We start from the raw sequence: 70,196 nt of genomic DNA on the forward strand, positions 1-70,196 counted from the left end.
TTGAAGCCCTGATTTACTTTTTGCTCCATACACACAAAATTCCTGGATTCAAGGATGATTTTACTAGACATAAAAAAAATGGTAAGTTCAATTCTCAAAGTCACTCCTGCTGTAAATGTGGATTTAGGAAGAATCCAAAATAAAGGAATCCTTAAAAAATAAACAAATCCAAAACTGAACTGGGCCCCTGACATGCATTAATAACAATAGTGATGTCACTCATGTTCAATCATTTACGTGTTCTCATAAATCATTTTTAATAATTTATTGGATATAAAGAGGAGCTTGAAGTGTGTCAAGCTGCTTTAATTTTAAATAAAGCTTACAAGTAACTTTTCAAGCTTTGCAGGCTCCGGGTAGTAAAACCCACTGACTGAGCAATGTGTATCCAAGTACAAAATCCCTCAGCAGAGGTGTAAGCCTGCCTGAAAGGCAGAGCTGGTTGCTCTGCACTCAGCATCAGCACGGCAGGGGCTGATGTGGAGCTGGTGTGAGGCAGCGTCAGGGGAAGGGAGCCCGAGCTGGGTGCACACACCTTGTCACACAGCAGGGCCACCAGCAGGGCTCAGCCCCTGCAGCCACCTCTCCACTCAGGACACTGCCTTCCAAGCAGTTCTGAGATGGATCTGGGGAGCAGCAAGGGCAGCACTCAGGAATTTCAGGGCAGTGGTCAGGAGTTAGTGGATTAAAGGGGATCTGCAGCACCCTGAAGCTTTCTACAGCACCCTGGGTTTCACTCTTTTGGGGGAAAATCTTCCATCTTTGCTACTGAACTCCCTGGGAAGTCAGAGCTTGTTGCTGGTTTGTGACTGACCTCACTGCATAACCAGTTTACAAGGGCTCAGCAATCCCGCTGGAATCAGCACTCAGGAATGTCCTCAGGTGGGAGGAGCAGGTGCATGGCACTGTGAACAGTAATTGTACCATCTCCTGGATATTCAGAAAGCTACAATACGCAAGGCAGAGAGGAATGCTCTACTTTCTTCTGGCATTGCTAGGTACCTGTTATTTTTGCCAAGATTTATCCCACCTACAGCAATATTCGGAGCACTAGTCTATTGTTGCAGCTCAGGCTGAGTGATGCTCATGTTTAAATTAAACCTCAGGTGAAAGCTGTGAATCCACACGTGCAGATGGTTTGTCTGTGCTTGCAATCCTGCACGTGTGCAACTTAGCACAGTGCAGGTCCCCTGACCTCTGGCTGCTGGGGTTTTATTCCTGACAGGCTAGATGTGAATAAAATCATATGGAATTGTGTTTTTACAGTTCAGCCTTCTGAGTCCCATCCTGCTGCCATTGAAATCAATGGCAAAACTCCCAACTTCCCTAGTCATATCAGATTAGCTTTGTTCCACGGACTGAAACAATCTAATAGATACCAGGTGTCCTCCACAGAGCTTGTGTGGTCTACAAGTAAGTGGAACATATTTTAAAAAGTCAAATATGAAACAGCTACATCACAGAACCTGTAATAACCTCCAACTGATATTATTATCTATGGAGGACATGATCACTATCTAAAATGTGACTCATTATATATTTATATGATGCATCCTATAACAGACATTCTGGGGTAAATTCAGCTGCATGTTAAACCACTACAGAAATGGATCTATATTTATGTTCATTTCCACAAGAAAGCAAGGGTGTTGTGTGTTTTTACTTAAGGGAGGGAGTCTCACACAACCTTACATTAATCCAGAAATCCACTTTAAATATATGACCCTGCATGTAAAAAGACCTATAGAAGTTAAAGGCTGCAAGAGAAAACAGTAGGTTGTTACTCTAACATCCCTTCTTGCTCATAACTATGAATCTGCACCATTTAATTCCCTACCTGCTTTTCTGGAGTTATGGACCTTCACCAGCTCCTCCAGTAGCATAGAGATCACATAAATGTCCAGACCTGGACTGCACCAAGTCATCCATCACTGCACAAAGTGTGTAGCTGGAAAACACACAAGGAATTTCCTTGTGCGATCTCCTGGTGTGTAGGTGGCCCAGGAGCCTTGCCTGGCTCAGGTGAAAGTCTCAGTGCCCTGCTCTGCACCAACATGGCCATAAAGAAATCTCTCTGCCCACTCCACGGCCTGACCCTGATTCACACCACCTGCAAAGAGGAGCCTCAGTGAAGCTTCTCCTTGTATTGCTCAAGGGAGGACCAGTATTTCCAGCCAAGGACCCATCACACTGGGTTAATAACTTAGAAACACACAGATGGGGCATTCCCAAGCAAAAGATCAGACCTTTCTTGGGAACAACAAAAAAATATATTGGTCATTTTTCCAATCCAATTAAAGGTCTTCAGATGCACCAAGGTCTACACTGGTTCCTTAGCCAGAAGGATACACCTGGGGCCAGCTCTCGGGGCTGTTTTTGTGCAGGTGCTCAAATCTGCTGCTCTGCTCTTGCCTTCCAATTCCATGTCTTAGGGGCAGAGTCCATGGATATCCCTGATTACAAAGTTGGCCCGGGGCTCTTGTGGAGGGGGGGCCTGAGTCAGAAGGCTTCAAAACACTTTCCACCCTCTTTCTGCTAGGGAAGCCTCACATCTTGCAAACCTCTCTCTTCTATCCAAACCACTGACTGTTGTCTCCTAAGGGTTGACAGACAGCACGGGCTTGCCCCAGCCTGGCCTAATGGGAAGCAGCTTTTCAGCTGGGGTACTGCTGCAGCAGCCCTGCAGGAGAAGAGCACTGCAATAACTGAGGTGTGATACTCCTAGGCAATATTCTAGGCAGCTGACCCTGTCCATGGAAAGGGCCAAGCTGACAGTGCTCTCCAGCAAAACTGCTGCTGGAGTCAGTGTTTGGCTCCTGAAGGAAAAAGAGTACACCTTTAATTTTTAAAGTGGCACCAGGAATACATCAAACCCCATTAAAAAGGCATGATCCAGTCAGTATTTCATTTGTATCTGGATATCTAGTGCTATCCCTAGTCTTATCTTTTACCAGTCACCTTCTTTCATGGTCTCCTTAAGAGGCTTACATACTTGTACTTTTCCAATAAAGATCTTGGTAAGTACGTTCAAGGGTAGCTTATTTTAACATTCATCACATTTAACAAGACTTTTACCAGAGCAGAGAGAACGCGTAACTAATTGTTGGAAGATCTGGTCAAGTTTATTGTGACGGGAAACTGTCGGGCAATTATGATTTATTTATTCAGGGGGAGATAAGGCACGCATTGTTCTCTCAAAGGAAAAAAAAATGAGGCTGATGCTAAAGTTAATATTATTTCCCTTGCCTTCTTCAATCTTTTCATAACTGGAGGCACCCACCAGAGTACAGTTCTCATTGGCTCCATTTGCTCCAAATTTCGGGTTTAAATTCAACTTCTCCCCCAGCCTCTCCTGGGCCCGGTGAGGCCATGCAGGTGCAGCTCCTCCTCCACCTATTTCTTAAAAGTTCTGCTGGCGTGAGGGGACTCCTGAGAGAGCCGATGTCCCCACAGGGTCCCCGAGCCTCGCTTCCTGCCGCGGGGAGCCTGTGATGGACGGGGGCAGGGTAACAAGTGGGGTGTCCTTTCCATCTGGCAATCAAAGGAAGGCAGAGGGGATTAAAATGCCCCGTTATTGCCACCGCTTCTCGGGTCCCTGCGGTATTTTCTCGAGCGGCAGCATGTCCTCGCAGACAGAGGCGGCGGGGAGCGTCTCCGTCGGCACCGGGAGGCACGACGGACAGGACCCGGCCCCGCTGCCAGCTCGGAGCTCTCCCACACCCCACCCGCGCCCAGGAGCAGCAGCGCCCATGGTACCCCGGCAGCGCCCGGCGTCGGGGTTGCCTTTACCTCTGGTGTCACCCCGATGAGAAGAAAAAAAGGGGAAAAAAAAAAAATTGGGGGGGGGGGGGGGGAGGTTTGGGTGGAAAACCAAAGGGAAAAATAATCACCAAAAAGTGCCCTGGCCCGCCTGTACCCCCGCATCTCCCCGGAGCAGCGGCTCCTTCCCGTACTCGAGCCGAGCCCTGCGGCACAGCCAAGCGGGGCTGCTCCCAGTGTCCGCCCCGCGGAGCCCCCACGTCTGCACCACCGGCACCGGCACCGGTACCGGCACCGGCACCGGCACCGGCCAAGGCCCGCAGCGTCCTGGGCTCCGCAGCCCTTTGCCTCCTCAACCCCCCCGAAGGCTCTGCTGCTGCCGCAGCTAGCAAAGTTTTTATTCGCATCTACCTTGTCTCCAAACTGATCAAGTGGCCAAAAACAAACAAGAAAAGTCTTTTCAATGTAAGGATTGCTCACCTGATGCAGTAAAGATCAGTTCTCAGAGCAAAGGACTTCTACTTCCAGCAAAATCTGGTTCCCCGACTTACTCAGCCGGAAGAGCGAGCACCATTAGCTGCTTTACATAGACTTTTTAAAGTCTATGTCAAAGGCATTTGATGTAGAGCATAAAGATGCACCTTGCGCGCTTCTGTCAACAGCCAGCCCGAGGCTGGTGCTCGGGTGCTACGTGTCCAACTCCCCAGTAGAAGAAAAGTTAAGATTTTTTTTTTTTTTACTCAACATTTATTACCTTTTCTCAAAGTTTCAGCCTTTAGCCATTCGACAAAGCTTTTTCAAAACGGTTTTAGATTTAAAAGGAAACCGTTTGAATTGTGTTTTGATCCAATCGCCGCTCTGCGTTTATTTCTTGTAAGACAAAATAAAAGTTACATCGAACAGGTTTCGCCGAGAAGAAGTCGGAGCCCTGAGGCTGAGAGGTGTTCTGGGCCGTGCTCCCCCTGCCAGGACCCTCTCCGGGCGCGGAGGGAGCTCCCCGCAGGGACCGCCCGCCGCCTCCCCCTGGGACTCCGCCGGCGGCTGCGGACGCGGCTGAGCGGCTCAGGGGCGGGAGGGTAACCGGGACAAGGCCGGTCCCTACAGCCCCCACAGCCGCGACCGACTCCGGACAAATGATCGACGAGCAGAGCTCCTACCTCCGCTCAGTCACTTGCTAGCGCTGCCTCGAACCTTACCCGACGGGGAGGGAGAGTTGGGTTCTTGGCAGTATTCACTGTAAACCTCTGTGCTATTCACTCGCTTAATTCCAGCGTGGCCTCGACCACCGCAGGGAAGCACGGAGGGACCCCTGACATTCTACCCCCGGCACCGCCGTCCGGCTCCCCGCGCCCTTCGGCGGGGTGGACGCGGCGCTCCGTGCCCGGGGAAGCGCATCTGCCCCCGGCCGGAGCCGAGGCGAGAGCCCCCCGCACCCACGGCCCTCCAAGCAGAGGGGAGGGGAGCGAAGCTCTCTTGTAAAGCTCCCAGCCGTCGGAACCCGCAAGATAAACATCATTAGAAATCATTGTAATTGGGATTGTGAAATCTGACCTCTGACCCTCCGGGCTACGTGTCACAACCGTGTCTGCTTTGATTCCTCGAAAGGCGGCACAAAGGAACAAGTTCCGTGACAGGAGGCAGCGGGATCTGCGCCCCGGCCGGAGGGGACCGACGGGGGGGACCACGCGTGGCCTTCCCCTCCTCCCCCGTGCCTCATTTGCATATGCAAATCAGCAGGCCGCCGGGCCGCGCCCTCCCGGGGGGTGGTCGTCAGGCCAGGGCCGGGGGCCTGGAACGATTGTGCCCGATTCAAGGGGTGCCTTGGACGGAGAATCGGCCCGCGGAGGGAGGACGGGGGTGCTGGGGGTTGTCTGCTGGGTGTTGACTGCTATTGACATCCCACAGAGGCGCGGCTGCCCCGGGAGAGCCGGGGTGTGGGGGAACAGACCCCCGAGGCACGCAGGAAGGAGGGGGAGGGTAGCACTTTGCCTCCAGGGCTTTTCCGCCCGGGCTAGCGGGTGCTCATCCTGGGACTTGGGCTCCCCGGTCCCGCCGTTCCGTCCAGCCCTCAGCATTCCTCCCCGGCCGGGGGCCCGGTGCGTGTCCCTCGCCTCCCCCCGGCGCTCCGTGCACACCTGGTCCCTTCCCTACGGGGAGGATGTTGCGCCTTCTGCTCTTATTTCTCAGCTCGGGCTGGTGCTGAGCCCCGGTGAAGGTCTCCCCCTCCATTCCCCGCGGGCCTATTTGTCCTCGGCACCCACAGGGGACCAAGGTCACTCGGGGAGCCAGCGAGGACAGACCTGGACCTCGCTGGCCTTGGCCTGCACCGATTCACCAATATGCCCCGCTCAGCTGCTCTCCATGAGAAATCCTAAAAGCGTAATTACATTAAAAAGTCTGATTTGTTTAAATAATCCTCTTTAGGCTTCCTTTAATCTGCCCTATATTTCCCTCGTCGGCTTTATTCCTGACTTGTCCAGCTCAACTGAGTTTGCACAACCCGCGGCTGAGGAAACTCTTCTTCATCTTCCCCCTCCTCTGGAGCACCCAAACCTTCGGGCAACCCCAGCACCCCGGAGCCGGCTCCCAGCTGCAGGTAGGCAGCAGGTCCCGGGGTCTGGAGGCGGGGGGGACAGCGGGAGGGGCCGACAGCCTTGCTCGACCCATGTGAGAGCCAGTCTGAGCATCACCCGCGTCCCGCGGACAGGGGAAGCTAAGCGGGTCGGTGCCCTCTACCCTCGGCAGGTCCGGGCTAGATCCCACCCGGGAATGCTCTTGTGGAGGATCGTTACTCGATTTTTAAGGAGAAATGCCATTTTTAGCCCGTACAGCTCCAGGGGAGTGAGAGACGGCGTGCATGGCAAAGGCAGAGGATTGAACTGAGACTGAAGCGGGCGGGAGTAGGGGAGCAATCTCTCTGTGTGCCCCCGACAGCGGCAAGTGAAGGGGAACCTCGGGGGGAATCTGAATGCGGCCCCCGAAATCTGCAGCTGCCCCGCCGGTCCGGGCTCTCGCCAACCGCTTTCCCCGCGAGCGGTGGAGCTCGCACTTTGAAGGACGGCTTTATTTTCCTCAGTGCGGAAGATTTGAGTTCCCGTTCCAATCCCATCGGAGGAAAAAAAAAAAAAAAAAAAAAAAAGAGAGAGAGAGAGAGAGAGAGAGAGAGAGAGAGAAAGAAATGCACAACTTTAGATGGCGCTGTACAACGTTTATTTAAGCCCTCTGAGTATTCCCGGCTCCTCGGCCTGCAAAGAGTAGAGCCCTCGGCGGGCAGAGGCGGGCTGGGCTGGGCGGGGATGGGGTGGGATACGCTGGGGTAGGTTGGAGTGGGATAAGGTGTAGGAGGGGTCCTGCCCCATCAGCAACGGGCACGGAGGGCAGGGGGCTCTCTCCCCAGCCTGCACCTCCATCCCCGGACGGTGATAGCAAACCGCAGCTCTAAGCAGGAAAAGTTAAAAAGCACGAAAATGGCAGAAGCCATCATCCCCAGTGCTCCCAGTCTCAAATGGACGGAAAACCCCTAATGCCTCTGGTGGGACGAGGAGGGGGGAGCTGCAGGCTACGCCGACCGAGAGTGCTGCTGCTTCCCTCTTCCGCCCCCCGGTCCCACTGACCTGGGCATGGCCTCGGCATCGCCCCATCCTCCGGGGAGATGCAGGAGAAAGGGTCCCCCGGGTCCAGCTCTGCTCGCTTGTCCTCTTCGCCCTGCCGGCCGCGGGCCTAGGGCAGGGATAGAGAGGAGCAGAAAGAGGAGAAGGAAAGCCGACAGACAGCCTCGCCGAGGGGGACGGGCGGCTCTCCACCCGCCTCGGTGCCCGGTTCCATCAGGGTCAGTGAGGAGGGGAATCCCGTCGCCTGCCCTCGGCTCGGCCCCACGCGTGGGCTCAGGCCCGGCGGCCCTCGACGGCTCGAGGCCAAGGCCGTGGGCACAGCCCGGTCCGGCCCGTCCGTGTCCCCCGGCCGGCAGCGAAGGGAGCCCAGCCGGGACTGGGCACGGGCTTTTAACCGGGGCGGGCGGAAAAGCGGAGCGGGGCCGCAGCCGCTCCTCCGCCCCGCGCATCCCACGCACCGGCAAATGTGAGCCCGGGCCCCGCAGGAGGGAGCGCCGGGCAGGCACCGGCGCCGGGAGCGCTCCCGGGAGCGGCGGCGCAGCGCCGGGCGCCGGGCGCCGATCGCTCCGGTCCGATCCTCGGGAGAGGTCCCCGCTGGAACCAGCGTGCGAGCAGATCCTCTCGGAGAGAGGCAGGGAGCTGTCAGACAAATATCCTTCCAACACATCCCGGAGTCCTAAGTATCCAGACAATATCAGGCAATTTTTCAGCGGGAACTTGTGTCACCATTATTACGAGGTGGTTTTAATTTCTGTTTAAAAAGGGAGATGCGGGAGGTGAAGCACGACCGCGATTGCCAAAGAGAATTAATTATTTTTAAAGGGTAGAAAAATTAAAAATAAGTTTTTTTAAAATCGAAGGTCTAAGGGTTTTGAACAAGGGATGAGTAGTTTAAAAATTGCTGCATCTATCGAAAGAAAAACCTAAATATGCCATCAAAATGGCACTATGTACTCAGCGTATGGTGTATGCATATATACATTTATTTATTATATTTTTATGTGTATATATATATGCAAACATCCACACACTAAAATAAAGAATTACAGCCAGCCTGGATCCTGAACACAGTCTACACTTTATTTCAGACTACAGATTTCTGAACATAATAAAATCTTTGGCTTGTAGCGGCGGGTTCAGTCTCGCAGTCTGTGGATCAGAATTTTTTTTTCCTCGGGAAAAAAAAAGAGAGAGAGACAGAAATTCACACACACACAAAAAAAATAAAATAAGATTAAACGACAGATGAGAAAAGTCCGACATTTACTATAAAACAGGAGCAACGGACATGGGGGGGGGGGGAGAAAAAAAAGGAAAGCAAACAAAACAAACAAACGAACAAAAGAAAGGAGAAACAGAGAGAAGGGAAGAGAGAAACTGTCCAGCAAATAGAGATCGCTACACATATTTCTTACCTGAAATTAAATATATACAAGGTCATATGCTGTTTGGCTATATAGAGATAATTTTTCTTAAGTGTTCATATTTATTTTTTTTTCTTAATCGGAGTCCTTATACTATGGATAGACAATAGATCTGCTTTTAAATCGCACCTGTCCGCCTCCCGGCCGGCGGGCCGGCGCCGCGGCGCAGGGCTGGGCTGGGGCCGCCCGCCTCACTCGCTCTCCTCTTTGTCCTGCACCGTGGTGGTGGAGTGGTTGTAGAGTCCCTGGGCCATGAGGTGCAGCGCCAGCCCGTTCTTAATGCCCGTCGCCTTCTTGATTTTGGCCCGTTTGTTCTGGAACCAGATCTTGATCTGGGACTCGTTGAGGCTGAGCTCCTGGGCCAGGCTCTGCCGCCGCTGCTCCGTGATGTACCGGTTCGCCTGGAACTCCGCCTTCAGCCGCTGCAGCTGCTCGGCCGTGAACGCCGTCCGCGGCCGCTTGTCCTCCTTCTCCGTCTTCTTCTTCTTCAGCTTCCTGGTGCGGGGGCCTGCGGGCAGGGCACACACACGCCGCTGGGCAGGGCCGCGCCGCCGACCGACCGACCGACCGCCCGCCCGACAAACCGACAGACCGACCGCCACCCCCGCCCCGCCGGCCGAGGAAAAATGGCCGACGGGTGAATTTGTGCTGGTTCCGTGTGTCCCCCCCCAGCCCCCAACCCCGGCACCGCCGCCCCGGCACGGCGGAGGGAAGGATGGGGAAGGCACGGGGAGGCCGGGGCCGAGCGCGCCCGCGCATCACCCGCCGCCCCGGCCCCGCCGAGCCGGCCCCGCGGGCGAGGGCAGCGGAGCCCCCTTGCCCCCCGCCCCGGCACACGTCGGGGCGCCGCTCCGTCCGTCCTGCAGGGCCGAGCCGCTCTCCTGCACGGCCCGGGACCGGGGCCTCCCGGGCGGGCAGCGACTCCGCCGGGCAGCACGAGGACCAAAGGGCCCCGCTGCCAGGCACCGGGGAGCCGCCGCCAGCAGCACACTGGCAGAAGGCTGCCCTGGTCTCCTTTCGGGGGACAACGACCCTCTCCGCAAAGCCAGCCCAGTCCTGGGGGGCCCATCTCCGCCGCCACCCCGGAGCCCCGCCACCGCCGGGCGGGTCGCCTGGGCTCTCCGGCGGCCGATCCCGGCCGGGGACGTACGGCCCCGCTCGCAGCTCCCTCCGCGAAGCCCAGCCACAAGCAGAGCCCCGCTGTCCGCACCCGGGCCGCAAAGGGGTCAGAGCTGAAGTGCAACACAGCTCGCCGGGGAAGCCAGCGGGTCCCGGGGCGCATCCCGAGGGCAGCGCCTCGCCGAGGAGGGGTACCCCCGGTCCTCTGCCCGCCAGCCTGGCCGGGCCACGGGGAAGAGGAGCGGGAGGGAACCGTGAAGAATGGGATCTACGAAAATTCCCCGACAGCTGCCGGGCTCGGCGGGCGGTCCCAGGCCCGCAGCCCCCCGCCAGCAGCAGCCGGAGCCGGAGCCGGCGAGGCCTCCCTGCCGCCGAGCAGGCCGAAAGCTCCTCTCCCGGCGCAGCTTTGCCCCAGAACAGGAGGATTCCCCCGGCTCGGCAGCGGCTGTCGGCGGGGAGAGAGACGAGGCCCGGTGGGGAGAGGGACGGGGCCCAGCGGGATATTCCCGGGCTGGACCGGCGGGGGGTGGAGGGCGCGGGGAGTGAATTACTGAGTCCCGGCACCTTGCGGCGGGGTGCCGGCGCCTCCGACCGCCGCAGCCCGCTCGTCCCCGGAGCCGAGAGAAGCGGTCGGGGCCGGCGGGCAGCTACGAGCACAACAAAGAGCGGCCGAGCCCAGCCAGCCTCCCCTCGCCCTTCTCCCCTCCGCGCTGCAGCGAGCAGGGAGTGCCGGAGAGGAGGACATGCAGAAATTATCCTTTGCCCGAAGAAAGGGGAGGAAAGGAAATGAAGGCGCAAGTGCAGAACGCCGGGCGCTCGGTGGCCATGGGAATCGGCAACACAACACCCGCGGCCGGGCCGGCCGGGAGCGAGGCCGTGCCGTCTGACAGCTCTATCACCCCATCAATCAGCCCAGTCAATCAAAGAGGCTTTTCTGAGTTTGAAGTCGCTGGACGTGTCAATAACGGGGGATGGAGACGGCTCGGCCGCACTGACGGCCGGCTCGGAGCACCAGGCCGGGCAGTGCGGCGCGGGGCCGGGGCCGGGCAGCGCCGCCCTCCCCGCGCACTGCAGCGGCCCCGGGCACGCACGGGGAGCGCACCCCGGCCCCGCGCCGCGCCCGCCGATCCCTGCCTGCGGCTGGAGGTGTCGTGGGGGAACCCCATCTGCACGTCCTCCGTTTCTTTAAAAAATACGCCAATAAAAGCCAAAAAGTAACGGTGATAAATAAAGGGGTGCCTGAGGGCACCTGGGCAATGTAAAGACGTAGAAGGGGCGGCAAAACAGAGCCGGGAGGGCCGAGGCAGCGGCTCCCACGGGGACGACCTCGGGCAGAGGCATATCCCTACCCCGGAGCTGGGCCCCGAACGGCAGCAGGGAGCACCGGCTCCGGCGGCAATGCGCGGCCTAAGGGCCTGCCTGGCTCGCTGCAGAGGCCCCGTTAAACAGCCCCTCCGCCACCTTCGAAAAAGCCCTTTTTCCTTCGCCTCCAAAAAACACTACCTCCTCCCCCCGCACCGCCAGCGGCCGCTCAACATGTGCCTCGGGTCTTCGCCCCCTCGCTCCTCCAGCAGCACCCAGGAAAAAAAAAAAAAAAAAAAAAAAAAAAAAAGGGGGAGAAAAAGCCTGAGAACAAGGGAGCGGCCGACCCCGCTGCCTTTTTCTCGCAACGCTCTCACCCCGCGCCGCCGCGCTGCGGAACACCCGGGGCTGCGGCAGGCGGGGCGGGCGGGGGCGCGGGAAGGGATCGCTCCCGCCGGCTCTCCGCATCGAACCGCTGCCGAATCGGGGCTCGGCGTCACATTCAAATTTGGGAGACTCAGAGGAGGAAGGAGGGGTGGTGGCGGTGGGGGGGGGGACGCGTTTCCTCTCGCCCCGGGTGACCCAGGCCGCCCTCCCCCCCACGCGAGGTCCTCAACAAGCCGGGAGCCAAAGCCAAGGGGGGAAGAGGGAAAGGAGAAGGGAGGGGGGGCGACCTTGTCACGATTTAACAGCTCCCAGATGCGCCGCGGTTCCTTACCCGAGGACGGTCTGTCTGAATACCTAGTGCAGTAGACCCAGGCAGGCCACACCAGCGGCTGTTGCGAGTCGGGCTTTATAACAGGTCCTCCATTATTAGAGCCCATGAGGAGGATGGCGGGGCTGCCGTGCTCCCCGTACTTCGCCGGGTGAGTCTCGCCCCCGTCGGCGGGGGGCTTGGCCGCCCCCGACGCCGCCGCCGCCGCTGCCGCCGCGGCGGGACTGGCTTTGGCGGCGGCGGCGGGCGGCGGCGGCGGCGCGGAGCCGTCGGGACGGTAGTTCGAGTCCGGGCAGAGAAGGGCGGGCGGGTTGGGCGGCCGGGCCAGCAGCGGGTTGACGTTTTCTCTACCTGAGCTCTGCCCCCGGTCTCCGTCCCGCTCCCGGCTGCCTCCTCCGCCGCCGGCCGGCGCGGGCGGCTCCTTCTTGCAGCCGAAGTCCGGCCTCAGGATGTTGTCGATGAAAAAGTTGGTGGTGCGGTGGGGCGGCGGCGGCGGGGGCGGCGGCGGTGGCGGCGGGTGGCGGCGGCGGGGCAGGGGCAGGGGGCAGGGCGCGGCGGGGGAGGCGGGCGCGGGGCTGGGGGACACGGGCACGCTCTCGCCATCGCTGCCGCTGCCGCTGCTCGCCGGGCCGGGCGCCGCGTCTCGGTGGCCGTGCCCCTCCGGCGGCTCTTCCATGCTCAGTCCCCGCCACGGAGATCGCTGCCTCTTTTCCCCCCACCCACCCACTTTACGCCCACCCCACTTTGACGGTGGGTGGCGGGGTGGAAAAGGGGGAGGAAAATTTAAAAAAAAAAAAAAAAAGAAAGAAAAAAAGAAAAAAAAAGAAAAATATTAAAATCCACTTGTTGGGCTGGAGCTGAGATTTTTCTCTCTCTCACGGATGGATCCAAAACCTGGGAGATACTGGAGGGCTTCTCTCCCCCTTCTCCCGATCAGCTTATATTTCCACCACCAAAAGAAAAAAAAAAAAAGAAAAAAACAAAAAAAAAAAAACCAAAAAGGTGTGCGGCTGCACCACGGCCCCCCCAAAAAACCCGCCCCCCGAAAACCCGTCACGATCTGCCCATCTCCCTGCCGCCGCCGCGGCGGCTCCGCGCTGCCCCGCTGTCACGCTCCGCTCTGCCCACGCCGCGGGCTGCCGGAGCCCGTCCCCGCCAGCCCGGTGCTGCGCCTCCCGCGCCCGCTTAGTGTTCTTTTTTTAATTCTTTTTTTTTTTCCCTTCTCTTTTTTTTCTAAAAAAAAAAAAAAAAAAAAAAAAAAAAGGCCAAATCTCTGACAGCGCCGGTCCGTGCACCAAACTCTCCCTAAAAAATCCCTCAGCCACACTTTTTTCACTCGCACCGGAAGCACGTGAGGTGGCCCCGCACGTGGGGGCGGCCAATGGCGCGGCGCCGCCGCCGCTGACACCCCGCGCCGCGCCCAATGGGCGCCCGCCGGGCCGCCGCCATAAATACCGCGGGGCACCGGACGGGGCGGACGGCACCGGGCGGGACGGGGCGGGCGGCGGCAGCCGCGACGGGGCGGGGGCAGCGCGCCGCGCCCACGCGCGCCAGCCGGGACCCCCCTCCTCCCCGGCCCCCTCCTACCCCGTAAACAACAACTTCCAGCCACGCCGTGTCCTCCACGGGCGGCGGGGATTTGGTCATCGGCCGCTTTGCTGTTGCCTCCTCGATAATAAACACTCCCTCTTCCAAATCTGCGCGCTTTCCCCCTCTTTTTCTTTTTTTGCTTTCTATTCTCCCGCGGCGGCGTTGGGCGGCGCGGGGAGATGGCGAGCCGGGTGGAGGCTCCCTCGGATCGAACCTTTTTGGTTTGGAGGAATAAAAATTACAGTAATAATAATAATAATAATAATAATAATAACAATAAATAGCAATAAAGGCAGGAGGCACTGCCGGGACGAGCTGGTCTTACGGCCGAAACCTCTCTCTGGTTTGTTCCTTTACTGGGTTTGGGGTTTTTTTTCGGAATACGAAGCAGATCAGCTCCGGCTCACAGCTGAACTCGTATAATGTTTCCTCGTCTGCTTTTTGATGTTTGGTTGTTTATTTGGTTGGTTTCGGTTTGTTGCCTTTTTTTCCCCTGGTATTCTTGTTTGGTTTTGTTTTGGTTTTTTTGCCCGGCAGGGAACGAGCACTTCGGGACGTGTGTTGAGGCAGACGGAAAATTTAAAGATTTTAAGGGATGGGAAGAAAAACCCACTTTCTCAGGATTGATGCAGCTATCCAAGAATGAATTTACAGAAAATAAATAAAAATACCGCGGTCCCAGTTCTGGTTTTGCTGGGCTGCTGGGGCCGCAGCCAAGCGGCGCAGGGAGGGCGGCTCTGCCGCAGCCGGTGCCTGCTGCCCCGGCCCAGGCGCCCAGGGCCGCGGGAGCCGAGTCGCTGCGGGTAAGGGCAGTGCTGGTGCTCGCACGGAGCAGCACTGGAGATGGGGGTCCCGCGGCACCTCACACCTTACACAGCGGAGGAGCTGCGGGCGGGCTGGGTGCCCGCAGCAGCGGCGCTTCCCGGCCGGCCGCAGGCACCTGCTCCGGCTGGAGCCGCTCTCCTGCCCGCGGCCGAGCCCCGGAGCTGCGGGAAGGGCAATTCCGGGCGTTTTCTCATTCTGACGTAACCGAAACCCCCCCATTCACCCCCTCCCCAAAGCGGCGGCCGGCTGGCGGTGGGTGCGGAGAGGCCGCGGGGCCCCGCGCAGCGCTCCGCGCCTCTTCGCGGGGCCGGGCCGCGTCACGTGCCGCCGCCTATGTATCCTATATGTGCAGGGGTGCGGGCTCAAAATGCACCTATAGCTCTGTCTGTGTGTGTCCGCATCTCGGCGGCTCCTTGCGGTGCCGGCAGCGGCGAGGCTCCTCCGCCTCGCCCCGCCGTGCTGCACCGGCTGGGCGCTCTGCCCTCCCCGGGAGCAGCCCCGGGACAGCGGCCTGGCCCACGGCTCCGCTTTCAGGAGGCCACCGGCACCGGGAATCGAAGGAGAGATCTCTGGGTGTCCGTCAGCTGCTCCCCGGGTGCCCGGGAGGCGTGTGTGTGCCCGCATCTCCGAGGCACGTTCGGTTATTTTCCGTACCGGAGAAACATTACCGAATTGTTACCTCCAGCCACACAATAATCCCCTAAAATAATAGCTGGCAGAACACAATCAGCCCTGGAATCAAGAGCTTCGTCCGCAATTAAATGAATGTTAAACCCCCCCTGCATTCACAATATCATATCATTTACTCGCACCGAAATTGGGTTTATTTATATTTAAGTTAGCAAAATTGAAATCTTTATCCCAAAAGCGAGCGTGGGTACTTAATTAAATTCTAATTAGGACACTATCAATATCCCATTTAGCCACGTAGCCTTTGTGAGCCGCGGTCCCTTTCAGAGCTGTAAATGGGGGCTCGCTGCCTTATCTCTCCTGCAAGAGACGCCTTGAGAAGGGCTGCAAAAGATAATTTATAGGTTTTAATTACTCTTCATTCCGCCTGATCAGCTTGGCGTTCATCACAGGACGGCGAATAAAACCTGGTCAAAAGCACTGTCACTATTCCCTGGCAAGACGCTTAATCAAAGTAAGCAGGGCCATATTACACGCTGCGAGCTTCTTCACGTAATTTCCCAGCTGCTGATAAAGCTAGTTGAATAATGCTGCAGTCCTTCGGAGACACCATTTACAGAAATGACTTTATTGACGGCTTAACGTCGGTAATTCATTTTACCTTTCATGTATTGGGAGCCCGGATTTGTTACAGTAATAGGATGATAAATGTCCTGGCGGCCCTATAGCTTTTATTATTGAATACAATACACACACCCATCCTTAAATGTTCCAAAATTGGGTAACAAAAGGGAGAGAGAGAGAAATCGAAGCCTTTAACTATTTAATTTGCCTTCCTGAGCACGCCCGGGGGGAAGTGTATCTACGTGCATGTGTGTGTGTGTGCGTGTGCGTGTGTGTGTACATGTGTGTAGGAGGGGGGGATTATTTCATCTGGAGTCCTCCCTTCTTCTAGAAACTGTTCTGGATAGTAAAGGCTTCTCTATAAATTGAGTAGGTTTGTGTACGGAGGGGGTGGGGGATAGGCTGGATGAATGAGGAGGGGTTAAAGGAAAAGACGATGTGTATTTCCAGGCTGGATATTTTTACCATCGCGACCCTTCCTATCTAAATAGATAAATATTACTCCCCGGCTCGCAGGCAGTTACAGTAATCGGGGTAATATGTCTACACACGGTGGCTTAAGGACGGAAGCTTTAAAAAATCCCTTTTTAGGAAAAAGTTCCCTCCGTAACTTGCGGGTGCCGCTGGATTTCGGGGCGCCCGTCGGGGTCCCGGTCCCGCGGAGCCCCGTTCCCGCTGCCGTCGCGGGGGGAACGCTCCCGCGGAGCCGTCGGCTCGTCCAGAGGGGCCGGGGCACCGAGGGCTCCCCGAAAGTGCTGCGGGCCCGGGGCCGTGCTGCCGCTCTCCCGCCCCTCGGAAGTGCCGCGGTGCCGTCTGAGTTTCTCGCAGGTTGGTGTTCCTTGCACCGGCTCTCGGCGCTGGGGCTCGGGCCAGCCTTCCCGGCTCGGGGCGGGAGAAGATCCAGCCCGGGAGGCGGAGTGCAGCCGAGGGGCGGCGGGGCCGGGAGCCGGCCCGGGGCTCCCGGTGCCGCCGTCGGGCTGCGCGGAGGGCGGCCGCGCTGCTCCCGCCGCGCGATGCCAGCCCGCGGCGCCCGCAGTCTCTTCGGAAACCGGGCGGAATAATTTCTCCGATTTCGTTGTATTTGCTTTTATTTTGCTTGGTTGGTTTTTTTTTCCTTCTCTTCTTCTCTTCTTATTCTTTTTGACGAAGGCCGCCAAAGGAGGGAAGTTAAAAAAATGTAAAATAAAAATAAAGTTTAAATTAGATTAAAAATCCTTTGCATTTTTGTTTTCTCGTCGCCCTTATAGGAAGGAGGAAGTATAGAAACGTGGTTAATATACGCTGTGGTAATCCTATTTCTACGTCTAGATCAGATCTCATTGGGGCCTTTGCTGAAGGACATAAATGAGTTGTTCTAATACAATAGATTTCATCCTTCCTACAGGGACTGGCTGACCAGAGGTTTTGTTAAAAGTGAATACGAATAGATTTCTGCTACAAGTGCAGCATTATTATTATGAGCTGTAAGGTCAGACTATACATTCCGGGTCCCCAAAGCCTATAGACCCTGGGAAAGGCGCGGGATATACCACGTCATTGTACCTGACAGTCTCTTCAATAGACTAATTCAATTATCGCTTGGGGATTCAGTCTTCATTGAAAGCAATAATAGCGGTGTAATTCGTTGGTAAATAGGTATTGGAGGCAGCTCCGCTCGAAACTTTTTTCGGGGCACAGGTTTATGTCACTGAGAGTCAAAATCTCTCCTGGTAGCAACGCGGGGAGTGGGGAGAGAGGAAGGGATGTTTTTTATGGGAAGGAGGGCCGGGCTGCGGGGAGAGCTCGGCGCGGCCGGCCGGAGCTGCAGCCCCGCACCCCGGCCCGGGCGGGCAGCGCGGCCGCGCCGCTCCCCCGAGATGTTCCCGGGGAGCCGGGGATGTTGTGCCCTGGTGTCCTGGTGTGGAGTTATGAATCAATTACCATCCAGGACCACCCCCACCCCAGCAATGCAGCCCGGCTCTCAAGTCACGGGGAACTGTAATAAAGATTTAATTTTATTTATTTTATTCTCTGTCTTCCCTTCCAAAGTGGGATGGAAGAGAAAACACCCAGCAGAAGTTTCCGAAGGGAGAAGAGAAAACTATCTTTCTTATTCTTAGTGATATTATTGGTTTGTTTCTTTTCCTACAAGAAAAAAAAAAGGGGGGGAATAAAAAAAGAACGGAAAGATAAGACAAAAGTGGAAAGAAAAAGGGAAAATGGAAGTGAAAAGAAAAATGAAAATAAAGAAAAATTAATCAGGAAAAGAAAAAAAAACAAATAAAAAATTTAAAAAAGGACAATAAAAAAGGAAAAAGAAAAGAAAAGAAAAGAAAAGAAAAGAAAAGAAAAGAAAAGAAAAGAAAAGAAAAGAAAAGAAAAGAAAAGAAAAGAAAAGAAAAGAAAAGAAAAGAAAAGAGAGAAAAGAAAAGTCAAGAAACCTGAAAAAGTAGAAAAAACAAGAAGGTGTATTAAAACCCGAGAAATATAGATGGAAAAAATGAATAAAATAAGCAAGAGAGGGAAAAAGAAAAGGAAACAACAGGGGGAAAAGACAAAATAAGAGAAAAAATAAAGAAAATAATAGAAGAGGGAAAAAAGAAAATAGGAGAAAAGGGGGAAAGACGAGGAAATGGAAGAGAAAAGGAAAGAAGGGGAAAGAATAGGAAAGAAAGGAAAATGAAAGAAAATAAAAGAAATTAAAAGGAAATTAAAAGAAAGAAGAAAAAAAAAGAAAAGAAAAGAAAAGAAAAGAAAAGAAAAGAAAAGAAAAGAAAAGAAAAGAAAAGAAAAGAAAAGAAAAGAAAAGAAAAGAAAAGAAAAGAAAAGAAAAGAAAAGAAAAGAAAAGAAAAGAAAAGAAAAGAAAAGAAAAGGAGGTCAAAAGCTCTCTGCTTTCCAGTGGCCTGGCTGCAAACCCCTTCCCATTTGCTTCCCAAGCCCCCTCCCGCCTCCCACCCATATCTGCAGCCCACCCTACCTCGCTGCGAGCTGCCCAAGTCACCTGGATCGGCTGTGTAAAAAGTCCCAGCTCCCGGAGATGTTGTTCTCTAGCTGGCCGGGGAGGATCCGAGCAGGGCAGCCGCATCCTCTCGCCCGGCGAGCAGCTCCGGCGGCTGCCTCCGGCCCCGGCTGCTCCCTGACAATCTGGTTTAAGTTACAGTGGATGTTTCTGAGCGCTGCTTCACTCCACTTCGGGACAGATACCCCTGTCCCTTCGCTAAAGACGTTGCCAATAGGGGCTGAAAGTTCGTGGAGGGTCTGTGGTCCCCACCCGCCTCTGCTTTGCCGGGCCGGTCCCGGTCCCGGTCCCGCCGTGCTCTTAGTCACCGGCACACCCGGTCGGGCTGGCTCGGACCCGTTTACATTTTAAAATATGTTTTCAATTTCCTCCAGCTCTTCCCACCTATGTCTCGCCCTGCTTCCCTCTCGGCTCCGGGAGCCGTGGAGCCCAGGGAAGAGACGGGGAAACTTTCGCCGCCCGAGCCCGCGGGCGGCGGCGGGGCCGGGGCCGGGCGGCTCCGCGGGCTCCGGCGGGCGGAGGGGGAGTCCTCGCCCGGGGGAGGGTGCTGGATCCCCGCGCTGGGAACGACACCCCCGAGACCTTTCCCAGCTCTAGTGGGTCCAGGGCTGCCTCTTCATGGGAGTAAAGCTTTTCCCTTCACCTAATTCGGGAGATTTGGGTGACAAAGGGGCGCACGCGGGACTGGCGCCCACGCTGCCCTGACACGGCTGTAGGGGCAGGGGCTGTCAGCGTCCAGCTCCACACAGCCCCGCCGTGTCTCCCAGCCCTTCTGCCCTCTCTGTATTTGCCTGCGAGGGTTTGCGGGCGCATTTGTGCATCTGAACGCGTGTGCAGCGGGCGTGTGGGGGAATATTGCCTCGCACACACGCGTGTGCAAATGGCTGTAGCTGTTAGCTCAGAGATTGCACACGGGCACCACCTTCCCTCCACCACTACTCCCCGGCTTCCCCTCCTGCCCGAGGGCCGCCTCGACGGGCTCCTCCTGCCAACCCCGCGCCCGTCCCCTGCGCGGGAGCAAAGGGTCCGCCGCCGTGGAAAGTTTGCTCAACTCCTGCCGTGGAGGAATGGTCCCTCTCGGAGTCCTCTCCTCTGCTCTCAGGTGCACACCCCTCCCCAAGCGCCTGCCTGCAGGGATAGCTGGGGTTCTCCTGCAAAGATCTGCTGTTCTTTAGGTTTTTTACCCCGAGGTCCAAACGACAGCACTGGTGTCGGGGGACATGAATGTCACCAATTCTCCCCTTCCGGTCGGCAGGCAGCTCAGGGCTCTCTCCCCGTCAGTGCTTTGGAGAGGAATCGAGCCCTGTACCCCTCTCCACAATATTTCGCTCCCCCTTCTGTCACTTCGCACCCCCACGGCCGGGCCGTGGCTGCGAGACGGGCCCGGGACCCTGGAGGCGACACCGGGTGGGAGGGTCCCGGCCTGCCCCGGCCCGGTGCGCAGGCACCGGGGAAGTTGAGAAGGGGAAAAAGGGGAGGTGGTGGGGGGGAAGAGAATCCTTTGTGTTTTTGTCATCCTTTGTTCCGGAACTAACTTGACCAGTGTGGCTGGGAAGCAGCATCATTTCGATTGGAAAAAGCAGGAGAGAGGGGGGCTCTTTTGATCCTCATCGGGGAAATGATGTTCGAGGAGGTGGTTGGAGGCGCTGGCACCGGCTCTGGGCTCTCTCTGCGGCGGCTCAGAGCAAAATTTCGTTGAAGGCACTATTTCTGCCTTGCCTGGGAACTTTCGGCTTTAATTATCCGTGTGGCTCCTACGAGCTGGGCTTGCTCCTCTCTGCTCATCCGTTCCCAGGGAGAGAAAACAGTGTGTGTAGTGCTAAAATGCAGCGAGACAAAATAATCAGCTTTAAAAGTACGTGTTGGCTTGGGGGTGGGGGACAGGGAAAGGGGCAGAGAGTAAAGCAGAATAAGTCTATTGCCTGGAGAAATGATGTTACTGCTGCCCAGTGGCAGTAACCGGAATTGGGTCATTTTAGGGACAAACGCAGGCAAAATTCAAGTCACGTCCACTTTTGATATAAGGATGTGTCCTCTTTAAAAATTGTTATGCAAAAGACTCTCGTACGTGATCTTCTTGCGATAAAAAGCAGTAAGCCAAATATTGGAGCCCGAGTCAATAATGTATGAACAGATTAAGCAACCTTTCTCCCAGGCAATTATTTCAGCAATTGAAAACCTCGCTCGTTCCAAATTTCAATAATAATAATAATAACAATAATAGCAAAAGTAAATAAATCCCAGCTCAAGTGAGATGGTCTCCTCCTCCTTGGCCCTTGCTCGGGAAGAGCGAGTGGAATTTTTTTTAATTCCAGCCGGGAAGAGTAGCCGAGAAGGTATTTAAACCACTAGCGGCTTGAAAATCACAACAATTCATAATAATCTACGGATCGCGCGAGTAAACAGGCATATCGCTGGGCCACCGGCCTGCGGGGTTTATTTGTCTTTAAAGCTCGGGGTAAATTAAGTTTCCGGCTGTGTAATTCTAACAAAAGGTGATAGAAAACGCACTGGGGGAGTAATAGATGGTGGCACCGGGGATCAGAGGGGGGAAAGGGTTTAACGCTGATTTATGTGCCGAGGGCCGGGGCGCGCCGCCGCCTCCGCGGGAGCAACGCGAGCGGCTCCGCGGGTGCGGGGGCTCGGCGGGTGCGGGGGCTTGGCGGGTGCGGGGGCTCCGCGGGTGCGGGGGCTCCGCGGGTGCGGGGGCTCCGCGGGTGCGGGGGCTCCGCGGGTGCGGGGGCTCGGCGGGTGCGGGGGCTCCGCGGGGCCCCGGGCACGGCCCGGAGCAGCGGCTTGCGGAGGAGCCGGCTTGTCCCCGCACTCCCCGGAGGGACACTGCTGCCCTGCGTGGGGAGGGACACGCGTCCCTCCTGGCCGAGAGCTCCAGGACATCACAACAGGGAAATTAATTCAGCTGCAGGAGAAGGGCCGCGGGTGCGGCCAGAGGATCGGGCAGCAGCGAGACGGGGGCAGAAAGTGGAGATTCGGGATGGGTTTCCCCAAGCATCTTTGTGGCTAAAGTCGCCGCAAAACTTTGAAATTTCCCCGGTTTTACTCTTTATGTGCCCTGCCCGCACTGGCGGCCACGCAGGGGCACATTGCCTTTGCGAGCCTCCCTCTGGCTCCACCACACAAACCTGCCCTCGTCCTCACCGGTTCTGATCTTGGTTTTGAATTTGGCCGATGGTGCAGTGGCAATAAGCAGCCATTCGTTTCGGTTGCAAAAGCAGAAAGCAAGTCAAAAGCAAGGAAATTGAACTTTCTGGAGACAGCCTGGTGTAAACTGGGATTTCCACCCCTCTAGGAGAAACCGTGGCCATATTTCAAGTGAGGGATGGGACTTTGGACCTGTTTGGGGGCTGTGTGAGAGGAAGATGAAAATATAATTTAGGAACGATTCCTTACAGTGCATCAGAGTGAAGAGGTCGTGTGGGAGCACGGAGATGTTGGAGCACCCAGCCCCACCGACCTGCTACAGCTAAGAGCCTTTTCCAAGATGTGCCAGAGTACAATAGAAATACTCACTAGCATGGCACTTCACCTGCACACCCAGCCCTGCAGTCAAATCCCACATCCCTCTCCAGACAGCAGCCTTACATTCCTGAGCTAGACAAATGATGAAAAAGTTCCAGTTACCGTCTAATGAAAGGCCTCCATCTCCCTTCCCCCAGAGGTTTCCGATGCACATATAATTAGCTCTCAATATTTCATGAATATGGGGTTTTACTAATTCCTTTTCACTCAGGAGATTTCGCATTCGGCGTTTTACTCTCTCTGTCATTTTGCACAAAGCCGTGGCTGTGGGAAGGGTGGTTGTGGGTTGGGGTGGGTTCTTTTAGCTGGATACACAACATCCTTCAGTCGCCTGAGGCCTCAGCCCAGACATCATGGGAGACACAGATCTCAAATGAAGGACCACAGCTTTTTTTTTAATGCAGGAAATTCAATGTGCTGTGGGATTTCGGTCCTTTGGGGCAAGCATTTTTTTGCATGGGTAGCAATTCAGGAGCAGGTCTTCTGCTTCTGAGTTACAGCATGCTTTGGAGGGAAATTGGTACTTTCTGACCAAAAAAAAGCAGTAATCTCAAACAAACCAGGAGGTAGAAGTCAAGCTAAAGGTCATCAAGAAATGTCCCATTAAACCTTAGTGATCTTCCACAAATTGTCTAAATACTACACAAGTGTATTAGCAAGGACAACTCCAAGTTTCTACTCTGTACAGTGCAGGAAAAGGCTTTATCAGCATCATCATTAATTTTTTTTCTTCTTCATCTAATCATACCAGAGATATTGACTACATCTTTTTTTTTTTTTTTCTCATTCTGCTTTGTCCAAATGTACGTGCCTCTAGTAAATTGATGTAATGATAGTACAGTCCTGGGGGAGTTTTTCTAAACACACTGCAAGAACAAAGTTTGGTCCTCCAGCAAAAGCAGATTTAGACTAATGGACTTTTCACCACTTCCCTCAGTGCTAAATACTGGCATTTGCAATGCAATGGATGAGTTTCTGTAAAGGCAACCCCCAACCAGAAACAGCTTATTAAAAATCCCATTATCCCTATAACTCATTTTATTAGTTTAAATGACTGTCTTATGATTTGTAAGAGGGAAAATAAATCCTAAAACAAATGATACTTATAATCACTGAGCCTGGTGGGCAATGGATTTTATTTGCCACACGTTTTTTAGTTGAATGTTAAAAAGATTTTTCCAGTTTACAATAATTACTGTCTCTCTATGTGGTCCATTGAAGGATAGCTTTGTTTTCTCACATTAAACTTTGTGAGTCACTGGTTACTATGCTTTGCCTATTTCTTAATAACAACTTTACACTTATACGGGCCTTTTCCACCCTGCAATTCTATAGCTGTTACTAGGAAGCCAAGAGGAGCTGGTGAAAGGGAGAGGAGTTCCGAGTGACTGACATGGATGCAGGATCAGAACCTGCAGGCATTCTGCTGAGCTCTGAGTCACGTTCAGCAGGATTTTTCCCTGTGTCAGAGACAGAGAGTTCATTCCCATAATGTCTGTCTGTGGGTGTGCCACAGTGGATTTTTTTCTGTGCTCATCAGTCCCTGGGGCTGACGGTGCAGGTAGTGAAACCCCACAGGAGCTGGCAAGTTTGGAGGTTACAAACCCAGGCCAATGCTGCCTACAGGAAACATCTCAGAAGCTGAAAGTGTCTCCTTTAGCTCTCTGGGGAGTGACCTGCAGCAGATGCAGGACCCTAAGGGAGAAAGGGATTATTCATCACTGCTCTGGGCTGAGACAGCCAGTGCTGAGATCCCATCAGCTGCAGGCTCTGCTGCAAGGGATCCAAAGCCCTGCAGTCACTGCTCTGATGTGCCAGAAACAGGTGGCAGAAGGGCTCCCAGAGAGGACTGCCCCCATTTTTACTGTTTTCTGCTGCACTGGGATAATTCTTTAATCTGGTTTCCAATGAGCACTTTTTGCTGTTTGTCCCATGACTTCAGAAGTCAATACAGTTTCTGATCCAGCAGCGGTTTACAGATCCACAGTTCTCATCCATGCATTTAAGGAAGTGCCATGTGTACAACCTCATGGGCCAAGTTGTCACCTGGAGTAAATTGTTGTGGAGAGGAATAAATTGTTGTGGAGAGGAATAAATTGTTGTGGAGAGGGACCTTTAGCAAACGGGGCTGTCCCTGCCCCGCTGCTCCCAGTACAGGCTCAGAGCAGCACATATCCCAGGGCTCAGGGCTCACTGCAGCTGGAAACAGCCCAGCCCCTTTTCTGGGTTATTAAGGCCTTTTTTTTTTGTCCAAATGCTGGTTTCCAGAGACATCTTGTGGCTCTCACCAGCTATCACAGCTGAGCTGCTCCACATCCCAGCACGCTGCTCTTCCTGCAGGGTTGGACAGCTGAAAGCTGCTTCCCAGGCTGCTTGCTGTTTGCACTCTGAGTGAGGTTTGGTTTGTTTTCTTAGCCCTCGATGTGTATTTTCAGCATTGTGTGACTGCCTCTCACACAGATCTCGGGTTAGGTTATGGGTGTAAGGACCAGACTTGCAGGAGAGATCTCTGCAGAGGTGCCACTGGTGTGAGAGCCCTCCCAGCCTGGAGGAGATCAGTGTTTGTTCCCAAGGCAGCACCCAGAACTGGTACCTCAGCAGCTAATGAAGCCCAGGGTCGTTTGGCTGCTGGGTTTAGGGTTGGTTTTTTTTTTTATTATTATTATCTCATTTGATGAGAATGTTACAAAGAGAAATAAAAAGCAAAAGCACTTTTGCAAGAAGCAGGGGAAGGACAGTGTTGGCACATGGCTGGGGGATGGTTGGAATTCCTGTATTCTGCAGGCAGGAGGATCCTCTCCAGCCCTCACAGCAAAGATTTCCAGGAGCAGTTTCTCAGCTGAAATAGGAGAGGTGAATCCCACTGGGGTGTGAAAGCCAATCTTTTTTGGAAAAGGGGTGGAAGGAAACAAATATGGGTATTGAATCCCACGACTGTGTAGGTCCCATCCATCCACATGCTGACTGCACAGACAGTGATGTGAAAGCACAGTCCTCCCAGACTGCAGTGAACAAGGACTGTTGGCTTTTAAAACGTTTTCAAAAGTAATGAATTAGCAGTAATTATTCAGAAGATAAAGAAAGGTCATTTAAACCACCCAGTGTCAGCAGATCTCTTCTTGTAAATCTCTTGTTTAGACAACAAGCCCATCATTTTGTCTGCCAGAGTGGCTTGTTCCAGCAAGCATAGGCAGCCTCGTGCCCCTGAGCACATGCAGTGCTGCCAGCCAGCTCCTCACTCATGGCCACAGAGCACAGGAGGGAGCAGCCAGGTTCAGGCAAGGAGATGAAGGCTGTTCCTCATGCCTCAGGCACACAAGGATTGTTGTGGTGCCACGCTATGCAGATCTGTCTGTCCAACACCCAGTTAATCCTCCCCCTTTCCATGGGGACATAGCAGCTACAGCTATGGTGTCTGAGCCAGCAGATTGATTGTCTCCATCCAGCCAGGGATTCCCTTCCTATGGCACGAAGAAAGCTTCAGAGATGAGGGTGATTTCAAATGTGTATCCCATAGTCACACTGACTCTTCTTGGGTCCAAGCCATCTATGCAATCTATACTTTCCCACTGGTGTATCATTTTCTTGGCACTTTCCTTGCAACAGGTGGACTGCAAAATAAGGAAACATAATGTGTCTGCTTCACTCTTGACTAAGAAGGAAGATTTACTGCAGAAGACACATTGCTTACAGTTTTATGGAGATTTCTTATCTAAAGCCATGTAACACCCTATGGCGGGGGGCCACAATGTTGAGAAAGTCTCAGAACATCCAAACAAATGTTTTCAAGCAGGAAAGGAGCCAAGTTACCATGTCTGCACTCAACATCAGGACACTGGGCTGGGAACTGTAGCTGAGATCACATGGTGCTCTAACCCCACTTTGCCTGTCTGGTGTCCAAGGAACCTTGTGTAATTCATCCAGCCCTGGAGGAGAGAAGATACTGCAGTTGAAAAATGACTTCCCAAGTGCCCAGGACAATGTGTTGGCTGTGCTGACTCAGACAGCTTGCTGTGCTCTGTCCTTGAGCTAATCATCAGTGTCTCCATCTAAGAGGTGGCCAAGCCCATAACGCAGCCTCACACTCCCACGGGAGGCCAGGACACAGATCCCTTCACCCACAGCTGTGAGCAGGTCCACACCAGATATGATAATGTCTCCTGGCCTCTCACAGATGTAAGGTGAAGGGGACAGAGAGAGAGAGAGCTGCTGTCCCTGCTTTGCTGCTTGAGGTGGTTTTCCTGCATGGGTTTGTAGTTTGGTGCAATGTTCACAGCAAGAACCAACCCCTCTGTCACAGACACTGCTAAGCACCAAGCATGTCATGAGTTACAACTACTGAACAGCAAGGCAACACTAATAAATCTTAATCTGAAGGCTGATAAACTGTAAAACACAACATAAAATATGATGCATGGGTTGGTGTTGAGAGTCCAAGCCTCTGATCTCTTCCCACGGGTGCAAATTCTGGCTGATTTTTAGTGATGGAGCTCAAAGTGGGCCAGCTGCTGTCACCCAGGCTAAAGCCAGCCTCATGACTCTTATCTATGTAATTCCTGGTTATTAATAACTTTTATAGCTGATACGTGGGACTGAATGGTGTGTGCTTTTTCAGTGAGGATAAACCATTCAATCACGTAAAGCATCGCCTAAGACGTGCTGCTAGATGAATCATTTAGGTTGATTGAGGGCTGTGTAAGTGATATATTAAAGATGTGCCAAGCAACATTCCTTGATGGGGAAAATTATGTGTTTTCTGGCAGATTCATAAGCTAAGGAATTCATCTGTGGGTTGTTAAGAAGATTATTGTCTGGTATGTGTGTATATATACATGGGAGCAGAAATACCAGTCAGTCCATTTTAATAGATATCCAAAATAATTTTGGTTTGCTGAAATGAAACTGTCAGCCCAGTCTGATGCTGGGTAAACTTTTGACTCATCAAATCAAAGTGATTCTTTGGTCCATGGGTATCAGAGACAGGATCTGTGAGGGACATGGCCAGCAGAGTGGACTCAGTGAATGTAGTTCCCTTTTAATGTAAAGAGAATTGCTTCCTAGGACCACTGAAAGAATGGCTAAATATTTCTGTAACTCTAGCAAACCTTAGAATGATGTGAAAAGTGAAATAGTTATCAAAACAGTTCAGTTCCTTATATTTTGATCCACACATTAAAAACAGAATGTTAGCAACAGCCCTTTTTCATTTAAGGTGGTCCATGCCGTGACTTAAAACTACTTAACTAGGAGGAAAGATTAATTTTAACCCCATGAGAAACTTTTGGTGCCTATGATGCCATTCCAGGGCAAACCATAATGCTTCCAGTTCCACAACCACTCTTTCAGGAGGATGTCCATTTGGGTTGGTAAGGCTGGGCACAGGGTCTGGCTAGGGGCCATGTCCAGCCCTACACTGCCACCAAAGCAGCATCTTCCCTGAGCTGGTGTCTGTTTGCCATCCACCAACACTCACATCAAGGAGAAATGAGAAAAAGCATGATCAGATAATATACTTTGCAATATATACATGTTTAAAGCATTGTTTTTCTTTTAATTTTGCTGAAAATCAAGTGTGTGTCCCTGCCCCTTGAACTCCCATACTCTCTCCTTTCAGCTGGAGTTCTGTAGGGTCTTACTTTGGATTGCCATTCAGTTCTTCAGGTTATCTTCAGTTTGCTTCAGTTTATGTAGTTCATGCAAATCTTTATCTCTGAATCTGAATTTCATGTCAGAAACATGTAAGCAGCACTGCAAATGGCAGTGTGCTGTACAGTCTGAACTTTGCATAATCACTTTCAAAGCAGAGTTATTTATTGTCTCATGATCTGTTTTGTAGGATTTCCTAGTTTATAGTTGCTACTTTTCCACATCTTCATTACATACTGTAATTTTATCATCCTCCAGTGAAGGATTTTAAATCACTACTTAGTTTCTGTCCTGTATTCTCAATCCATGGACACACAGCACTTTTCTGCAAGCCTCTTCCTATCAGTTGGGAAAGTATGGGAAACCCCATTTTGGCAAATTTCTCCCTAATAATTCTCTTCCCTGCTTTACTCTGCTTCTGCCCAATGTGCTGCCAAAGATGGAAGGGGCTCTCCTCTGCTGTGACTCGGAGAACACTGCCCTCCACGGAGAGGAGAGAGACAATAATTATTAATATTAACTGGATGTCATGGACAGAACTAGCTTATGAAGAGCCCAGAGAGCTTGCAGATGGGAAGCTTATGGTGGCATCAATCAGCTGAACAAGCAAATGAGAGAGGCAGGCCCTTAAGCCCATTTACTCAGCAGCTTGGTGCTCCACAGAACTCGAGTACTTTGGCTGTCTCTCTGTGTGCTTTATAAGGTTATTGTGACCATTATATATCTCACCTTCACATTACCCATTATGGCTTTGAGAGATGTTTAAAGTGAACTTCAAAGAAAGCTTAGAGTTGCTTAATGCTGTTGAGGGAACTTTAATATCCTGTAGCCTGGGCAAGGTTTTAATCCACAGGGAAGCATGTTAGGGTACAAATCCCAGAGTGGGCTGCAGACCACCTGCAAGGTGGGCATAGCTGGATACTGCTCTGATGGGAAAACCAATTCTGGCATGGATGCAGCCTTGGCCACTGAAGGAATATTTTTCTGGCTTATACTATCAAGAGGATGTAAGCTGCAGGTAACATTAGGTCAGTCTGGGCAGAGGCTCTTCCAGCTGCAGGTGGACAAGACTTAGGTGGTGGCTATTTCTTTATGGTAGTATAAATATAAACCTACTGGTTAAGGCTGTATGTTTGAAAAGCTATGACTACCTGCATATCTTCCCAAGCAATACTTGGTGCTTTTCCATCACTATGAGGGTGATGATGCTGAGACCCTCTCCCCAAACTCTCGTCTCAGCAGAATATAGACCAAAGAACACTCAAGTTCAATTAAACATACCAACTGTCCAGTAAAGAAATTGTACACTCTGAGCTAGTTTCCAAGGAGCCTGAGCTCCTCAGCTGGCTGAACCAGATAATATCTTTCAGCTACTTGTTGGGAGCGCGCATTCCTTGGGAAGCTACGATAAACCCGGAACTTAACAAGGCTCACAAACCAACCAAACAGCTGTGGGAGACATTTGGTGCGTTCGACAGTAAAGACAGGAATGCTTTGAAGCCCGGGCTCGTAAGGCAGAGCTCTGTCAGGCAGCTCCGGAGCAGCGGCGAGCGGCTGGGCGCACGGAGCCGGCTCAGCCTTTATGGCTCCGCAGCCCGGCGAGCCCGCCCGGCCGGCCTGGCCCTGATTTATCCTCCCCGCACCCCCGGGATGCTTCGCTCTTCTCGCTCCCGGCATTTGCCAGGGCTCTGTTTCACATTAACTCATCAGCAGGTTGCAAAGTTAGCAAGCCTGCAGAAAAGCTTTTTAAGAGAGACCCTGCGGATCATCATCTCTTTGCCGCAGAAGGGAGCTGGAAGGGAGGAGGTCGCCTCCTGCTCCTTCCAGCCATCAGCTCCTCCTTGCAGCAGATGTGAATAGTCTTCACTCCTTGGCACACGAGGAAGTGCAGGAGAAAAGATACTCTGAGCTAGTCAAAGTCACCCATGGGTTTATACTTTTATGAATTGCTCCTCTTGCTTGGAGAGTGCTGGAGAGCACAGTAGAAAATGCAGCCTTGGGGGTACCAGGCATCTCCCTGGATCTGTTACAGACAGTGTGTGCAGAAATATATATATATATTTTTTTTTACAAGATACAATATTGTGTCAGCTTTCCTCAAAGAAAAATGGACTGAATTTGCTTCACCATAACACAGGGCAGGAAGATGCTGCGTTCCCATCCATGTTTCCACCTTTCCCCTTCTCCCTCTCTGCCAGGAGGTGCTGAGCATTTTCTGTCCCATTGCTCATGGGACACATGCCAGGGAAGTCACAGCATTGGACCTAGGAATGAAGAGGTTCAAGTTATCCTCATGCAGATGCTCTCAGAGACTGAAGAATATCTGGGTCTTTGACAAAAAAGTGGAATTTACTCTGAGTTGTTACCCCTAGAAGGAGATCATAGAATCACAGAACCATTTGAGTTGGAAAGGACCTTTTAAAGGTCATCTAGTCCAACACCCCTGCAACGACCAGGGACATCCTCAACTAGATAAGGTTGCTCAGAGCCCAGTCCAACTTGACCTTGAATGTTCCCAGGCACGGGACATCCACCAGCTCTCCAGCAACACTTTCACCTTACTACAGATGATGGATTATTTCACAGAGCCAATTGGCAATCACTCTGATTTAGAAATATTTGTTTTTTTCCGGAAGGCCAGTATCTAATCACAGCACTAACTGATGATTCACAAATGGCTATATTTCTTTTGCTTGCAAAATATACTCTCAGTAAAGCCCACATCGCCTCTGAGAGCCCTTCTTGCATAAGCAGCAAAGGAGAAGGTACTGTGAAATCTATAGTGATATTTTGAATTTTCATTGTAGGTATTTAGATATCTGAACCATAGATTTCATCTTTCCAGAAGGATAAGATTTAAGCAACATCACACACACACACACACACAAAAAAAAAAAAAAAAAAAAAAAAAAAAAAAAAAAAGCCTTGAAGAAACCTTCCCCATCTATCCAGGACTTTGACCATACCTTTCGGCGCCTGTCTAGAGAAGAAGCAGAGCACACGCTTGTGCATCTCTCGCCATGGATGCTCACAGTGGCCGGGAGTGCCCGCAGCCCGCGGAGAGGCTCCGGCGCGCACCACAAGGTGGGGATGCTGCAATGCTGAATGGCAGCGGCTCCGGGCCGGGATAATCACATCCATCTCCGTCTATGATGAAGTTTCTAACAGCCAAAAGCCAATACTGGGCAAGGCAAAGCATACTAAGCAAGGTATACTTAGCTCTGCAGAGCTTGCTTCATGTCCCAGCAAGCTACCCCTCATTGTATCTCCTACATAGTCCAGGATTAAATGTTCTAGAAAAAGTTGGTGCAAGTGTGGTTTGGTTGTGGGGTCCCCAGAGTCTTTTCTATCACCTGGAGAGCCAGCACCAAGGCTGCTCCTGAGGCTGAGGTGAGCCTGGAAAACACAGCAATGCTGTGGAGAGAGGGGAAATTTGATGTGCCTTTTTTATTTTTTCATGCAAGAGCAAGGTGACACCACCATCAAAGAACGGTGATGGATTTCAAGTAATTAAGGGAGCCTCTGCCTCTGGAGACTCAGCTGGGCTGAAAAACTTTGTGCTTTCACGCAGTATTGTTTTCCAGAGGCAGATGCCACAGTAAGAGCAGCTCCTGCACAGAGGCAGTGGATGATGGCTCATGAAAAACTTTAAAGACAAATTTCAGAGTCAAGCCTTGCAGGGCAGAGTGCAGTCAGTGGGCAGCACAGAGGCATTTCCCTCCTGCACATTAACCACCTCTTCCTGCTCCAAAACTCCCCCTGCCAGGGGTGCCAGCAAAAGTGTGGCAGGCTCAGGGCCATGCATGTGAGTTCTGCTGACAGCAGCTGCCATCCTGCTCTGCCTGCATCCCACAGGCTCCTGAATTTTCAGCCTGGGTCAGAGTGATCCTTCCCATCTGCTGGGAATGGGGCACCTGGCATAATGAATATGGGCAAAAAATAGCTGTGGTTCTTCTTGGAGTGAACAAAGTATTTGACTGACTAGGAAAGAGAACTGGGATCTTGATTATAGTCGTCAAATATGCAAGAGGTTATTATGAAGAGGGTAGCACTCAGTTGCTTTCCATAGCTACCAAGGGGTGGACAAAAAAGAATGAGCTGAACATTTAGCAACAGAGCTTCTTAGTAGGCATTTAGGAGAAAAATAGATCCTTTCTGACTGTGAAGGTAATTACACATTTGGACAAGTTATCCATGGAGGGCTGAAAGTTTCTGAGTTTTAAGAGCTATTAGCATAAACATACATCAGGAATAATCTTCAGACCCTCCCAGACCAATACCTTTTGCCTTTGTGCTTTCAACATTTCCCTCCTTCAGGTCTTGCTTTTATATCCCCAGGGATGAAGCTTGGCAGAGAGACTCTCTGTGTCTGGGGGGAGTTTCCCCAGTCATCACCCATCTAGATGTGGTTCTTGGAGATTTTCTGACACCATTAGAGGTGTCTCAGCCTCTTCATTGAAATCTATGAGCTCCTACCTTGCCCTATCTCTTTCCCATTTTGATTCCCAGGAGCCCCCTCTGCTCTGAACATCCAAGCTCCTTGTCCCCCTGCCTGCAGGAGCAGTCTCAGGTTCAGTCTGAAGTGTTTTATCTCTATACAGAGATGCCTCTTGATGGACTAGGAGTGGGTGGGGGAAAGCCCTAAGTGTTGATCACATCTTAGTGAGGCTTGCAGGGACTTTGCACAACATGGGGCATGGCCTTTTCTAAAGCCCCAGTTCAGCAGCAACCTTGGACACCTCAGAAAAGATGTGTGGGTAAACATGAGCCCACAGCTCTGCTTAACCAACTGATTTAATTCCAGTATTAAAGTAAGGTCAGGAACAGTGAAAACAGCCCCTTAAACCAGGCTTCATGGAGCAGCTGGGCACCCCAGAGTCATCAGGAGCAACTAGCTGGGACTGCTTGGTCAGAGAAAGTAGATGGCAAATGACAGCATGAGTTCATTGAAAAAAGAACTATACCAAGAAACAGCAAATACCTGCAAGTAACATCCAGTCATTTCAGGGAATCTCTGAGCTGAGAATGACTGTAGGCTCAGAAAATTGTTGGGAAACATCATAAATATGTTCTTATATCTCTTTTTTTCTGCTCTTTCCTAGGCACTCACGTTTATGGCAATCCTCAAGCAGGACAGTGGGCTAAGTAGGGCTTTAGACCGTTGAAGCCAACGTGTTAACTCACATACTGCAGTCAAAGGAGGGGCTGAATTGGACTGAATAGGATTTATTACAGGATGTTTTCTTCTAAATAATTGGGTTTTCTTCCCACAGCTCCCGGTGAGAGGTGGGTATTTCAGTCTTCTGACCACACACTATGTTTAGTTGGCTTTCAGGGACTCTAGGACATGGTCCACAGATTCACAGGCTGAGGCCCTCAAGAAAGGAAAGTGAAGGAGTTCTGCAATTATTTACTAATGTCCCTGTCCATTTTTAACCCAAATGAAGAGCTGGCAGCTGATATTTGACAGAAGAGGAAGGCAATGCTCTGCTTAGAGGAAGCAAGTGGAGTTACAGCTTGGCCACAGCAAGAAAAGTGAATTGATGAATGAGGAAAGGTCATGGATATCTCCACAGGGACAAAGTGTCCATAGATTTGGGGGTTTTATTTTTGGGACATAACAGAAAAGTTACACTCAAACAGCAAGGAAGAAATCCAGTTCTACATGCAATTTTATCTCCACAAAGTTGAGGAGATGAAGGTGCTCATCTGTGGCTGCTTTATCTTTGGGGCTGTCCATCCCCAGATGAAGCATTGTGTGCTGCAGTTTGTTCTGTATCTCTCTAGTCTTTCTCTCACTTGTGTGCTATGAAACACTACAGTCATGGGTGGAATTAATGCCATTGGCAGGAGCTGGAATTTCTTTGCTATGCTGCTGTAAAGCTATCCCAGGCTATTCTTAGAGATCAGAAAAAACAAAGGTGCTTTTGCAGCTGAAATTTCTGCTCAGGAGGGGATCTCATGAGCTTATCCAAAGAAAGGACAGCCTCAGTCCTGCTCAGGTTGTGGAGCACTGGCAGACTTAGCTCCACCTGCCTGAAAGGATCCCCATGCCTGGGAGGTCTTGTCCTTCCCAAGGCCAGGTGTGGCCATGAGTGGCCACAGTGCTGCAGCTCACCACTCCCAGAGACCTGGGGCTTGTGCAGACCCAAACACTTTGTTTTCCACTTTGTTATCCCACTGTGAAAAATCTGAGGAAATCTTATAGGAGAGGTAGGACTTTGCTTGTGGCTTGATCAGATGCTGAGGGCAGAATAAACCTGCCTGCGTAGTGGCCACTGCAGTGATCGTGTCATTATCATAGCTCAATTATTGCTCCCTCAGTCAGAGCTGCCATGTGGATGTTTTGCTGTCAAAAGTACAGAGAATCAATAATGGCAATGTGTCAGCACAGCCCACTGGTCCAAAGCAGAACAGGAATTGGTGGAACTTCCTTGCAGCTGGGCTGACCAAGAAACCAGAGGGCACATGGTGGTTCTGCTGAGCTTCCTCGTTATGTCTTGGCAGCACCAGCAGGTGGGTGGGTGTAAGCACCACCCCTGCAGCAAAAACATTGCTCCAAAAAATCATCATTTTCACTAAAATGTCCACCATACCCCTATGTCAATCATGGCCAGGTCCACCTTGTCTTCGCGGCTTCAAGCAGGGAAAATCCGAGCCCCTGGATGTTTCCACCCTCTGTGTTGAGGTGTCCCACCCTGGGCTTGAGGTGCATCAGGAAGAAGCCACAGCTTCAAGCCACAAACCCAGAGCAAATTGCAGCATAGCTGCTGTGTGTACATGATCAGGCTGAGCATTTAGCAGAGAAAGAGAGATAAAGCTGTTGAAAAACAATGGCAACTTCAGCTCTCCTTCAGCTCAGACAGAGTGGGACAGAGCTAAGCCACAGTTAGACTGCTCTGGCCAGTGCTTTGAAAAATGTCTGGTTTTAACATGTGCCTATGTCTGAATTTGACAAAAAGTTTGCAAAATGGCAAGTCTGAAGACTTTGCATCAAAGCAAATATTTGAAAACAAGCCCAAGTTGTCACCTACGGCCAAAAGCTGCCACTGGTGTTTAGAGAGAGCCATTTGTAGGGGAGGAGTTACACAATGAACTCACCTGGTTTTGGTTTTGGTTTTTGTTTATGAGACTGTTTCAAAAAGACCAAAAAGATATGTTCAACAATCCTACTAGTTTATTTTAATTTCTTATCATCATAGCACTGCAAATTTGTACTGGGGGGTCTCCATGTGCCTGCAGATTTGGAAACCTGTGTGATGGACTTCCCCAGGGAAACACTGCAGAGCAGCTGCTGCTCTGGGAGCCTGGCAGAGGCATCCTGTGCTCCAGCTCAGCCCTCAGATACTCACCAAAACTCCATAAAACTTTCCAGCATAAAAATCTCCAGCACTGATGGATGAGAAGGAGCAAAGGAGCACAGAAGGAATCCAGGGTTTAATTGCTCCCAACAGCAAAATGCTGCCAAGCAGCTCAGAGCCACTTACCCGGAGGTAGCACACCCACCCCACACCTCAGAAAGAGAACTGACACTGGGAAAAGAAACTGTGTTTTCTGGATTTTTCTTCTTCTTCTTACTTCTCAGTATCATTTTTCTGACAGATCCCAACACTTTAGCAAAGGCCACACCAGTGACCTCTGCTCATCTCAGCTCTTTTTCTTCCTCACATGGGGCTCAGGGGCTCAGGACAGTGGTCACAGAGGCTTCTGTCCTCTATCAAAACCTTTAGCAGCTAAACAAGGAGAAAGCTAGGAATATAAACAAATTGGGATTTTTACTGATTTTTTTTTTCATCCTAAATCTTCATCCTTTCCAAAGCTCTAGTAGAAATGTTTTTTTCCTATTGCTGTATTATTATCCATGGAGGACTGAGGGATACCCAAACCTGAGCCCCACTTACCTGATCAGCATCTGATATTTGTCATCCAGTGATGGACAGAAATTCCCATGAGACAGATCCTGGTGTTAGAAATCCAACAGGACTTGCATTTTCTTTGCATAAAATTGGGTTGTAAGCTCTATCCGTCCATAGCCAGATTTTTCAAGATGGCCTGTAAAGGTGCATTTTCATCCATGGGCCTCTTTGTGCCCTTTGCAGTGAACTAAAATGTATTTCAAGGAGGTTTTGAATTCTCATGTTATTTTGAGACAAGAAGAGTCTTGGCAGGGCAGGCAGTATAAAAAAAAAAAAGTGCATTAATGAAGAGTGGGAGGGAAGGTCGTTCTCCTGTTATTTGCAGCACAATACCTGATAAGAGGTCATTAGTCATTCAAAACCACTGAATGACTTTAATTAAAATTTGATCTTTGAGAGCTGAGAACAATCTGCTAAACAGACTTTCAGGGCAAAAAGACAGAGAGAGGGAGGGAAGGGGAGTGGGAATTGACCAAAATGACAATAAGCTTAATCAAAGCCAGGAGGAACACTGGCAAACTCTCATTTCTGGGCTTCCCAATTGGGATTTTATCCAAGTGCTCCAGACCTGCATCTTCCCTGGGTTTACCTGGCACAACCATGACTCTGGGTACCACAGCCTTGGGAGGCACATTCCTGGGCTCTTCCCTGCAGCACTGGGTACTCAGCAGTCCGTGCAAGACACTTCTTTTTCTCCCTCAAATACTTTGTATTTTATAAAAATAATTGTATTTTTAAATCTTATTTTGTATTTGGAGATTTTCTGCTCTGTCCCCAGGCCAGGACAGAGATGGGAGGTATAATTTTGCCTTTCACAGGGAAAAATAAATGCAGGAGAACAGGACTGTGTGCCTGGGATGCACAAGGTCAGATTTCTCAGAGGTGTTGACGTTTCCCAGCATTTTGCCCCTCAATATCCACAGAGTCCTGCTGCTGGTAATACAGCAGCTGGTCCTCCCTGCACTGCTGCAGGATGGCTACAGGGAAGAGCTGGAGTGGAGAAAAAGGGCAGCTGGTGCTTTTAGGGGAAACACCTTACAAAGAACTATAACCAAACTTGGATTTAAAGAGAAGGAAGTCAGCCTGGGAAGGGAAGACAATTTTTGCACTGTTAAGGGTAAAACTAGGTCCTCCCCACTGTAGCTTCTCTCTCCAGGGTTGCATCTCCAGCACCTCTGCTTGTGCTGGGATGCTGAGACGTGTTGATATATGTGCTCTGAACAGCTGCAAGGCAGACACAGCCACGCCAGACTGTGAGAATAAAGGAGGGGGCTTGTCCCCTGCTATTTGGTACATGCAACATATCATAATTAAGTAATGTGAGCTTGCTGCCAGCCTGGGACACTGCCACAGGACAGGGATGTATTTATTTCTTAGGACAGGAGATATCTCCACATGGGCTTTTAAAAATATTTCTCCTTTTAATTTTTTTTTTCTCCTGTGTGACAAATGAATGTCAAAGACCCTTATTGGTACACTGAGAACTTGAATTTTGAGTGGAGGCTACACAATACAACACTGACCATGAGCTGCTGATTGTTGTCCCCTTCCCTTGATGGGCCACTTCTAGAGAGCTTTCCAGGGATATTATTCACATGACAAAAAGCATCAGGACTTCTCTTTGCTGAGGCCTTTATCTATGACAAACCAGACAAAAGACCCCATCTCTTGCCCCAGTTCCTGTGTTGGTACCAGGGGTCAGAGCTGAGGGACAAGGACAGTGTGGGTTTTCCCTCCTGCTGCCTCCGGCTGTTCAGGCTGACTCCAGCATCAGGGTCCCCATGCAGAACACCAAGGAAGAGCTTTTGGCATGATAAATCACCTCCTGGTAAGGCCACGCTGCTGGAGACATCACACCAGGCCTTTGCATGGACCATTTGATGGTTCTCTTGCCAGCAGAGCTGCATCATTGCTACCAACAACGTTGCTAGGCTAACAAAACACTACCTAAACCAAAAGTTTTCTTGGCTCAGCTTTCTGTGAGGAGGTACAATGATTTTCTCTCCCCAGCCAGCCTGCCTGCACCAGAAACATGCTGCACTATAGACTAAGCCCTACTGCTATTGCAAAAGGCAGCCAACTTAGACCAGTGCCTAAGTTTCCATCTGCTTGTCATTAGTCTGGATATCTCACACGCTCAAGCTGGAGAATGAAATCTATGACCTCGATCCACTTTCTTTTCATTTTGCTTTAGGATTTTGCTAGTCTTCTTTTTGGTCTGGGGAAATGTTTTGAGACAAATCCTCAAAGGCCACTTCTGATCCTGAGCTTCAGGTAACCTACGGAGGGAAAGCAATGGACAGTTAAAGAAAAATGTACACCCCAGAGTCTCTGCAGCTTTGAGAGCCCCTCTGGATCTTATTCATCAACTATCCAGCCCTTGACTGCTTGAGGGAATGAACTCTGAAGGTGAGATGACAGTTGGAAATTTGAGCTCATTTTTGCTTTGATCATTTTTTTTTTCCTTAATGATGTGAGCTACCAGACTGTCTCTCTCCCTAAAATAACACCTTTCTTTAGCTTGTTCTGATGGACTAACATACAATGCATTTATTTCTGGCACACACATTTATTGGCATGTTGACATCTTTTTTAATATTCTTCCCACCTCAGACCTCTCCATCAATCCACACTCCTTAGGCAGAGGCTTTTCAATGCACCACAGAAGAGAAGTCAGGTCAATTTTTTTTTCATTACCTAAGGCAGGGCCATCTCTCCCAAGTTACCTTAGCCCTGCACAAAGGCTCATGCCAAGTCAATCTGAATTCCCTTTCAATTCAAAATGCACTTAATGGGAAAGGTATGATTTCATAAGATCTGTGCAAGACTGATGTTGTGCAGACAAAACCTATAATGATTAACATGTGGCACCTTGGTCCAATTCACTCAGCTATGCACTCACAGTGCAGGGAAAGCTGCTTACCAGCTTGCTTGCTTGGTGCAACTTGATTAAAGAAATTAGGAAAGCCAGAAATCCACTGCAATTGTCACATAGTTTTTTGACACCTGTAGCTCTAATTTCTTACCGTGCCTTTCTAATCTTTTTGGCAAGGAGGGAGGATTGACACTTCAATCACAAAGTCTCAGCAAAAGCCTTTCAGATGTGGCTGGGAGAGGAGCAAGGGCCAGGCTGCCTGGCTTAGCATCCTTCTGGTTGGGCTGACTTCCCTTATCCACCTTTGCCAGTCAGGTGCACACTCCTGGCCCCTGGATTTCAGCCCCAGAACGTGGGTGGGGAGTCAGCCAGTGCTTCTGCCGGAGCATCTCTGAGAATGAAAGGGCACCTGAGGTACCAGTCCTGTCCTTCTGTGGCCCCAACACTATTGAGGAGGTGGCTTTGAGGGAGGCTCTGGGGACCATCACAGCTCCAGGGCTGTGCTAGCCAATGTTCTCCAGCTCCCCTGCTCCTCTGAGCAACAGCAGACACAGAAATGCTCTGCTTCAGCACCATGACTGAAGGTCCTCTCATGACTTTCCCTGGTCCTGCCTGACCTGAAGCCAGATGACATCCCAAAAGCAGCTGGTTTAAACCAACACCTTCTGAGTGAGGCCCTAAATCTGCACATACCTTAGGAAGGTTAATCAGCCTATAGTGTGGGCATTTTCACCAGCTCAGCTCATTTGAACACAACAGTGAATGTAAATCAGTGGCTTCCACACAGAATTTCTCAATGCCATCAAGAATGCTGTATTGAACTAAAGATATCCAGCTCATTAATAAAGTCAAATAACAGCAAGCCAATATTACTGTTTTATTGAGCTAGAGTTAAATACTTGACCAAAATGAGAGCCTAATTCTAACCGATTTCTCCCTTTCCTTTCCTGTTTATTTTAAAGTACATATACACGTGTGGTTTCAATGTTTGGTTCAACTTAAATTGTGCCTTCTGCCAGATTGCCTGGTGGTTAGAACAGAGGGAATTTATTAATAACCACACTTTATTTTGGTGATTACCATCTCTGTATTCAACCAGGGGACACACAGGGGCTGTGCCATGCAAACCCCTTTTCACAGAATCACAGAATGGGGCAGGTTGGAAGACACCACAGCGACCCATCAGGTCCAGCCTCCTTTCTCAAGCAGGGTCATTCATCCCAGAGCACATGGCACAGGATTGCATCCAGATGGTCCTGGAATATCTCCAGTGAGGAAGATTCCACACCTCATCAAAACCTGTTCCTGTGCACGGTCACCAGCACAGCTAAGAAACTTTTCCTCACATTCAGGTGAAACTTCTTGTACATCAGTTTCTGCCCGCTGCCTCTTGTCCTACTGCTTGGCATCACTGAGAAGAGCCTGGTTTCTGTCAGCTTTCTGTCAAAACTCTGCTCAAACACTCTTGGGCATGTGAGAATAGCAGTACTCCTGAATTAATGGTGTTGAAGGCTCCAGCCTTACTCAAATATGAGAATCCTAGAGGCCCACTGCTTCCAGTTATTTTGGTGAAGACAAAAAAAAGAAAAAAGGAAGAAAAAAACCCCAGTTCAATACAAGAGGTTGGAAGTAGGCAAGAGTCAAGGCTGTGGGGCAAATTCTAGTTTTATTCATCAAAGCGATCAAAGCAATTCAGCTGTGCTTGATCTGTCATTGCCAGTGTAGCAGAAGGAAGGGAATTCCCAGCTAGCTCCCAAAATAAGGTGTGTGTTGATTATGGAAAGAGGCAGACAGCCCGAAGGTCAGTACAAAATTACTTTTTTCCCTAAAAACCTGCCCACACCTCAGGCAATTTAGCCACCGGCAAGATCTGAGCATCGTGTAGTTCTCCAGGCATTTGGACACTTGCACTCAGTTTCTTAAAAAGAAATAAAACATGTGAAAGCATGAAAACAAAAAGTAATTCTTTTTACTCATTTTATACTATTTATACCACTAAGTCACTCCTGCAACTAGCACTATCCCACTTCGGGGGCTGCTCTGAGGAGAGCATTGAACCAGGGCTTTGCTTTCGTTTCTGCATGGGAAGGAAGCAGCAATGACACTTGCTTTTCAAGCACAGGGTGAGTCCAAAGGCTTCACACTCACTCCAGCCCTAACACATGGGTGATGCAGTAGGACTGGACAGGAGCAAGCCTTTCATCTGGCCCCAGAGACACTGACCCATTCCCAGCCCCTCACCACTTCCATGAGGGACTCTGCTCCTCCCTGATGGGTGCTCCAAACCCACTCCTGCCATTTTTCACCAGCTTCTTATTCCCTTTCCCCGAGACACCTCCTGAGACAAACATCTTCATGCTGAGAAATAGTGGAGAATGAAAAGAATTAATTAAGAATTAGTTATCATTGCTAAAGACCATAATGGAGAAGCAGCAAACAGTTATTGGCTCTAGTTAAGAAGAAACAATTCCCTGCTGGAATAAAGGTGAGGTCTGTGGGGAGCAATGCAGTGACTGCAAACTGACTGATGTGGTTTCTGGTGGGTGCTGTGCCCTGGAGGGTGGCAGTGGAGCTCCCAACAAAGGCACCTTTTCCTTTGCTGTTGCTTTCCCCCCATGTGCTGATGCTGGAAGTTTCACACTCGAGTTTATCGCTTCCTAGCAGGAGATTGAGCAAGCTCAGGCACATGTGGCTGTCACAGGCAAGCAGGAGAGTCACCAAAAGGGAATTGAGGCTTTCTGCAGAGCTGTGCCGAGCAGGCAGGAGCTCCACTGCCACCTCAGTACCCAGGGAAGATGTACAAGAGGACAGCAAGGGGATGTCAGAACAGAGGGCAGGAGATGAAGGAAGGAAATCCAAGGGGAAAAGCCATGACTTCAGGTCTCTGAAGCATCCAGTGTCAGCACAGCAATTACAGGAGATTGTTTGAACAGCAGTGATGGCTGTTGCTCTCTAGGGACAGCAGAAACCTGAGAGGCAGGGAAGGAGCCTGGAGAGAGAGAGCAGGCTGGAGCATTTTCAGGGTCTGAGCTTTAATTCCTAGCACTGCACACATGTTTTACAGGACAGTTGCTTTGAGTTAATTCTGTATGGAAATATGGTGTCAGGGATGGTTTCAAGTCTGTGTATAAAGCTGCTCACACACATGTTTGCTCTCCACATTCATTGAATAAGGGGCATGGGGTGATTACAGGTTAATGGATTTTCAAGCTGAAGTGTTTGCCAGTAGCATTCAGGACAAGGGAATTTTTGCCAGAAAGCTTATCAGAGACAAACCATCCCATAGTGTCCTTTAGGGGAAGCCCAAGTATCAGCTCCTTAATATATTTACCCCGAGATAAATCCAGAGTAACACATTGATGTGCAGGCAATTAATTGGGATGTGCCCCAGTGCAAGGACAACACTCAATAATAAACCTCTTTAAGAATGTCCTTCTGAACAATGTGCTGACTACCTGACTAGTTTAATATCTAAAAATACAATGACCTAAGCCTCACATAATCCCAGAGATTTTCCTGAAAAAACATCAGGGCAAGTTAACAACCTCCTTGCCTGGTTGGGTTGGTTGTGGGGCAGAAGGGACCACAACAGCAACTGCAGCATCATTTAATATGCTTAATAGCTGCTTAGCAAATGAAAATGAACCTTGAATTTTAAAAGCCCAGGAGATGGAGGGAAGTGGGAACGTGGCTACACTGTGAGCTGTGCTTAGAAAACTCTTTTTGGCCTTGTGGAAAGCATGTGATGAACAAAAACATTCCAGAAAAGAGGAGCCTTAGGGAGCAGCTGATCTCTCCCTACAGAACTGAGCTGCTAAATGCAGAGCGAGCCCTGCGCTCCCTTCAGTGATAATTGTGCTGTTTGTAGCAGACCATTAACAGACGTAACCCACCTTCCATGTGACTGGTTTTTTGATGTCTCATTATCCCTCCTCTTTCTTAGTCTTTCTGATCCAGTCCTTGGGTTCAGCTCTTACCTGAATAAGGGGCAACTGCCTTTGAGGTGAGGAGGAAGATGTTGTACGAAGACCTTGAAAACAAACTTGCCTGTCAGGCACGTTGGCCTTGCAGAACATATTTTTCAGCTTTGAGGGTGGCCTGCTTAGCCAAGCCTGACTATTTCAGTGTGCTGCAGAGGCTGCCCTGGTATTAATTCACCTCAAAGAGCAGGTTGAAGTCATTAAAATATTTTGCAGGTGGTTCCTTGAATTCATGGTGCAGCTGCATCCAGGCTAAAGGGGAGGAAAAAAAAAAGGAAAGGAGGAGAAGAGGCAAGTTCTGATGAAACACAAATTAACATAACTCATAGAAGGGAAAGAAAATCTGTTTTCAATCTCTACAACAAAGCCAAGCAACACATCAAGCTAGAAAGGAGAAATGTCAGCCAAGCAGTGCTGGGGGTTTTATTGCTTTAGCACAAGTGCTTCTCCACAGTCCCAGAAGTTCCCAGGTGCTACTGCAGCAGCCAGACCCCCCGAGCACAGGTCTGGGTATGCAGGGATGTGGGGAGCTCCACAACAAGACCTCTGCTTCTATATGGGTCCAGACTTGAGGCTTGTTTTAATGCCCTGGCATTAGAATTTGTGGATTAGCCTAAGCCTCGCTTCTGCACAGAAAAATCTCCATTTAATGCACCATTTCTTGCCCTTAGAGCTGGATGTACTTTTTTTCTGGGGATGTTAACCAGGGCTGAGCCAGGCAGTCTGTGGGACACTCACAGGGGAGATCCCAGATCTGGTACCTCCATGATCTCCTGGTGGGCAGATCAGCCACCCCCTGCCTTGGCATCCCCTGGATTCAGCAGTGCCTCCTGATGTCCACAGGCATCAAAATCCTCGCTCCTTCCTCGGGGAGAACAAGGCATTTGAGCATAAACACTGCCACACGGAGAGCTCTGCTGGTCTGACAGGGATGAAGGGGTCATTCTCCACAGCAGCCCAGCACAGTATGAAGCTGTGCCTCGGGTTTGGGGCTAAGCCAGTGCTGCTAACACGGATGTTTTGGGTGTTGGTGAGCAGAGCTTGTACAAAACTGAGCCTGGGAGCAGGCTGGGGTTGGGCAAGAGGTTGGGAGGGGACAGAGCCAGGACTGTGACCCAGACCTACCCCAGGGATGTTCTGCACTGTATGATGTCAAATTCAGAGATTAGAAGTTCAGGGGAGGAAGGAGGAAGGGGAGCTGTTTGTGGTTTGTGTATTTGTCAGCTCAAAAAGCCATCATGCGTGCTGAGGCCAATTCCCAAAAGCAGTTGCTGATCTGCCTGCCAATGGGAAGTAGAGAATGAGTTCCTCTTTCTGCTTTGCTTGCAAGTGCATCTTTTACTGTCCCTATTAAACTGTCATTATATCAACTCACAGGTCTTCTCGCCTTCCATTTTCTCCCCATCCTTTGCAAAAGAGGACTGAGACAAGATTTGGGTGGCTGTTTGGCTGATGGCTGGAGTAAATCCACCACAAGAACTGGTATGTCAAAATTCATCAAATTTGTTCATTGCAAAAAGACAAAAGACTGAAAAATCAGGTAAAATAGGGAAAAATAGGAACCAAGCTAGTCTTCTAGCAAGGTTGTGATGAGGCAGCTCTGGTCATTGCTGGCTTTGTGGTGGACATGCATGGGGTATGTCACAGGTCAAGACACATTTACTTGCTTTTTTCTGTGGGAGAGCAGTGTGGTCTGTGGCAGGATTACTCTTTGGTGTTTTGAAGCCCATTTGCAGAAATGTGGGTGCAGGTATTAGGATAAGAGGTAGACTTTCCTGGATGCAACATTCACTTCAGTATAGAGGCAACAGCAGAAATGGTGGAAGTTCCTGCACCAACCTACCCAATATCAGGCCTGTTTATGCCATACACTTCCTTGGAGAGGAATGAAAGCCTCCTGAATGCTGCATATTTATGCCTAAGGCAGTCTGCAATCAAATAGATGAGTTTGGAAAAATTACCATCTTCTGGGTAAATGGAGAAATACATCTGAGTTGGGATATTTTCTCACTTGGGGAAAAAATAGTCTTTAAAGAACTGCAACTTCAGTTCTTTCAGGATAAATGGCTATCCTGAGGAGGCTAACATCTGCCCAAGTTCCCTGGCTGAATCACTGCTGGGAGGCTGTTGATGTGTGCTTCCAGGCTGGAGTTTGGTGTTGCATCCCTTTGCTTTGCCATGAGCTTCTGGTGTTGGCAAAACCTGCAGAGGACAACAGTGATGGAAGATGAGAAAGGTAGCAGGCACGGCCAGGGACATTTTGCTCCACCAGCCACTTCCAGGCCACATCCTTTTCCCATCACCAGCAGTTCCCCCAGGCCCGTGACTCTGAGGCAGCTGTGGTCAGTTTATAAAACTTGGTTCACATGTTGGTGCACATTTAGAGTGAGAACATGAGGAGCATCATCTGTATGAATGTAGGAGGGAAAGGGATGAGCTGGAGGACTACAGGCTCTTCCTTGAGTGTTGGCAGAACATGTCAGGGGAGGCAGGATGAGCAGCAGGAGGAGAGGGACCAGGGCTTTCTCACAGACAGCCCCGAAGGGTAAGGGTGATGGCCCAGCATACGTGTCCCGTAATGTTCTGGAATCTGTTATTCTATAAATAACCCTATTGCTTCAGCAAAACATCAACCTAGGGAGACTGAATCAGCAGTTTCTTTTCGTTTTTCTTTCCTGATTGCAAAATCAGAGTCGACCTATTGCTGCAGTCAGTGACGGTATAGTGAGAAATGAAAGGCAGCAGAAAGCAGGACAGGAGCACGTGCAAAGGCTGAGCCAGCATGTTGGGACATGGTCTTTGGCACCAGGGTGTGGCCCAGAACCTCAGCACCACATGCACTGGGAATCTGCTGCCTGTTTGCAGAGGCTGACATCGAGATAGAAATGCACCACAACCTCCCAGGCAGCTAAATGCCCAACTGAGCAATGAGAATGTGGCAGCTTGCAGAGCTGCATGAGGCTGTATCAAATAGATATGAAGTTTTGACCAGCTGGGTAGGCAACTGCAGTCAGAGGGTTCATGACTTTCCCCTCAAAAGTGGAGGATTTTACTTCAAAACCTGAAGCACTGCAGTTCAGGGGTGTCAAATTAATGGAATCTACCCCTGTTTTTACACCCATGCCCACTGGGCCACTGTGCCGTGGCCACAGTGTGACCATGAATCATGTGAAAACTTATCCCTGAGCTTCTTTCTCAGGGAAGAGGGCACAAAGATCTCATTGCACCTTTTGTCTTTAGGCAGGCTTTTGAGAAATACATCTGCCAGCTTATTTTTAATACTTTGAAATAAAATGGATTTGACTAGAAGTATTATTAAAAGCCTCTCTGCTGTAAATCTGCTCTCTGTATGCACCTGAATCACATCCATCCCTATAAACATCCACTTGGCAGCACTAGTGCAGTCATTCCCAGCTCATCACCCAGCAAGAGTAGACGGCTCCAGGCATGTGCAGAGTGGTCAGCTGAACCCCCAGAACCATCAGAAATGGGCTGGACATGAGCCCTTACTCCCGTGAGGAGGTGATGCAGTGATGGGAGAGGATGCACAGGGATTTACTGTGGCTCACCTGATGGGTGGTAACCTCTAGACCCTCCCAAATTCAAGGGGATATCTGAGACCTTCACAAGGAAGCAAATTATCCCAATTCCTACACAGAGTGTAGCAGAATGTTTAAAAATGGAGGATTCCTCTTCCCCTCTCCTGGGGACAAACCAGGTCACAGCTGCACAAGCACATTTGAAAGGAGAACACAGAAGTGGATTAAAAAATCCCCACGTATTTGTGGTTTAAGGCTTTCAGAGATTTGTACATCAGGTGCAGAACATTTGTACATCAGAGCGCTTCACTCTGCGCTGTCAGGGTGTGGATCTCCAGCTCAGCCCTACCTGAAGCTGTGCCACACTTCATCCCATGGCCAAGCAGAGCAGTGAGGACCTGGCAGCCCCAGGGATGGACACAGACCTGCAGCCCAGGACCCAGAGGTGTGACAGTGACCGCCTCGCACCTCGGAGAGGGCAGGACGTGGTGCTGGCAGCCTGGATGAGGAGGGCTCTGCCCAGCTCCTACCGACAGCTCCTGCCTGCGGGCATGGGTGAGTCGCTTTGCTTTGCAAAAGCAAAATCAAACCCAAGGCAAATGGAGATGTCAGAATGCCAAATGCCAGGGGGGAGTTTGGCAGGATGAAGGCAATGAAATGGTGAAGAAGGAGGAATTATGCCCCTGGGTGTGAAAAACTCATCAGGGAGGAAGCAGGAGCTGGAGAGACCTTATCAAGGAGGCTGCATGTGCCTCTTCTCCATATCATCCCAAACCCATTTGGGTTTCAGCATCCCTCATCCCAACATCATTCACTTGTTTTACAACTCCTCCTGATCCTTTGCCTCCTTGCACTTAAGTCACACACATTCACTGAGGTGTCACCGTGGTGCACATTACTGTGTGTTTCACTGTGACAAAGTCCTCAGCCTCACCTCTCAGGAGAGTGGTTGCCAAGCTAACACTGAACATGGAATCTTCTTGGCTACCTGAGGAGGTTTACTTGTGTTAGAAACAAAACGTCCATCTCACGCCTAACTCTGCCACAATGCAGAGATGCTGAATAACTCCAGGTTGGAGATCTTTCAGAATCCTGCCCAAAGTTCCCTGGACTCCAGCTGAGTGCATGAGAGCAGCTCAGCATCTTAGCTGCGGGATTTTTTGAGGAACTGTTCAAATTACCACATCAGAGTTCCCAGCAGTCTATAAAAGCTGAGCAGATAGGAAATGCATATCAGAAAGCATATCAAATCAGGAGGCAGAGAGGAAGTACCTCCAGTTCTTTATTGTCCAAGGCTTTAGGATAGCCACAAGGAATTTGTCATGAAAATTACAGACAAATACGGGGAAGATGGAAATTCGAGTGATATGAACTCTTTCAGTATTTCAGAAAAGATTGGGTTTGCCTCACCTGCTACCACAACCTTTCAGATAAGTGGTAAGATTTCTTTTTATTCAATGGATTTATATGGATTTTATCTGGTCTAAAAAACAACACATAAAAAATGAAATAGTACATATTAAATGCTTTTTGCAGTGATGTTTCTTGTAAATTAACTGCCATTTAAAAGTATAGGTATGTCAAACTACCTTTTCTAGCCAAAAGTTGATGCTGAGCATCAGAAAAAAAAATTAGTTATTTTCCTGTCTTAGAAAATGTCTATATTTCTTGAATAAGACTTTCATGCATAATAGTTAAGATACTAAAATCACCAGACTCAATTAAAAAAATGTAAGTTTATGAAATTTTAGCTGAATATAAATGCTTCATTGCTGACCAAGCCATTCTATTGTAAAACCAATTAAAATATTGTACTCTTTAAAAACCAAGACTTTCAACTCCTGATTACATTACTCTGAAAAAAAAGAAAAACCTCAATTGAGGGTAACTTACTGAATGTCTGACATAGTTACCAATGCTTCTGAAATACTTTTTGTTCTCCCTGAAGGCCAAAATTCGACCAAGCCATTTATTTCCTTTACACTTGCTGGTAATGATTGATCTTACATCTTATGACTTGTTTCAATTTGTTCTGCGGTTCAGTTTATTATTGATTTTTCATTTATTTTGATGCATACATGCATCACTGGTGGAATCACACATGTGCAGTGCTCTGGATGGAGAAGGAATTGCTTTGAGCAGCCCTCCGAATGGCAGCCTGGGACAACTGAAAGCAGGGGAAACGGGGAGTTTATTGATGCAGAAAAGGGGAAACCACCACACTCACACTGTTATAAGATGGATTAAGAATCGATGGAACTGAGCTGGTTAAATTAGCTAAGGAAAAGATGGCAAAGCCTGGGGCAGAGGAAGGCTGCCTGCCTTGCTGGCAGGATCGAGCATTCTCACAAAGGGACCTTGCAGCTCCACACCGCTGGAAAGCCCCGTGGCCAAGCCTGGAAAGGCTGGAAGCCAGCAGAGCTTGTAGGGAAGAAAGGTGGGAGAGTGTCTACCCTTCTTCTCTTGGTTTTCAGAGCCTCGGAGCCAAAAAAAGGCATCCAGGTGCTGTGCTCGGACAGCCCTCGGCGTCTACCTGCTGCTGCTGACGGCCGGCCAGGGGCTGCTGATGTACAAAGGTAACGACGGCCTCGCCATGGCCTTGGCATCCAAAGAGAGCTCTGCTGCTGCTCCTGGGGGCACGGGCAAGAGGGAATGAGCACACACATCCCAAACCTCCGAGGCAGCAGAGAGGCTCCTCCACACACCGCCAGGCAGAGCAGCGGCTGCAGGGAACGATTCTCCCACCCTGTGTGTGTGCTTTGCATTTGCAAAAGCACTCCCAGCTGCACTCCTGGCTGCAGCAAGGACTGGCACATGAAAACCACCTGCCTGGGTCAAACAGGGGTGGTCTTTATCCCCCCGTGTCCCCCCCAGGTGCTGAGGAACTGCTCTGCCAAACAACCATTTCCCAGCCAGATCAGGCAGCGAATATTCACTGTATGGGTTTTTGTCTCCTCAGTATTTAGGATGCAGAGACAGATACTGAAACTTCAAGAGCAAAATGCCTCCTATACAGAAGAGATTCTGCAGAGCTACTCTGCAAACAATCTGGCCTTGTCAAGAAGCTCTACTTCGAAGGACTTTCTCATGAGACATGAAGAAAACTGGAGGAGAAGCTTAGAAGAGGAAATCATCATAATTAAAAGCAACAATGCAAAGCTGATGATGAGGATGAACAACATCACCCTGGTTGCAGGTATGGCTCTCCATGCTGGCTCTGCAGTGGGGAGACCTGTCTCCTCTGCATCACTAGTGGGGCTGAAAACCCAGTTTAGATGGTCCCATAACTAGGGCAAGATTTAATCTTCCTGTCAATTAGTTATGTCCCCATGGCCAGGATGGGAATCAACTCCAGACCAGGAGCAGTGCCCTGTGAAAACCCCCAGATCCCCCTTACAGCTGCACATGCGGCTCTGGGCTCATTTTCTCTCCTGTGACTTGTAGATTTGGACTCTAGGTGCCCTCCAAAAGGGTTGTGTCTCCAGCCCACACCTCAATCCCCTACTGCCGTGTTCCTCACCAACTGCTGACTACTTAAAAATACCCATTAAATATTTATTTCAGGGCCTCCTGGACGCAAAGGAGATCCTGGTCTACCAGGTATGTTGGTAAATGAGCCACAACTTCTCTTTTCCTCTTCCCCTTTATTTCATCTAAGTGAGGATTTGGGATTTCAGTCTCCAGACCCAGACCCCACCCAGTGTTCAGACACACAACACCCTGATCATGAGGAGACCTGCTGTAAAAAGCAGGTGTAAAGCCTGTGAGGCTTTTCACTCATCCTCCAGGAGCCTTGGATGGCCCAAGGGTTCCCACAGAGGTCAATGCCCACCCTGTCCCCAGGAAAACATTGGCACAGACTCAGGAATGAGCTGGGTGCAAGTTCTGCCCTCCACAGCCATGCACAAGCTGCTGCGCTGGGTGCCTGGGGGTTTGGGCAGAGCTACCCCTGCCACGGGAGGAAAATATCTCCAGACTGTGAGGACACAGCAGGTCCTGATCTAACAGTGGCTCCACTTGGAGCAGAGGTTGGTCCAGGCAACAGTTTCTGTGATCCTGTGATGATGATCTAAGATGCAGCCCTTGTTAGGTCAGGTCTGTAACTCATCCATCCCTACTTCTTGGCTGCACTGATGAGATTTTCTGAAGGAAAAAAAAAATTAAAGCTATGTTTTCATATGTTCCTGGCTGCACTTACAATGTTGAAACAGCACCTCCTGCCAAGCAGTGTTATTACACATCAGAGCCCAATCGATCAGTGCATTTTCATGAAAGGTCTCCCCAATGGTCCCCATGAGCTGGGCTTGGCAGGAAGACAAGCTGGCCCCTGCCCAGCTGAGCACTCAGCTGACTCCAAGGACTTTACTCAAGTGGTTGTTCTGGTCCCTGCCAGCTGAAGATTGGCCTCACTGGTGACTGAAATTGTGTGAGCAAAGGATGATTAAAAAATTTGTCTCTTCTTCTTAGCCATTACTGTGAATAGATGATGTGTGTCAGCTGATATATGTATTTTACATCCCAGGGTTACGTGGACCACCAGGGACAAAGGGAGACCAAGGTAAGGCTTTTTTGACACCTGAATTACTTCTGTGGATGAACATAAAGTGGCTTTATGGATGATTTTATGAGCAATCTTGTCCTCAGCCAAGGTGTGAGTAAGAATGTCATTGGAGTTGAAGCCTATGTAAAGCTAATGTGAGCAAAAGCAAAACTTAGCCAGAAAAAAAAAATCTTATTTTAAAAGTCAGCATGCAATAGTCACAGTGGGCCAATTTCCCACTGTCACCAGCACCACTCTCGAGTGCACAGAGTGTGGAGTTTGGCTCATGCTCACAGCTGCTGTGGGTGTCCTGCTGCTGGCACTGACTACACATGGCACCCCAGGAAGCATCAGAAAAATGGTGTTGTCCTTGCAGGCATACATGGACCCCAGGGTGAGAAGGGGAGCAAAGGAGCTCCTGGTCCTGCTGGCCCAAGTGGTGGTCCAGGACTGAAAGGAGAAAAAGGAGAGATGGGGATTGCAGGTAAGACTTCTTCCCTATCTTAACATTTTTAATGTTATCACACATATTTCTTTTTAAACTCATTCTACATAAAACACCAGAAGAAGTTTTAATAGGTCAGTATTCATAAAATCCAAGCAGCCCTGAGTGTGGTTTGCCAGTCAGTGAGGGAGCTGGATAAACAGGACACTTGACCTGATCTGAAGGGGTTTAATTTCATGTCATGCTTCAGCAAATCTCCCAAAGGAGGGCTGGGGGAAGGGGCCATGCAAAATGTTGATTCTGCACCACAAAAGTCTCTCTACAGAGTGACCTTATTCTAATGAAAGCCACAGATATTCAATTATCAGCCTATCCTAGATTAAAGCAGTGATGTTTGCAGTAGGATTTCCATGGTATAAAATAATGCAATATAATTTATATGCACAAGCACATGGATGTTAATCCTCATTTTAGTGGAATCTCTTTCTGAGCATTTTACATAAGCCTGGCTTTGTACACCTGAAGAAGAGTTATGCAATGTGTTTCTCCCACGTAGCATGCATTATGGATAGCTGTTACTCAGTGGTCTCACATGGGCTGACAGCAGGAGAAGAAAAGAAAGCAGGTGATGTGTGTGGTGCAGAGCAGGAAGGACACCTGGACAGGTTGATAAGAGCTTCCTCAGATCTTCCATCAGATCCTGAATGTTCCAATGTTCTCATTAGCACAAGATGCTCCAGAAGAGAAGAGTGATTGTAGGAGGAATACCAAAAGGCAAGGGCTTTGGGATAATTCTAGAGCAGAAAAATGAAGGAGAAGTCTTCAAATGAGGCATTTTCAAGTAAATCAGCTCTTTTGGAGCATGCTGATCACCTGTTCAGAGAAGACAAGGTTAAGAGGAGATGACAGAACTCTCTGGAAGAACAGGAGTGGAATGTACTGTCCTGTATCTCCACTGTGTCTAACAGAAAGGAAGCATTCAGACTGCAGTAACAGATATTTAACTAGAGGAAAAAAATCCAGAAGGAGGGATAGTTTGGGGAACAGATTGGAGAGATGTCATGGCACCACTGGAAACCTTTAACAGCAGGCCAGACAAACATCTGGCTAGAGAGGCTGACAGAGCCAGAGGTGGATCAGACAGGCCAGCTCTGTCCTACTCCAGCTTTATGGTGACAATGCCACTGAATGGGAAATGCAGGTGTGAGGCCAAACCTTGCTACTGGTGTGGCCAGACAGAGGTGCTCGACAGGCTGCAGAGACAACCAACCTGTTTTTTTGAATTTACACGTGTGTGCTGTGCTTTTGATAGGTCCCCAAGGACAGAAAGGTGACGTGGGCAAGAAGGGAGACCCTGGGCTGCAGGGCCCCGTGGGTCCTCAGGGGGAGCGTGGATTCCCAGGAGTGCCAGGTGACGAGGGTAAGTGCAGGGGACACGGTGGGACAGTGAGGGCACCCCACTGAGGGGCTGGGCTAAGCCCGGGCTGCTCTGATGCCAGGATGTCATTACAGGGAGCCCGGGGAAGCCTGGACCTCCTGGCCCAAAAGGAGAGGCAGGTAAGCTGTGCAGGAGGAGCAATTTCTTGTAGAGGCTCTTTAATGTGGTGTTTCATGACAAGAAAAGCTGCAGCTGGTCTAGGTCCCAGCATGGGTAAGAGATGATGATGATTAGATGAAGAAACCATGCCAATGTTTCAATGTCATCCAAAATCATCCAGCAGCCTTGGCTGTCTCTTCTGGGCCCCACTCACTGTGCAGGATTCTGAGAGGGAAAAAGGGCCATGGCCTCCTTCCTGACACCTGTGCACACACAGGGGCAGAAATTGGCTGCCCTTTTGGGAAGAACTTGTGCATTTCAAGGCTGGCTAGGACCTGGTTCCATGCAGCCTTTCACTCCAGATCATCCCTCACTGCATTGCTAAGGTTAGCACTGCCAGGATTGCAATTTGGAGTCAGCCAGTGTTCGTTTTGCTTTCATAGGCTCAACTCATTGTGCAAGGGCTGGTGATTGAGCTGTCTTTTTATCTCTTTCATGTGTTCTGGGACATTTCATATTGTGCTGCTTTCACTCAACCTCAAGGTGCAGCTGGACAACTTGGGCCTCCTGGACGTCCTGGCCTGGAAGGAAAACCTGGTCAGAAAGGGGAGAAGGGGGACCAGGGCCCCAAAGGTAGCCCAGGTACAGCCCTGCTCAAACCTAGAGCTCATTGACCTCCTACTCTGGCCTCACTTTGTGTGATGGGTTCACCTTACTGATTTCTTTTTGATTTTAGGAGCACAAGGCATTGCTGGACTCAAAGGTGTACAGGGAGAGCAAGGAATAGCAGGTAAAGGAGAATAAAACAGGTTTTGGGTCAAAAACACACATCATGCAGACACTAGAAAGGGAACTACACCACCAAGAGGAGACCTCTTGAGTCTTCTTCTTGGAGCCCCAATGCACCCCAGGATGCCATGGCACTCCTGGGGTGCTGCCAGGCTGCTGTGGGCTGACTACTCACCAGAGGGTTGTTTCTGTCACTTGTAATATGTGTGAGGGGTGATGGTGCCTGAATTTTTGTATAAATTGAAAATGCACAAACAAAGAAGCAGTTTAAGATGAACTTCAGGAGAAGATGTTTCTCCACTGCCTGTATTTTCTTGTTTGACATGATCTGCACTGAGCATGATGTCAAATAAGGCACCTGATTCAGAAACAGATGCTTATAGTGTAGTCACCAAAACTAGATCAGTTAAAATCAATTGTAAATACTAATTTGCATAAGCTTTTATAAATGTATAAACATCAGGCTCATAAATGTTTGTTTGTTTGTTTTTATTATCTTAGGACCTCCAGGGCAAAAGGGAGCAAAGGGAGACCAGGGCCCAACAGGTAAACTCTTATAGCATGGTTTATTCTGACACAAAGATGATGACACAAAGAACTTCAGGTGCCACATTCCACTGTTCTGTATCAATGTGAAATGTTTGTCATGTCCTTTCCCTGGAAAGGGACAAAGACAATGACGTTTTGCTTTCCACCCAGGCACCCCAGGCCCAGCTGGTCCAAAAGGAACCAAGGGGGATTTTGGCACTAAGGGTCTGAAAGGAGAACCAGGACTAAAAGGAGCCAAGGGAGACACTGGATTTTCTGGTAAGGCTCTTTGCCACTGGGTCTGTGAAGCTGATGGCACATTTGGGTTTGGGACTGCAGATCAGCCCTCCTAGCACAGGAATGTGGAGGGTGTCAACTGCACACCCTGGGAGGTGTGTTAAATCACAGAAACACACATTCCTATTTGCTTTTTCAGAGTATCAGAGACACCCTGTGCCCAGGATAAATCCCACGTAAACACGGCACTCAGGAACATGCCATAGTGAAGTTATTGGAAACACCTGACAGTGAGGCTATTTAACTACACCTTGGTAACTGTAGGACACAGAAGTTGTTCAAAAGGGCCAACACTACAGCTACTCTCCATTCTTAAACCCCCTCCCTTCCAATCACAGAATGCTTAAAAAAAACAAAAGACCTGTATTAAAAAGAATGAAAAAAACAAGTAGTTGTCACAACAGCCCATGGGAAACAAACTGCTCCAGATGCTTTTTTCTTTTAACTGTTCACACAGAATAGTACAAGAATCCTCAGAAATAAAATAAACTAGATTCTATGTGGGGCTTCTCCATGCACTCCTCTGGAGCTTTGCATCTGGAAGATGGAAGAAGTGTAACTGGGCTGGCTCCATGTTCTGGCTGTATCTCAGCTCCTGGTACCAGAAGGAGACAGCAATGAATGCTTTCTGGAGGTAGTTTTGGGGGAAAGAGCTCACTGGGTTTTTTCAAACACCCCTACCCCCAAGACCAAGATGGTCCACAGAAATGTGGAAGACTGCTGAGAGCACCTTTCTGCTCTCCCTGGAGATCAAAGCCCATGTAGGGGTCTTCCTGCAAGTACTTTGGGAGATACCATGCCTGCTTCTGGAGATCCCAAAGTCTATCAGAGGTCTAATTTTACAGGTAACAGTGGTAACATCTCCCACAAGTGAATGAATATATGGGATTTTGAAAGTGGGCCTTTTCTTGGGTCGCACATTGGGAATATTTTGCTGCATCTTATCCTAGTTTTCCTGCCATGTTTCCTTTATATACCATTAGTCACTTCAGGGTGTTCATTTCCTACAAAAGGAGGAGTCTGGAAATCTCTAACTCACACGAGTATTCAGAATTAGATAATAACCAGATTTTTTCACAAGCAACTGTCAAATGTTTGCTTTTCTAATTTGAAACAGGTTCCTCAGGACCAAAAGGGAGCAAAGGTGAAAAAGGAGCAGGTACTGGACTTTTACTTCTTCTCTCACTTGCCTTCTGGTATCAGAGCTACCTGAAATTAGGACCAAAATACCCCTCTGCTCATTCTGGCTACCCCACAGCACAGCTAACAGAGCCAAGGAGTCTGTGCTCTGAGCTGCAGCCTGGTGTCTCCAAATGCAGAGGGGCTCTTGAATTGTTTGGATTTGAGCTACCAGTAACCTCTGGTCCAACCCTGGAGATAGGAACATCCCTCTCGCTTGGTGGTCACTGCTTCTGTCTGTCAGTGTCTTTTTCCTTATGCCTGCATGACCCATGGAGGTCTTTTCTTCTCTGAATTCTCAGCTGGGCTCAGTAATTACATACGACTCGTGGGAGGAAGCAGGAGGGGCCGTGTGGAAATCTTCCACAGCGGATCCTGGGGAACAATCTGTGACGATGGCTGGTCCACCCGAGAGACCAGCGTCGTCTGCCGAATGCTGGGATTCAACCGAGGGCTCAGTTTCTTCACAGCCACAGCAGGTGAGTGCACAACAGCTTCACACCTCTCCAGGCCTGGCATGGCTGGTCACACACACACAGAAAGCACCACAGCAAGGTCACCTACCCCAGCAGCCAGTGATTTCCTTGTTCCTCTTGGGATGAGGCAGCTGCGTGTCAAGTGCTGCTTGAACTGTGCCCAAATGCGTGATTTCCAACAGCCAACCACGCAACCCAACACACGCCCACTGCCCACAGGGCTCTCTTTAGAAAAAAAAAGCATACTCCTCTTTCTCCCATCCACCAGTTGTTTGTTTGTTTGTTTGTTTAATCTTCCAAAGGTACTGGACAAATTTGGCTCGATGACGTAAGTTGCACAGGGAGTGAAATTTCAATTACGGACTGTAGCAAGCGCGCCTGGGGTGAAAACAACTGCAGCCACAGCGAGGATGTTGGGGTGGAGTGTGCTTGATGGGACACTGAGTCTGTCCTGGGAGCTGCTGCTGCCTCTGCTCTCCATGGAGCTCTTCTTCATGATGCAAATCCAATTTCATCAGGCTCTGCTTCTCTGCCTCTTTACCAGGTCATAGAAATATTGACAAAGAAAGCTGAATTTTTCACAAATCAATAACAGTTGCAAGACCCACAGGTAACCTGAAACATCCCAGCTGTCACAAAACAATTGGAGCTCAGGCACGTGAGCCAGTTCACAGCTTTTCCAGCTACCTGACATCAGCTCATCTGCAGGAGCTCACACATGTGTGACCTCTAAGTCCACAGGGGAGGGGATGGTCCACGTTAGCTTAATGCAGTAAGAGACTAGGATCACTGTGCAGAAACCTGCATTTACTGCAGCTGAGCTGGATAGTCCATCTTCACCATGCTACAGTTCTGAACCTGAGCTTAAAACCCCCAGAGAAGTGCATACACCCAAGGGAGAAGATGCTCAGAAATCATCAGATGATCTCTCTGGCATGCAAATATAAATATTGTTCAGAAACAACACTGGTCACACAATAAAGTGCAAAAATAAGTGCCTGGGATTTAGGTGCCATACTACCCTGGTTTAGCACAGCACTTGTTTTTGACCTTAGCTAAGTCCCTTGCCTTCTCTGCCAGCATTTTGTAAGCTGTCTCCAGGAGTAATACCCCTTACTTATCTGGTGTATAAAGCTAAGCTTTTCATGCCGTTAGAAATTAGATGCTCCAGTAAAGCAAAACGATGGCAAATAAAAAATGTAGCAAAGCATGAATAAGCTATCAATTGGTGTTAAATAAAAAGAAATAAAGAGATAAATAAATAAAGAGATAAATAAATAGATAAATGAATGCTCGAATAGATAAAGAAATAAAATTACGCACACACACCTGTAGATATTAGGGAGAAAATACCGAACTGGGCTTTCCTGGATTTCCCATGCGATCGATGCTGTTTCCGTTCCATAAATGAAGGTCCCCCCGCAAGGACAAGCGCTGGCCACGTCCCGGCGGGATGCCAGGAGCGCGGCGGGAGCCGCGGGCACCGCGCCGGGCGCGCCAGCCCGGTCCCGGCGCCCGGCCGGCCCCGCCGCGGAGCCGCCGGCCCCGCTGCTCCGTGCCGGCGCTAAGGGGAGCTCCAGGGCCGCCGCCGCTCGCCCAGCCGTCGCGGGGACCGGGCCCGCCCGAGCCGGCCGCCCTGCGCATCCCTCGGCGCTCCGCTCCCGCCCGGAGCGCGGCTCGGCAGCCGGCACAGAGCGGCACGGACGGGGCTGCTCAGAGGGCTGGAGCACCTCTCACCTCTCCCAGGAAGACAGGCTGACAGAGTCGGGGCTGTTCAGTCTCGAGGAGAGAGAGCTCTCAGAGCACCTTCCAAATACCTGCAGGAGAGCTGGAGAGGGATTTTTGCCAAGGGCATGCAGTGACAGGACAGGGGGAATAGCTTTAAACGAAAAGAGAGAAGGTGTAGATTATATGTCAGGGAGGAATTATTTACTGTGAGGGTGGTGAGGCACTGGCACAGGTTGCCCACCACAGCCATGGATGCCCCATCCCTGAAAGTGTTCAAGGCCATATTGGACAGGGCTTTGAACAACCTGCTCTAGTAAAAGATGTCCCTGCTCAGAGATTTGAAACTAGATGACCTTTCCTTTCCAAGTGAAATCATTCCATGATTCTTTGATCCCAGGAGTGGGAGGGCAGTGGCCACGAAGGCCTGGAGATGCATCCAAAGGGTGCCCGTGATGTCCCACCTGTGTCATAGGAGAGGACCAAAATGTGCTTTATCCTGTGAAACAGCTGACAGCACACACAGTGAGACAAAAACCTGAGAGTGGGGTGCTTGGTTTGAGGGAATGAGGCAGGCTGTGGTGGTTTCAGTCCTCAGTAACTGCAGCAGGACTCAACCAGTCACCCAAGAAAGGGATTTTGCAAAATAAGAGCAGATGAGTTTAGGTCTTTGTGATGCAGCTTCTTGTGCCTGATGGTTTGTGAGAGAATGCTGGGCAACTGTGACACTGTACAGGTCTTGCTCCCCACGCCTTAATTGCTAGAAACTCAGTTTTTAAGGCAAACCCTCAGATTTTGCCAGCATGGACGAGGTGTCCCCTTGAAGGGACAGAGGGGGGGCAGCTGCACAGCTCATCCCCAGCCTCACCCCTGTGGGGGCAGGACACAAGTCCCAGCAGTGGCATTTGGAGCCTGAAGCTCAGCACTGGGATCCCCATGCAGCAGGTTTGGAAGGCACTTGTGCCCCACATGTTCACTTCTCCAGTCTAAGAGAAGATCCACTGGGGCAGGAAGAGTGCCACAAGTCACCATGGGATGGTCGGTGAGCAACAAAAAATCCTTCTGCATCTACAGAAAGGGTGGCCCTGAGATTTGTAGGTTGGTTTGTGGGGCCATACCCCCTCCCTCCCAAATGCCCAGCTCCAGCTTTTCCACCCCAGCTTCAGAGTCTCTCAGACACCCTGCACTGCCCTGAAAGAGTTGCCTGTGGCAGCCAACAAGGAGTGGTACAGCTTGGCTTATCATTCATGCCCAGCACCAATTCAAAAGACTTAGTTAAGCAAAATGCAATTACACTGTCATGGATAAAAGGGATACAATTAATTAAAATGGAACACTTTCCCTTAGGAATTATGTTATTTCCAGATGCTCCCATCCCCATCCCTGGCCGTTCCTCGTGATCTGAAGATGTTTGGGATGAATTAGGGTCTTTTGGACAGTTTTGTCCCATCTTGCTGGCTCACATCTGTTTATGAGGTAAGTTGGCAAATACCCTTGAAGACACAAATCTTTTCTGGAGCCCTAAAACAGCATTTCCAATGTATCTGACACTACCTTTCCAAGAAGATGAACATTTCATAGAGACTATCTGGTGCCAAGCTGAGTTTTCTCATTTAGGGGAGAAAACGGAGCCTTCTGTCATCTCTGAAGGAATGGGGAACAGCCAGACACTGTGGGATATGTGTGTGGCTGGAAGAATTTTCCAAAATTCACAGGGAAGCAACTGAAGTGAAGTATCCCTTCTCAAGCCCCACGGAAAGGGAGAGAAGCTGAAGAGCAAAAGGTTTGCCAGCTAAAAACCAATTCTCCAGGTTTCCAAAGCCTGTAGTTTATGCTGAATGCATAATAACACACCTCCTTAGCAAAATTACTGATGATTCCAGCTGCAGAGGTAAAAAAGGCAATTTAATGTGTTTAAGACATCATCTTAAAATATGCACTAAAGGAATTAATTTTCTGCATTACATTCATATGACAGATAGGTAACAACTAATACACATGCAGGCTACATCTAAAGCTTAAACTCATCACATCATATATAGGTCACTAATTGTATTTTCATCCCTCTCTTCTGAAGTCTTCTGATGTTTTAGATCAGATCACTACAAATCTGCCAGCACATTTCCTGGTTTCTTTCTGTTAAACATCACGGTGGAGGGCAGCATCTGGCCTCAAAACCCTAAGACTTTTTTTTCTGTCTCACTTGGTGTCAGAACTGGTCAGGTTTTTTGCTTGGTTAACTCTTCCCACCAACATGGTCCAGCAAAGGTCCAACCAAGCACCCAGTGCAGTGCACAAACCTGAGCCCCAAGTGTTTCTGATCCTGCAAAGGAGCCAGTGTGGCTCTCAGAGGTGCTGGCACAACCATGCATGGATGCAGGCAGCTGCTCTGCTGTGACACCGAGCTGATTTTAACCCAAAGTGCTTAAACAAACTGTTAATGGTAGCTCCAAGTGATTATACATTTATTTCAGTATTTGTCTTTTTCAAATGTGACCTAAAATCTATAAGTAATTAGTTATTGTACAAGCTATGGTATTGCAAAATGCTTCCCTTCATTTTTTATTCCGACTCTGAACTATAACTCCAAAATCATTCTAGTCACACCAGCCTTCAAAGGTCTAAATGGGGAGGAAGGGGGGGGCTAACTCCTTCGTATCTTTGAGATTTACAAGAATATTTGAGGATTTTCAGGGGATTCAGTGTGAGATGAAAAAAAAGAGTTTTGCAGGCAAACAGTGAAACTTATGCTTCCAGTTCAAAAGGAAAGACACATCCAAACAGAGGAAGATTTAAATGCTAAAATGCTAAATAAACATTGATGTTCAACAGCAGTCTTTGTCTTTTGAGTCCTAGGTTAAAATTACTTCACAGGGACTATAAACACTCTTTTTTACTCTCCTTTGTTGGAGCCAAATTAATTTTAACCACAGAAGTTCCAGAGTGAAGAATTGCTTCCTAAAACTCCTCCCAAATCACCTAAGTACCCCAGCAGAAGACAGCAGGAGAGGACTCCGGGAGCTGTTAAATAAGGTGGATAAGAAAATAGTATACAAATTGCATTTATTCTGGGTCAGCTTGTGATGTTTTGTATAAATGCTAACAAATAAGTGTCACTGTGAAGGTGCTGGTCCTACACCATCAGAGTATCAGCAGCAAAAGGAAGCACAATTCTGCAATGACCTTGCCTTAGGAAGTCCCAGTGGAGTCAAAGGATTCAGAGGGCTTTCAGGCTCAGGCCATAAATCACTCAAGATATGAATTACTGCCTTATTAGAGCAGATTCATAACTGTAATTCTAGATAAATACACAATTAGTCTGATTTCCTCTGATAACATGCCAACAGGAAAAACAAAAAAGTCACCTCCTACTAAGCAGAGTAACTATTCAAAGGAGCTGCATCAAACTTTCACAGATGTTGAGGCCAGCGGGATCACTGTAATAATCCCATCTGATCTTCTGCATGGTGCAGGGCAGAAAACTCTCCAGGGATTTCTACATCATTTTGAAAATACAGCTTGTTTTCTAGGAAGGTGCCTCACCTTGGTTGAAAATTTTCTGAAAGCAGATAAAGCATTGTATTCCTTAAAGAATTCTTGCCTTATTAATTAATGTGCCAGCCCTCTCCCATCCTAACCTGTGCTGGGACACTGGGAGCCAGCTGAGGTCCTTGAGCCACTGAGTGCTGTTGCCTGAAGTCTGCTCAGACAAAGGCTTAAGAGATACAATAAGATTTTCTTAACACAAGGCAGGGACAAGCTCACAACCGGTTTTGGAAGAGCTGCTTACTGTTCCAAGCAAGCAGCACACCTCTAAAGGGATGCTAATGCCCTTGCCAGAGTTTAGAGAAATGAGGAATGTGCAGCACATGCCAAGATCAAACCAGAGGTGACCTTGATAGTTTTACTTCTGCTCAGCATCTGAAAGGGTATTTCTGGAAGGTTTTTGCCATAATAGTGTGGCTCACATGAACGCTGGGACTCTGCTTTTGCAGTCTCTCTGATTTTAAAGGAGATGTTTGACTTTACAGAGTAGCGATAGAAGGAGCTCGTTGGGAGTAGAAGACTCTCAGCTCTCTCTTCTGAGGCCCTCAAACTCTTTTCTGGGTGGAAATGAGATCAAACTAAACTAAAGTGGCATTGTTTGCATGAGTAACAACTAATCCAAATTACCCAGGGCTGAGAGATGAGGATCCCAGGGCTAAAAGAACAAGGGTGTTTTTTTCCACACTTGGGTAAAGACTGTTGACTCAACATGCAGGGCTATAAAATGTCTCCAGTAACAAGCAGGGACAGACTCCTACAGCAATGCTGCAGGGAAGGGAAATACCCTGTCTCTGAAAATCCAGTTATTTCAACCAGACTGAAAGACTGCACAAGACTATAAATGGATCTGGCTGTGCTTAAGGGGTAGATGAGAGAAGGAAGAATACCCTTTGCTTCTCCTTTGTTTTTACTTCAAAATAGTAAGATTAAGAATGAGGAAGTCCCCTGCTTCCAGTTTATTTTCTTTAGAAGCCTTTTTGAGTCCCCTGGTGTAAGCTGGCATGAAGAGGGCAGAAAAAGCTTTTTTCTGGACACAGTGTTCTGGCACACTCTGACTTTACACATCGTAGACTAGGAAATGTGAAAAAAGTCACTTTTTCAACATTTTCCTTTTGTTGCCCATGGATGCACAGTGCCACTTCCCATTACTGGCCAGCATGTCAGCTGTGACCCGCCGGGGGAGATGTGCTGTGACCCCGTGGGACAGGCTCAGCACACTGAGGATGTGAGGGTAAAATGTACAGTCCTCAGTAAACTTGTGGGGCCCAGCTCACGAGGGGTCCTGAGCCATGAGACTTCAGCAAAAGGCCTCCAAGCATCACCCAGCACGGGAGATGAAGCAGAGAGCTGTGACCTGGGTCACATCTGCAGCTGGTATAAATCAACATCGCTCTGTTGATAACTGGGCAAATACATGGATTTGGTTTTTGCTGATAATTCAGCCCTATTTTGATTTTTTTTTTTTTATTATTTATTATTTTTTTTTTCCCACCAGCTCTACTGATTAGCTCCTGCTGAGTCTACTTTTGGGTTTGATGGTGGTTTGTCTGTACTGCCCAGCAGCCTGGGAGGAAGGTCAGAGACCTGGCAGCAATAGTGAGTCCTTCCTCAAATGCCTGAGCAACCAGGAAAAGCATGCCTAAGGCTAGGAATCCTGAAGTTTTCTAATGCAGAAAACATAGGGACTCTTTCCAAAATGGTTATTTAAACAAGGCATTTGAAATGGAGCTGCACTGATTATTAGAAGGCGCAGTAATTTTCAATCACATGCCACAAAGGCATTATAAAACTGCCGACAACAGCATTTCATCAACACCTCTGGTTCCAGCTTTCTCCCACCTTGACACTTCTGCAGTTTAACCCTAATTATTGCTGCTTGCCCTGTTGTGATGGATGTAGTCCCAAGCCATCCTTCTTCCCTGTGCCATTAAGCTCTCAAGGATTCTGATTCCTTCACTTAATGTGAGTGATGAAATGGGCTCTGGCAACAGAAATGCAAAGTGGGAAAGCTAAAATTTTGTTGAAGCATAAGCACAGAAGTGAGTTGTGTAGAGCTTTCATCCAAATTACTTTAAAGAGACATATTTCATAGAATGATAGAATATCCTGAGTTGGAAGAGACCCACAGGGCTCATCGAGGTCCAGCTGCTGGCCCTGCACAGGACCACCCCAAGGATCATACCATGTGCCTGAGAGCATTATCCGAAAGCTTCTTGAGCTCTGGCAGTCTTGGTGCTCCCAGAACTCAAGCACTCTCTGGGAAAAGAGCCTTTTCCTAACATCCAACCTAAGCCCCTCTGACACAGTTCCATGTCATTCCCTCAGGTCCTGTCACTGGTCACCACAAAGCAGAGACCAGTGCCTGCCCCTCCTCTTTCCCTCACGATGCTCTCTTGTAGACTGCAATGAGATCTCCCCTCAGCCTCCTCCTCTCCAGGCTGAACAGACCAAGTGACCTCAGCTGCTCCTCATGTGGCTTGCCCTCAAGGCCCTTCACCATCTTTGTTGTCCTCTAACAAACTCTCTAACAGTTTAATATCTTTCTTATATTGTGGTGCTGATATTTGGAGAGGAAAAACTCCTTCTCCAGTGTAGAAGGGCTTGCTCCCCAGCTAACATCAAGTACCATAACCTATCTAATGAAGTATTTGTGGATCCCTTCCCTATGTAATGAAGTATTTGTGAGTCCCTTCCCTTATCTTTAGAGGATAGTTTAAGTTTTTCCCTTCTATTCAGTTGTACATCTTCTGCTCTTTAGCTCTGTCTGTTCCAAGATGTTCATCTGATATGAATTTACAAACCAGATGATAGCCATCATCTCCACATTAAGGAGGAAAACTCATGTACTGTTTCAAAGGCTTCAACTCTCAATCTGTTATCAGACCTGTATGTACTGCTCTGTTCATACTCCTGCCATTTAGTTTCCAAATACTCAACCTTTTTCAAAACAAGACCGTGGTAGTTGGCAGTATTTGAAAACACTGATACTGTTAATCAGCAAAAGCCTTGTTGAATTGAAAGAAACCCAAACTCCTTTGTCTTGCATGACAAACAACTAATGCAATGCCCAGCTGACACACTGAGGTATGGAGCAGAGAGCAGGCCTCTAAGGCCTCTAAGGTTGGTTAAGACAGAAAATATTTTAATCAGAGCTGGGAAAGGAAGAGATCACTGTCAGGTTTGGATAGGCTCAGTCAGGTGCTCAGCTGGTATAAATAAACTCAACTCTGTTTGACCTCTGTGAGGTCAAAACTGTTTATACCACAGTTATTTTTCCTGAGGTGAATGAGGTGAACATGTAAAATCCCTTACTGAGTAATTTTCATCAAACCTAAGCATTACAATTCTCTCTAAAATCAGGAGGAATGAGCAGTGTGAAAGAGGACCACCCAAGTTATTGCAGTAGCTGTCAAGGGAAAAAAGGCTGCAAATCAAAGAATACAAAGTTCTTCTCCATTAAAAGCACAGATTAAGTGCATATAGCTGAAAGGAGCTCAGACACTTTTCTTCCTTTGTGTTCTTGATGCAGCAGAAAATTGTTTGTCCTGGCAGCAGCATTTCAGGTAAACTGGAATAAGTCAAATATGTAAATACTGCTCTGAGCCATCCCATCTGCCCTTTGAAGGTTGCTGAGAGAGTTACCTGGCAGGTGATATGATCAGAACCTGGATGGAAAATAGAGAAGTTTAATGATGAGAGGAACATCCAGAGTTCAAAATGGTCAGAGGAAAAGAAAGTCTAAACTCACCCCATAGGAAAGAGCAGAAATGCAGAAACCTCCAACAGAACATCAAAATCCCACACTATTATGAAAACAAATGAATATTTTCAGGGAGCTAGGGATTATAAATTAAAGTTTGGGCATCAGAAGTATTTGTAACCATGATCAAATCAAATTCAAGGAAGAAAGTTCATATTGTCACTGAAACTTTGGGGGATAAAACCTCTCCAACAACATTTTTAGTGTTAGAGAATTAAAGCATTGCTTCTGTCCAGAATGTGCAACAGAAATCATTTCACCCACACATAGCCTGGGTTGTGCAGAGAAAATCATTAAATGACACATGAATTTTACCAGATTTTTCAGACACTTATAGAGTCAAAGCCCACAGAAACTCATTGGTTCAATGGTCATTGGTCCCAAGTTAAACAGATCTCAGTATTTGGTTTCCTATTGGTTATGGATCTCCTCACCTTCAATGTCAATTAGGTTCTCATTCTTGGTTCTCTCATCTCTCTTTTCCCAGACCAGGTGTCTCTGACCATGCCAGGGGTGATGTTTGGAGCTGATGGTCATTGATGGTTGTTATCTTTTCTGTATCTTCTGTGCTACTCCCAGTCTGTTGAGAAGTTAAGCTCATCACACCTTGAGTGATGAAACAGTCCTTTGAAAAGAAACTTAAAATTCCTCTTGCCCCAGGGTAAAGGCAAACAAAGTTATATAAAAAAAATTTAAACTTGGTATCTTTTCCAACAATATCAATCCTAAAAAATCTTGGCACAGCAGATAGGAGAACTGGAGCAGTAAGAGACTTTTTGCGAGCTTAACAAAACCCAAAAAACTTGAGATTGAGCCAAATGCAATTTTTTTTGTTTTCTTACCAAAACTAAAAGCAAAAATATTACCATTTCTAGAGAAAGTGAGTGTTAAAGATTTTACCAAGTTTGCATATCATCAATCCACAGTAATTTAGAGGTGGTCCCAACAGTGAGGAAAGCAGCCTTTTCTATCCCAGGCAGAAGTTGCCAAAAAAAGGAGTTCAGCCCAACCAGTTCTGTGTTTGTGCCACACTAAAACCAATTTAATCTTAATGTCCCTGTACGCACCCTGCCAATAAGCACTTCTGAACATCCCAGCTAATTTCTAGAAACTTTGTGAATGGTGACCATCTGTCACTGGGAAAACACTAGAAGGGGGATTAGTAACAGACTGGCAGGGAATACTGGAAAACTGGCAATATATTTCACTGAGTACAGATGTAAACACAATGAGGATATTGTTTTGAAATTAAAGGAAGAGCAGGAAATTTTGCAGTGTTCTACTGAGTTGGTTTTTGGGGACTTTTTTTACCCTAGACACATCAGTGTAACAAAAAGGCTGGCAAGTGAAAAAACTAATAATAGGGCATAAATTTAAAGTTTTGGGGAGTTTCCTCTGGGGTCTGCTATCCCTCCCTTACTGCTCAATTGCCACCATTACTGCACGTGAGGTGCATGCTTATGCTGCTGCTGAATGAATGCACAGATGCATCTCTGTTATCCTTAGAAGCATAAACTGCTTTTTCTAACAAATGCATTGCCCGGTGCACAAACACACCTAACGAGCTCCTTCTGCCTTGTTTGCTGGAATAGGCACCTTCTGCTGAGACTAAGATAAAACAGAAAGAGCACAGAAACCTCCTAGAAAAGCTAAATGGGGGGATTTAATTGCCTCAGCAGTTTTGCTTCCAAAATTAGAGGGGAAAATGTTTTACAGATGAGAAGATTTTAAAGTGCACCAATCACAATGAGAGAGATTTCTGTTTGAAATGCTGATGGTCGAGACATCTCCAATGCCATGTTCATTGCAGAAGGGGAAAATATTCAGAGAACTGCCAAAAATGTCATCCAGGGAGGGAACCTCTCCCCAGATCTTGTCTGCACTAATAAGAATTTGCTGGCACTTCTGATAGCAGATGTAGCTTCTGCTGAAAAAGTCTTTCCCGTTCCCTCGGTGAAGGAAGACATACTCTTTGGCTGGTGTGAGTCCATATACTGCTGCTCCTGCTAGCATCAAAACCTCATTAAAAGTCACAGCCTGCGAGGCATTACTGCAGCAGGAGAAGACTTTGGCAAGGGGCAGCCTTTGGCTGGAGGTTGTGGCTTGGGAAGGGGTCTGCAGCATTGCTGAAGCACACACAGGGGCCAGCGAGTCCCCCAGAGTGGGGCAAAAAGCATGAAGGCAAATCTGCAATTATTAGAGCAGCATTGGGCAATGAACATGATCCACAGGAGTGGAGGCTGCCTGGGATTGCTCCCACATCTCTCCACTCCCCTCTTTCATCACTGCTCTTGGGGATCAGCCTGGAGCTAACCAAAGTGATGGGAATACTTCACCGACTTTGACAGACTTTGGATCCCGCTTTTCATAACATTTTATCTTCTCATACTGTTCCAAAAGGTCCTACACAGCAACCATGAGGCTGAGATTTTCAAGTTTACTCCCATCACTTTTAACAGAGACTTTTCTTCCACCTGCCGAGACAACCCCGAGCCACGCACGTTAATAATTAAATAACAGCTGAGCACCAGGGAGGGGAAGTGACAAAGCTGCCAAAATCCTTCTGAGATATTTTGACAATCCACAGCCTGAAAAGATTTTAAATGAGGGTCTGGCCCCTTGTTACTCTCCCACTTTCTCCTGAGTATCTTTAAGCATCACACGGATTGCGCCTCATCCATCCCAGAGATGCGTATTGATGTCATAACAATATTGCCCACGCCGGACTGCACAACACCGAGCTGCAGACACAGTGATTAACAACTGCTTTTGCCCCTGTACCTTTCGGACTCCCATCAAAGTAGGATTTGTCCCAATTAATCAGAGCCAAGTGTTGTTCGCAGCCGCGCTGTCTGCACGGAGCAGATCCCGAGCGCTCATCGCGGATGCTGTGCGCGGCTCTAACCTTTCGCTGGAGTCTGCCGGGAGCTGCCGCTCATTTGTATCCAAAGCACAGCAGAGAAAAGGGCAACTAAACATAATTTACCTGGAAGTGAGGTTAAAAGTGGTTTACCAACTTGATGGTGTTTGGCTTGAGAAACAAGACACTAATTAACACCTACCCATTGATTAATATTGACCGTCTTTTTGCCTCGTGCAAGTTTTAAGCAGGTAATGCCTAAATTTAGTTTTAACTAAGTTTTACCTGTACCAAGAATATTTTGGCTGAACTTTGACCAAACATGAGCTTTCTTCTGGCCTGACATCTTAACACAGAGAAGACTTGCACCTCCACTGAGGACTGTAAGCAGTGCTGCTCTGGGAGGTATTCCTGCCCTCAGTGGGAGAGTGCCCCAGGACACCCTGATCCAGTACCACTGACATTAATGAGCCTTGTCACTGCTTCCAAACTCCTAGGGCCAAATCCTGCTGCCCACAAGGCTGGGACTTTATGACATGCTCCCCTTGCCTTGAGACCCATGACCAATTTCACTGCAGGCATGTTAGAAATACCCAGCATAAAGGCACAAATCCTCTGTTTCTTTGAAAGATGTCGTATTTATTTAGCACTGGCATCCTGCTGGTGCCATTGCAGTGATTGCAATGCACTGTGGGGTATTCACATGGTCTCAGCAGCCCAAGTGCCCTGCTGATCCCACAGAAAGAAGCTGGGCTATTTCACCCCAAATAAGAGAGAAGACCTGCCCCAAGCTTTGTGATTGCCCCTGGATGCCTGTGACACAATTAAAATATCCTTATTGCCAGGGTGGTCCTCTTGGCATAGGAATATGGTCCCGATTGATTCTCTGGAAGTGCTGGGTTTATCACTTCTCACCCATCCATGGCACATTTAATTTGTCAGTATGAGATACAAACAAAATGAAAGGCAGCTATTCACCTCTCTGAGGCAGGAGGAAGCCTGGATTCCTGACGTTAACAGACACTGAAAGAGGGGAAAGTGGCTTTCCTGTGAATCTTTCCTCAAAAATGCCAGCATGAGGCCCAAAACTCACCCACAGGTGGGACCTCCCAGGTTCCAGGAGACAGGAGACACCATTTAAAGGAGGGAGGTGATTCTGGAGCCATGGTGGCAGTACAAGCACCTAAGCCTGATCTTCCTCCACAAACTGTATTTTGGGCTGGCCAAAGCCCAGTGAAGCAGCTTCTGCAAAAAGCAGAGCAGGTGGGAAACCCTTCAGGAAACAAAGACAAAGCCTTGAAGCTGTATCTGCCTTGGCAGGCCTTGAAATACAGCCCTTGCTTTGTACTGTTCTCTTTTGTTTTGTTTTTTTTGGGTTTTTTTTGGGTTTGTTGATTTTTTTTTTTTTTGTGGCAGCTCTTTAACTGGTGTTTATTAAAAAGAGACCACTTTTGAAACTTGAAAGATGTTTTTCCAAATTGCCATAATTTCTCTCATCCTCCAAAAATTTGAGTTTTCTCTTGACTTGGATTTTCCATAAATAAAGACCTTCTGCAACTTTGAAAACTACTTCGGCTCAAAGTTTTAATAAAAACCTTTGAGGCATCTTACTGTCCTTGCCTAGAGGGGAGAATACCTGTTTGCTTGTTGGGAGGGTGGAAAATGCTGACAGCAATGGCAGCTCCAGGAAAAAATAATTTTTGGGTGATGCAGTGTTTTTTTGTTGTTGTTTTTTTTTTTTTTTACCCTGGCAATTAAAAAATTTTTATGTAGGGGTTTATACCTTCAAATATAGAAATATTAAAGCACGTATTTGCTTAAATTTAAGATATTAAAAGATTTCAATGCACTCAAGAATCAATCTGATAATTTTCTGCTCTCACCTCCCTTTTCAAAATGGGATGACTTTGCACTTGGGAGTCATGCTGTTCACAGATTGACTTGACTGTTATAGGACAGGTGAAACAATCCCAACTGCAGTGTGATTTTAACCACAACAAACATTCTGAAAACAACAAAAATATACCAATTACTTTTTTTCCTATGCAAAACTAGTACAGCACACCCTGAGCAGGGAGACTGCTGGTTTAGCCACTGCTGATGGGCACCATTTTGTGGTTTTGTTTGGTTTTGTTTGCTTCATTGGATTGCTGGGTTGGTTTTAATAGATCAAAATGACATCACAGATCAATAATCCAACCTGATCTTGGCCTGTGCCCTGTCCTCCTACCTACTAACCACTGAACTAGAACAAGCATTAAAGCACTCTGAAATCAGTCCTGGCCCAAGAAATATGCAGTAGACAGAGATCTCACTCTGGGCCACGGTGCAGAAGCACATTTTGTTCTCTATGCTCCAGAGCCCCCAAGAAAGCATCCCGAAAACCATTCTTCAAAATTTTCTGCAGCTTAGCCTTAAATGCT

At 49.0% G+C, this 70,196-nt stretch overlaps 2 protein-coding genes across 7 annotated transcripts; one reads left to right on the top strand and one right to left on the bottom strand.

The window, feature by feature from the left end:
* Window positions 1–8,429: 8,429 nt before the first annotated feature.
* EN1 (engrailed homeobox 1) lies at window positions 8,430–12,712 on the bottom strand. Of its 2 annotated transcripts, XR_014956702.1 has the most exons (3): window positions 11,934–12,712; window positions 8,924–9,302; window positions 8,430–8,542 (listed from the first exon to the last, which is right to left on the bottom strand). XR_014956702.1 is itself a non-coding variant. In XM_021548679.3 (2 exons), the coding sequence occupies exons 1-2, from the start codon at window positions 12,604–12,606 to the stop codon at window positions 8,986–8,988; spliced, it is 990 nt and encodes a 329-aa protein (XP_021404354.1). In that variant the 5' UTR covers window positions 12,607–12,712; the 3' UTR covers window positions 8,430–8,985. The 2 variants fall into 2 exon arrangements, 1 of the variants encoding a protein (XP_021404354.1); XM_021548679.3 differs by having other exon boundaries at window positions 8,430–9,302.
* On the top strand, window positions 11,917–57,172 carry MARCO (macrophage receptor with collagenous structure). 5 transcript variants are annotated; one of them, XM_085584877.1, is made up of 18 exons: window positions 11,957–12,081; window positions 37,892–38,106; window positions 42,769–42,843; window positions 43,930–44,034; window positions 48,566–48,667; window positions 49,051–49,287; window positions 49,656–49,691; window positions 50,614–50,649; window positions 51,008–51,115; window positions 52,389–52,496; window positions 52,589–52,633; window positions 53,157–53,255; window positions 53,350–53,403; window positions 53,904–53,948; window positions 54,102–54,209; window positions 55,345–55,386; window positions 55,709–55,885; window positions 56,185–57,172. In XM_085584877.1, exons 2-18 carry the CDS (start codon window positions 38,094–38,096, stop codon window positions 56,313–56,315), a joined length of 1,521 nt encoding a protein of 506 aa, XP_085441003.1. In that variant the 5' UTR covers window positions 11,957–12,081; window positions 37,892–38,093; the 3' UTR covers window positions 56,316–57,172. The 5 variants fall into 5 exon arrangements, with proteins under 5 accessions (XP_085441006.1, XP_085441003.1, XP_085441004.1 ...); XM_085584880.1 differs by lacking the exon at window positions 42,769–42,843 and having other exon boundaries at window positions 11,917–12,081; XM_085584878.1 differs by lacking the exons at window positions 11,957–12,081; window positions 37,892–38,106; window positions 42,769–42,843 and adding an exon at window positions 20,728–20,934.
* The last annotated feature ends 13,024 nt before the right edge of the window (window positions 57,173–70,196 follow it).

Source organism: Lonchura striata, chromosome 7 (assembly GCF_050655825.1).
Source record: "Lonchura striata isolate lonStrDom1 chromosome 7, ASM5065582v1, whole genome shotgun sequence".
NCBI lineage: Eukaryota > Metazoa > Chordata > Aves > Passeriformes > Estrildidae > Lonchura > Lonchura striata.

Excerpts from the sequence above, each read along its gene's own strand:
- MARCO (XM_085584877.1), top strand. Across the intron at positions 44,035-48,565 it reads TAAATCCACCACAAGAACTG|AGCCTCGGAGCCAAAAAAAG; the intron begins GTATGTCAAAAT and ends CTTGGTTTTCAG. Across the intron at positions 53,256-53,349 it reads GGGCCCCAAAGGTAGCCCAG|GAGCACAAGGCATTGCTGGA; the intron begins GTACAGCCCTGC and ends TTTTGATTTTAG.
- EN1 (XM_021548679.3), bottom strand. The coding sequence starts at position 12,606 with ATGGAAGAGCCGCCGGAGGGGCACGGCCACCGAGACGCGGCGCCCGGC. Across the intron at positions 9,303-11,933 it reads TTCAGACAGACCGTCCTCGG|GCCCCCGCACCAGGAAGCTG; the intron begins GTAAGGAACCGC and ends CCCTGCCCGCAG.